At 43.2% G+C, this 63,496-nt stretch overlaps 1 protein-coding gene and 1 long non-coding RNA gene across 3 annotated transcripts; one reads left to right on the forward strand and one right to left on the reverse strand.

Moving 5' to 3' along the window:
* Positions 1–23,611: 23,611 nt before the first annotated feature.
* On the forward strand, positions 23,612–24,643 carry LOC123731470 (uncharacterized). The gene is made up of 2 exons (XR_006762613.2): positions 23,612–23,739; positions 24,199–24,643. It is a non-coding gene; the product is annotated as an uncharacterized LOC123731470 (long non-coding RNA).
* Positions 24,644–25,681: 1,038 nt separating this feature from the next.
* On the reverse strand, positions 25,682–39,476 carry LOC106589344 (uncharacterized). Of its 2 annotated transcripts, none has more exons than XM_014179188.3 (3): positions 39,349–39,476; positions 39,199–39,251; positions 25,682–33,304 (listed from the first exon to the last, which is right to left on the reverse strand). In XM_014179188.3, exon 3 carries the CDS (start codon positions 33,211–33,213, stop codon positions 26,452–26,454), a length of 6,762 nt encoding a protein of 2,253 aa, XP_014034663.3. In that variant the 5' UTR covers positions 33,214–33,304; positions 39,199–39,251; positions 39,349–39,476; the 3' UTR covers positions 25,682–26,451. The 2 variants fall into 2 exon arrangements, with proteins under 2 accessions (XP_014034663.3, XP_014034662.3); XM_014179187.3 differs by having other exon boundaries at positions 25,682–33,308.
* Positions 39,477–63,496: the final 24,020 nt, after the last annotated feature.

The raw sequence follows: 63,496 nt of genomic DNA on the forward strand, positions 1-63,496 counted from the left end.
AGTTTGCACTTGCTAGCAAAATTTTCCTATTTAGCTAGCTTGCTGTTGCTAGCTAATTTGTCCTGGGACATAAACATTGAGTTGTTATTTTACCTGAAATGCACAAGGTCCTCTACTCTGACAATTAATCCACACATAAAACGGTCAACCGAATCATTTCTAGTCATCTTATATGGTGATTGGCATCTAAACTTTCATAGTATTACCACGACGACCGACAACATAGTTTGTCTTTCAATCACCCACATGGGTATAACAAATGATGAGATGGCACGTGGGTATCTGCTTCTATAAACCAATGAGGAGATGGGAGAGGCAGGACTTGTAGCGTGATCTGCGTCACAAATAGAACTGACTTCTATTTTAGCCCTTGGCAACACAGATGCTCGTTGATGCGCGCGAGCAGTGTGGGTGCAATAATTGAATAATATAGATTTCTAAATTTATTTTGCAACGCTTGCGCACGCGACGCGAGCGGTGTGGTCAGGGTGTTAGATTCATGGTTACTGGGAAATACAATTGTTGATTAATTCAAACATTTATCACATGCAAACACACGCTCATGCTCACACACACATACAATGTATGCATTTCATCGCACAATTCATAATAAACACACGCACACAAAGAATCAGGCCATGGATGTACAGCGATTGACTATCTGTCTCCTCACTCCTCATCCCATCTGAAGGTGGGACATTTTGATGAGGATCCAAGTGAACAGAACACATGGCGTATAAACTGCTGTCCAAATGACTGGGGCGCCATTAGGAAATCAGCACTACATCAGTGGGAGGAGAGGCTGGGAAGAGATGAGAAATTGAGGTTTATGGTGTACTGTATGTCTTCCATATGCAGGGGCGATCACCACTTGCCGCAGGCTGTGAGCGATGAGCCCAGCTGGGGAACACAGAGGGGGATGGGTCCAGCATGGCCATTGGTCAACAGCTGCTGATGTCATTATGGGGGGGGGGGGGGGGTCCAATGTCTCTCTCCTATAACTTGGCCCCTGACTGACGAGGTTATACATTCAATTATATCTTAGGTTATATCTTATATCAAGGTTATATATATACAGTGCCTTCAGAAACTATTCACACCCTTGACTTTTTTCCACATTTTGTTGTTTTATTTTGAGAATTGTTGGTCATTGGCCTAAACACAATACCTTATAATGTCAAAGTGGAATAATGTTTTCCAATTTAAAAAAAAAAATCATTACAAATTAAAAGCTGAAATGTTTTGAGTCAATAAGTAATCAACCTCTTTGTTATGGTAAGCCTAAATAAGTTCAGGAGTTAAATTTCGCTCCCCCTCCCTGGCGCTCGAAGGTGCCAGGCTTCTCAGCACTACGCACTCCTGCCACCACCATTACGCACACCTGCCTTCCCCCCGTCCGCGCATCAGTGATTATTGGTCTCACCTGGACTCAATCACCTCATTTACCTGTGTGCTGATGCTGTTCCTGTTTTGTTACCTGTCTGTTCCTGAATAAATGTTGACTCCCCGTACCTGCTTCTCATCTCCATCGTCGGCCCCTACAGAATGCTGAAGCCATCGCACGAAGCATCGGGGAGTGCTGGTGTTCCGGCTGTCACGCCCTAGCTGGCTCGAGAGGTTCTTGCCCCGATTGGCTCGGAAGGCGCCCATCCCACGTCAGACGTGAGCCAGATCGTCAGGTTTTTACGCCCAGCCAGCTCGTCAGGCTGCTACTCCTGTACCTGCTTCGCATCCCCGTACCTGCTTCGCATCTCCAGCGTCGGTCCCTACACAAGTCATATAATAAGTTGTATGTACTCACTGTGTGCAATAACAGTGTTTAACATGATTTTTTAATGACTACCTCGTCTCTGTACCCCACACATACAATTATCTGTAAGATCCCTCAATCGAGCAGTGAATTTCAAACACTGATTCAACCACAATGACCAGGGAGGTTTTCCAATGGCTCAGAAAGAAGGGCATCTTTTGGTGGATGGGTGTAAAATAAAAAAAAACAGACACTGAATAGCCCTTTGAGCATGGTGAAGTTATTAATTACACTTTGGATGGTGTATCATTACACCCAGTCACTACAAAGATACAGGCGCCCTGCCTAACTCAGTTGCCGGAGAGGATGGAAACCGCTCAGGGATTTCACCATGAGGCCAATGGTGACTTTAAAATAGTTACAGAGTTTAATGGCTATGATAGCAGAAAACTGAGAATGGATCAACAACATTGCAGTTACTCCACAATACTAACCTAATAGACAGAGTGAAAAGAAGGACAGAATACAAATATTCCAAATCATGCATCCCATATTTGCAACAATGGACTAAAGTAATTCTGCAAAAAAATGTGGTAAAGCAATACAAATGTTGTCCTTAATACAAAGTGTTATGTTTGGGCAAATCCAATACAACACATTATTGAGTACCACTCTCTATATTTTCAAGCATAATGGTGGCTGCGTCATGTTATGGGTATGCTTGTAATTGTTAAGGACTGGGGAGTTTTTCAGAAGAAAAATTAAACAGAATGTTACTAAACAGTGGCCAAATCCTAGAGGAAAAGCTGGTTCAGTTTGCTTGCCACCAGACACTGTGAGATGATTAACCTTTAAGCAGGACAATAACCTAAAGCATAAGGCCAAATCTATACTACAGTTGCTTATCAAGAAGGCAGTGAAAGTTCCGGAGTGGCTGAGTTACTGTTTTGACTTAAATCTTCTTGCAAATATATGGAAAGACCTGAAAATGCTGGTCTAGCAATGATCAACAGACAATTTGGAGACTTACCCAGAAAGACCCACAGCTGTAATCACTGCCAAAAGTGCTTCTACAAAGTATTGACTCAGGGGTGTGAATACTTATGTAAATTAGAAAGTTCTGTATTTAATTTTCAATAAATTTGCTAAAATGTCCAAACACATATTTAGAGAACTCTCAGTTGACAGAAACCACAATATTAATTATCTTATAGCAATTGCTATTTATAATTCATCACATCACAGGTGAGCTCAACATTGATCGAAATAATTGAGTAAAACCCTTTCTAGAAATTCGAAAGTAATCCAACGATGGGTAGTTTGTGCGTCCCACCATGTTTGTTTTTTCATGTCAACCAAAGATAATAAGAAGAGCCAAGATGAGTTTGGTCTGTTTGCAGTATGCATGTTGAAGGGGGGGGGGGGGGTCATCAACGATCATTCACCTCCCTTCATTCACTTCCGGAAGATTAGTGAGCCATTCCTTCAGCTCATTATAACATCTTTGGTTTGACAGACTTTTACGTGACACCCAGAATGCATTGTATAATGTCAACAAACATGGTGCCACAGATAGCTGGTAAGTAAGCTTAGCATTAACTCATTATAATCAGTACAACCTTCAAAAAAGTATTTTACACACATCATAGGTGTCGATTACAATCATGCAATAATTAGAATGCATCATTTGTTACCAGTACTTGAAAACATGTGAATATAACTGTAAATACATTATGCTCCATAGATACATACATACATACATACATACATACATACATACATACATACATACATACATACATACATACATACATACATACATACATACTGTATGCTACAGTAGAAACAGCAACACGATATACAGAAAATAAGGCACTTACTTTGATAGGAACACACACGTCCAAAGTTATGATTTGTAAGGAAAACAACAATGCGAGCGCCAGACAGAAATGTGCCAGTTCGTGCAAGACTGCACAAATGTCTGCAAACTTGATGTGCGGAAAAAATGGGGAAGGGCTCTCCTCGAAGAGAGTATTTTGTCCGGCTCAGTAAAGCCTCAAACATAAATTGTCCACAACACTGAAATGGGCTACTTCTATGTGAATTAATGAGGAGACGGAACACACCTCAATTCAAACTGTTGTTAGAAAATGCAACTTGTTAGAAAATAATTTGAAATTGACGAGATGAAGCGTAGTCTTTAGATAATTAGAAGGCAGCGTGTGTTAACCTCTATGGGCTAGGCGGGACGTAATCGTCCGACCTACGTAACAGCCAGTGTAATCCAGTGGCGCGATTTTCAAATACCTTAAAAATCCTATTACTTCAATTTCTCAAACATATGACTATTTTACAGCTATTTAAAGACTCTCGTTAATCTAACCACACTGTCCGGTTTCAAAAAGGCTTTACAGCGAAAGCAAAACATTAGATTATGTCAGCAGAGTAACCAGCCAGAAATAATCAGACACCCATTTTTCAAGCTAGCATATAATGTCACAAAAACCCAGAAGACAGCTAAATGCAGCACTAACCTTTGATGATCTTCATCAGATGACAACCCTAGGACATGATGTTATACAATACATGCATGTTTTGTTCAATCAAGTTCATATTTATATCAAAAACCAGCTTTTTACATTAGCATGTGACGTTCAGAACTAGCATATCCCCCGCAAACTTCCGGGGAATTTACAAAAAATTTACTAAATTACTCACGATAAACGTTCACAAAAAGCATAACAATTATTTTAAGAATTATAGATACAGAACTCCTCTATGCACTCGATATGTCCGATTTTAAAATAGCTTTTTGGTGAAAGCACATTTTGCAATATTCTAAGTACATAGCCTAGCTATTTAGACACCCGGCAAGTTTAGCCTTCCCCAAAATCAGATTTACTATTATAAAAGTTTGATTACCTTTTGTTGTCTTCGTCAGAATGCACTCCCAGGACTGCTACTTCAATAACAAATGTTGGTTTGGTCCAAAATAATCCATCGTTATATCCGAATAGCGGCGTTTTGTTCGTGCGTCCCAGACACTATCCGAAATGGTAAATCAGGGTCGCGCGCATGGCGCAATTCGTGACAAAAAAAATCTAAATATTCCAATACCGTACCTCGAAGCATGTCAACCGCTGTTTAAAATCAATTTTTATGCAATTTATCTCGTAAAAAAGCGATAATATTCCGACCGGGAATCTCCTTTTCGGCAAACAGAGGAAAAAACACAAAGACGGGGGCGACCAGTGCACGCGCCTAAGCCCACAGTCCCTTGGGCTAACGTGCATGGGTCTCTCGAGTGGCGCAGCAGTAGAGGCATCACTACAGACCCGGGTTTGATCCCAGGCTGTGTCACAACCGACTGTGACCAGCAGTCCCAGCATCGTCCGGGTTAGGGGAGGGTTGTCCGGCGGGGCTTTACTTGGCTCATCGTGCTCTAGAGACTCCTTGTGGCGGGCCGGACACCTACAGGCTGACTCTGGTTGTCAGTTGAACAGTGTTTCCTCCGACACATTGGTGCGGCTGGATTCTGGGTTAAGTGGGTGGGTGTTAAGGAGTGCAGTTTTCGCCTCTCCTGAGCCAGCTGGGGAGTTGCAGCGATGAGACAAGATCGTAATTGGATCGCAATTGGGGAGATAAAGGGGGTATAAACAAATACGACATATTTGGAACTCACATGTGAAAAGGTTAACCATTTTAATTTGTTATTTTGCAACATTCCCTCCATCTTGTGCCAATATCAGTTATTTTGAAGTCTTGGTTACAATTGTTTATTTTATTTTTCTAATAGATTATCAGTTGGATAGGCTCCTTGCAAGATTTTGTATAGCTTGTCTATCATATGAGTATATTATTCTGACTCAAATAGGATGCCCTCAACATTGCTCTGATGTCCAGAAGTTCTCAGGTCGAGATATAAAACGTTTAATTTGCATATATTTGAAAATGTCTACATTGGTCAGTCTAAAATTGCTTTTTAATTCTGTCATGAAAATAATTGTATTTCCTATTACCACCACATAATTTACGGTTTCTATGCCTTTAGTTTTCCATGTGGGCCAATTTATCTGTGAATTATTGGATTGTTCCATAAGGTTATGAATACTTTCTGAATGCCCTGTCTATATCTTATATCTTTGGCTTGCATAAGGTATAGATCCAAATAATTTTCACTCTGATTCACCTCCTGCTCTCTCGGTCTTTCCCAGGTCTTTCCCACTCCAAGCTCATACAGTTAGCTGTTCTTGTATATTGATGTTCTGAAATATGTAATGTTTTACGATTTGTGTGGACCCCACGAAGAGTAGCTCCTGCTTTAGCAACAGCTAATGGGGATCCTAATAAAATGTAACAAAATTTACAACAAATATAGTTGCATTTGTTAAGACGTGTAAGAAAGAAAAAGAAAAGAAAAATAACTACAAATTAACGGTGAGATAGGCAAGGTTCCAACTTCTCAACAAAAGGCTCTCCTCGCACCATTTGAACAAAACGTCATTCAAACTTCTGACCAGTTCATGTAAACAACCATTTAAAGTCTCACAAAAGGAGTAAGAGATTTTTTTCAGATAGCTTGTATAGTTGAGGGATCTTTGATCAATGCATCGAGTGCCAGCTGAAGTACACACACACAGACAAGTAAGTACTGTGCGTCCATGCCAATAGTACATAAAAACAAGCAAACAAAACTAGTTAACTACTACACGTGTCTTGGAGGTCTAAAGCCAGTGGAGCCACTGGACACACAAAGAATAATGAGGCTCCTTTAGTATATTTGCCCAAGTTCTCTTTAATCCACATCACCGCAGTGCTGCAGACCTAAAGCCACAGTGCTCTGTGGATGTTGGCACACCAGTCGCCTGTACCCTGTCCACCCCACTGCTCCACCCCTACGACTCTCCACGTTCTCTCCCTTCTTCCCCTGCTAAACCCTCTGTTCCAGCACTGGCACCAGTCTGAACCCACTGGCACACAGGCCTATACACACATATACTTTCTCTCAGTCCTCCAGTCAGTGTGCTGGGCATTGGCTGCTGTTGGCTGGCTAGAGTAATTACCAATGTAATTAGAAACAGGAAAATGTAATAACTCTCCTGTTCTGCTGATATTGAAAACATAATAACAGAGCAGAAAATAATAACACTGCACATTTCAGCGATCGGGAATATCATCTAAACTGCAACAATTTCCCATATGAAGTAGCGTCTAGCCTTTCTAAAATGTTAAAAAGGTGAGGCAGCTACGCCGAAGTTTGAGAAATGAGAACAAAAGGTAAAACACAGTCTCTCTCTCTCTCACACACACACAGCAGGAAAGTGTAATTAAAGAAATTAAAGATTTATCAGTAAACTCGGCGACAAGCTCGGGGCATTCGTTCAGGGGTTCCCTTCCCTTGGTTCTCATTTCTCACAGAGCACCGGTCCCTGGCCTACACTCACCAAAATAAAAATATACACTATCCTTGAACAGACTCATCCTGTATTTAGCACCGACGCTAACTATCCCACCTATTGGTTTTCTGCTTAAACAATGAAAAATAAAGTGAGATTTCTTAATGGACAATCTGATTATTTTCATTGTGAGTAGCCACATGAACCTTCCCTGACATGCAAAGGCCTGGATCCAGACCCAGAGGAGGATCCATACTGAGATTATATCAGATTATATCTGATATGACGTTTCTGTGTTTGTGCAGGAGCTGGGATAGACGTGGGTCTGAAAGCTGTAAGGGGGACCAATCACATGCACACACACGTGCACACACTCATGCCCCTTCAACTTCCCTCTCTCCTTCTCGCCCCAGGTTTAAAATGCCTGTGACGGTCCAAGGGAGTGTGCTCACTAGTCAGTGACCTCTCACTAGCTTCTTTGTCCAATAAGCACAAACGAGTAATAATATTTTGGTGAGGTAGAGGATGTAAGTTAATGAGGAACTTCCAGGACAAAATAAAACACACAATTACAAATGTTCTCTATTTTCTCTCTCTCTTACAAACTCTTTAGTATTTCTCTCTCACTCGTATCCCCTCTCTTACTGGCTAGCTTCCTTGTTCTAAAATGCCTAATTCTGTATTTATTTCAGTCATGCCAAGGTCAAAAGTAACATATGTCCAGACTGGCTTTCTTTCTTTTCTCCCAAGAATATAACTCATCATATCTATTGAAGCTGATTAGGATTTCCTGTGATATTCATGCTAAGGCTGCAGTGAGTATTACACTAATGCTCCTGTTGGAAGTCTGTCCATGGAGGATAAGGCACTGGGGCTTACATCTCTCCTTTGTCTGGGATGGCTGTCTCTGTCTAGGCATTAGATTAGTATCTATCCACCTGTAACAGAACCAAGCTTAATACTGAATGAGGTAGTGTGGCAGAATAGGCTACACAGCCAGACACGTGTTATGACTAACAAGAATCCTCCTAACCACCCAGCACGGGACAGTGTCAGTGGCGACCCACCAATAAAGGCAGGTGGGGCAGATCCCCACCTGTTTTGCATGTTATTTTGGCATTAATACATGTCACATATCAGTTTATTGAAAAATAACAATGTAAAAAAAAAATCATTGTCTCTTTTTTGCTGTAACGGCCGTCGTTGGAAGTGGACCAAAATGCAGCGGGTACGTGAATGCTCATATTTATTTTATTACAAACTCCACACAAAAACAACAAAACGAAAACACGAAAGGCAGCTAACAGTTCTGCAGGCTAAACATAGCAGTGCACGAATACAACTTCCCACAAAGGGACAGGTGAAAACAGGCTACCTAAGTATGACTCTCAATCATCAACAACAATGTACAGCTGTTCCTGATTGAGAGCCATACCAGGCCAACACAGAAATACACAACATAGATAGAACCTAGAATACGACACATAGAACATAACCCAAAAACCCCGGAATACTCAAACCAAACACCCCTCTACATAAACACACACCCCGAACCACATAATACAAATATCCCCCTGCCACGTCCTGACCAAACTACAATAACAAATGACCCCTTTACTGGTCAGAACGTGACATTTGCCTTCTTGAGTAAGGCAGCTCCAAGATGCAGGTGTTTCAGTCTAGCTCAGTGCTTTCTGTGGTAGTGGGGCAGCCAGCGGAAAATACAGAGCGTAGGGGTTGGAAATGTTCTCTAGTTGTGCCGTGACTGGCTCAGTGTTCTGTCAATCATGGGGACACTTAGTCACCGCAAACTCTATGGGGAGAATTCGAAAATTCAAGCCCCTTGGGTGCTTTAGAAGTGCCCATCCAAGAAGGCTCAAAGTCATTGGCCACAGATAAAATGACATCAAATCAAGTTATATCTACCATAGCTTTGATTGGACTGATCATGTCAACATCATACTTTTAAAATCTTAGCTTGCAAGCTAGACAAGCATTCATTATCATGAATCATGTCGACAATCTACTAGCAAATCTATTTCAATCCTTGTCATATGAAGAGAAATGATAGATAAAACGTATCGGTGCTGATCGGCCATTGGACATAAACATTACACAACAAGATGAAAATCGCAAATTCAACAATGAGTGGTTTGGAAGGAATCATTGGCTAACTGCAAGTGTTGCAAAGCGATCAGTAACCTGCTATTCAGTGGAGGGGCTGTGTAGTCCAAGTCTGGTTTTACAGTTTTTTCTGAATGCTTAAACACGAACAGGGATTCTTGAAGCACTTTCTCTGAAACCATTAACACTTGTAGCCAACGCATTTACCAAGTCTGCCAAACTGAATGCACGTTCTCTGCTTTACACTCAGTTTGTAATTTTATAACACACTTTTTGTAAGTGAACTCATTATCTAAAAGTGTTTTCACATGTGTCAATGTGGAAAGGCAATTGGTGAAATTGTGTAGCAATGTAGAGACCAATGTTTACAGTTTGCTAGAAGTGTGTTATTAAATTGCAAACTGAGTGTAAAGCAGTGAGTTGTGTTTACAGTTTTGCAAAATCAGAGCTTGAGCACTAAATAGGCCACAGGTTAACATTTGGTTTTGACAACAATGAAGGCCAATATTGGACAGAGAGTAAGAGGGGTGAGAATTAGAGGAGGACGAGGAAGAGGAGTACAAGGATGAGGAGGTGAAGAAGTAAGAGGAGGAGCAGGAGGAGGAGAAGGAAGAGGTGAAGTAAGACGGGGGTGAAGGAGAGGACGGGGATGAGGAAGAGGAAGGGGAGTCAGGAACACAATAACTGATGAAATCAGAGTGACTGTGGTTGACCATGTTGTCAACCATGGGATGAGCATGAGGAAGGCTGGGCAATGGGTTCAACCAAATCTGAGCCGCTATACTGTTGCAGGTATCATCTGGATATTTCGAAATGAGAACCGGTAAGTAACTATAAGTGCTGTAGTCTTACTGGTACAGTAATATGTACTGTACTTTCATAATGAGAAGGATCTATCACTAAAACCATTCAAATGTTTTTACAGAACTTCAAGAAAACCAGTATCTGGTGGAAGAGGTTGACTATTCACCCCAGAGCAGGAGACCCACATTGTAAATATGATAATTGCAATTAACTGCATCAGACTCAGAGAACTGCAGGACCACATAATGGCAGATAACACCATATTCCAAAACGTCAACAGAGTGAGTCTCTGCACTGTCTCGTCGACTGAAACGCAATAGAATTAGGAAAAAGCAGCTGTACAGAGTCCCTTTCGAAAGAAACTCAGACCGTGTAAAACAACTGAGATATGAATACTGGATCTGGAAGTATATGGTGCTACATCATATTGACTGATCCCTGTCTTTTCGTACTGTGCAACATTGTTTTGTCTTGTCTCTTTCAGAGAGTCATGGAGCTAGAAGCAGATGCAGTGCATCATGAGCTAATATATGTGGACGAGGCAGGTTTCAACCTTGCAAAAACAAGGGGCCGTGGCAGAAATATCATCGGACACCGTGCCATCATCAACGTCCCGGGGCAACGTGGTGGCAACATAACAATGTGTGCGGCTATTAGTCAAAACGGCGTCCTTCACCATCATGCAATCCTAGCCCCATACAACACTGCACACATTATCACATTTCTGGACACCCTCCATAACAGACTAATCCCTGATGACCAGGGGCCAGAGCAGCCCAGGTACGTTATCATCTGGAACAATGTTAGTTTCCACCGGCTGTTGTGGTCTGCAATTGGTTCACCGGTCACCCACTTTAATCTCACTCATTCTCCCCCCATACTCTCCGTTCTTGAATCCTATTGAATAATTATTCTCTGCATGGCGTTGGAAGGTGTATGATCGCCAGCCCCACCATCGCATACCCCTTCTACAGGCAATGGAGGAGGCTTGTGGAGACATCAATCAGGGGTCATGCCAGGGTTGGATACGGCACTCCAGGCGATACTTTCCACGCAGCCTAGTTCAAGAAAACATTGCATGTGATGTGGGTGAAGTCTTATGGCCAGACCCACAAAGAAGGCGCGATGTAGCCTAATTTTTTTATGTTCTTTTTTTTCTAGCACAAATGTTTTTGTTTTCTTCTACTGCGCTTTTGTTGTTTGAAGTGTTGGAACATTTTGAGATAAAAAAAAATACTTTTCCCTCTTATTTGTATTGATAGTGTGTTACGTTCGGGAATACACATCCATGCTTTACACATTTGGATACCTGTGTGTATGTGTGTTTACTACGTGTATGACAACACTTTACTGCAAACTGCTATGCCCTGCACACAGAAAAAGCAAAAGCCACAAGTGTTTTTCATTTATACTATCAGTGCGTAGTTGGTGCTTCGAGTGCTTATTAAAATGATGGTTTGTGTGTACTGTATTGATGCAAAAACACAATTTTTTGAAAGAGTTTGAAGAGTTTTCCAAGAATTGTTTGCTTTTGCAAGAGATGTATAATGTTTTGCTAGTTTGGTGTAAGGTTTTGTGGTTAGTGTGTAGAGGTTTGCAAAACATAGCCTATAGTTTCAAGTGCCTAAACAATCAGAAAAAACTGTAATAATCCTCTTAAGAATCTGCCCCTTTTTTTTCACCAAAAATGACATACCCAAATCTAACTTCCTGTAACTCAGGACCTGAAGCATAAATATGCATATTCTTGATACCATTTGAAAGCAAACACTTAGAAGTGTGTGGAAATGTGAAATGAATGTAGAAGAATAACACCTAAGATCTGGTAAAAGATAATACAAAGAAAAAACAATGCATTTTTTGTATTTTTTTTTTGTACCATCATCTTTGAAATGCAAGAGAAAGGCCATAATGTATTATTCCAGCCCAGGCACAATTTAGATTTTGGCCACTAGATGGCAGCAGTGTAAGTGCAAAGGTTTAGACTGATCCAATGAACCATTGCATTTCTGTTCAAGATGTTGCATCAAGACTGCTCAAATGTGCCTTATTGGTTTATTAATAACTTTTCAAGTTCAAGTGCACTCTCCTCAAACAATAGCATGGTATTATTCACTGTAATAGCTACTGTAAATTGGACAGTGCAGTTAGATTAACAAGAATTTAACCTTTCTGCCAATATCAGATCTGTTAAAACAGTCTCTCTCACAGATACACACAATCCCTTTAAAACAGTCTCTCTCATGCATACACACACCCTTTAAAACAGTCTCTCTCACACATACACAAACTCCCTTTAAAACTATGTCCAGGGAAATGTTCTTGTTACTTACAACCTCATGCTAATCACATTAGCCTACGTTAGCTCAACCATCTCGCAGGAGACCCACCTATCCTTTAGAGGTTTGGTCTCTTTTCCAAGCTTAAAAGGATAAACATTCAACACCATTGGCCAGAAAAGGTTGAATACATTGGCCATGCTGTCAATCCAGCATGACTTCTGCCGCGCTCAAAACAACTGGATACTCGGAACTGGGAAATCCCAGACTTCAGTGAATTCAAGACAACTGGGAACTCTGAAAAAAACGAGGTCCGACTGGGGAAATACGTTTTAAACAATCATCCAACTCGGAATTCCAAGTCGGGAACTCAGGCCTCTTTCTAGAGCTCCAACCTGAAGATCACTGACATCATGATTCGGCCTTGTTTTTTCCGAGTTCCCAGTTGTCTAGAAAGCAATATAAATCCAGAGAATGACAGAGTCTGATGACAAAGTTTGATGACAAAATTTGCACACAAGGACCGCAGCACCATCTTCCTGTTCCTGCACAACAAGGTGAGTCCAAAAATATATTGTATGCTGCTGCATACAGTACCTTTGGAAAGTATTCAGATCCCTTGAATTTGTCAACATTTTGTTAGGTTACAGCCTTATTAAAAAAGTTATTAAATCGTTTTTTTCCCTCATCAATCTAAACACATAAAAACAGGTTTTTTTTTAATGTTTGAAAATGTATTAAATAAAATAAACAGAGTATTTAGACCCTTTACTCAGTACTTTGTTGAAGCACCTTTTGCAGCGATTACAGCCTTGAGTCTTCTTGGGTTCTTTGCAGATCCTCTCAAACTCTGTCAGGTTGGATGGGGAGCATTGCTGCACAGCTATTTTCAGGTCTCTCCAGAGATGTTCGATCGGCTTCAAGTCTGGGCTTTGGCTGGGCCACTCAAGGACATTCAGAGACTTGTCTCGAAGCCACTCCTGCGTTGTATTGGCTGTGTGCTTAGAGTCGTTGTCCTGTTGGAAGGTGAACCATCGCCCCAGTCTGAGGTCCTGAGCGCTCTGGAGCAGGTTTTCATCAAGAATCTCTCTGTACTTTGCTTCGTTCATCTTTCCCTTGATCCTGACTAGTCTCCCAGTCCCTGCCGCTCAAAAACAACCCACAGCATGATGCTGCCACCACAATGCTTCACTGTAGGTTACTTTCAGACGTGACGCTTGGCATTCAGGCCAAATAGTTTAATCTTGGTTTCATCAGACCAGAGAATCTTGTTTCTCATGGTCTGAGTCTTTAGGTGCCTTTTGGCAAACTCCAAGCAAGCTGTCATGTGACTTTTACTGAGTGGCTTCCGTCTGGCCACTCTACCATAAAGGCCTGATTGGTGGAGTTCTACAGAGATGGTTGTCCTTCTGGAAGGTTCTCCCATCTCCACAGAGGAACTCTAGAGCTCTGTCAGTGTGACCATCGGGTTCTTGGTCACCTCCCTGACCAATGCCCTTCTCCCCCGAGTGCTCAGTTTGGCTAGGCATCCAGCTCTAGGAAGAGTCCTGGTGGTTCCAAAACGTATTCTGTTTAAGAATGATGAAGGCCACTGTGTCCTTGGGGACCTTCAATGCTGCAGAAATGTTTTGGTACCCTTTCCCAGATCTGTGCCTCGACACAATCCTGTCTCAGAGCTCTACGGACAATTCCTTCAACTTCATGACTTGGTTTTTGCTCTGACATGCACTGTCAACTGTGGGACCTTATATAGACAGGTGTGTGCCTTTCCAAATCATGTCCAATCAATTGAATTTACCTCAGGTGGACTCCAAACAAGTTGGAGAAATATCTCAAGGATGATCAATGGAAACAGGATGCACCTGAACTCCATTTCGAATCTCATGGCAAAGGGTCTGAATACTTATGTAAATAAGGTATTTCTGTTTAAAAACCTGTTTTCACTTTGTCATATTGGGTATCCTGTGTAGATTGACGAGGACATTTTTTTATTTAATCCATTTTAGAATAAGGCTGTAACGTAACAAAATGTGGAAAAAGTGAAGGGCTCTGAATACTTTCCAAATCCACTGTAAATGATGTAACATGCCAGGGAGATATGTATACTATAGCTAAGAAAGTAATACTAAGTGTATGTTGTGTACTAAACTGTTAGTAGCCCATGTGCCTCACCCTAATCATTTGGTCCCTTTCCCTCTAATAACTTAGCCTACTGTTCTGACTTGGTGGTGCACATGTAGCCTATAGCCTGTTTTAGAGAAATGTAATCATTGAATATTGTAAAAGCTTTCATTGCCTGCTTACATGCCCCCTTTATTTATCCTATGGTTCTGACTTGGTGTACAGGAACAACACTGTAAGAACGGCCCATGTTCTGAATTCTGTTGCTGTACATTTCAAAAGTGCTTAACAAATAGTTATATTGACTACATCCATCTTAGCTCGCTCATTAATTAATCAAAATTACGGATTTCCTCTTACACACTTATTGTCCCCTTATGCCATAGTTTGTACATCTCAATTGTCAGTAGAATCCACGTGTTTAAGCAAGTCAGCCATATCAGCTATGTCTTTTAAAAGGCAGTAAATGAGACTGAATGAACTGTTTTGCTGCAAGACAATGCTCCGCTGATAGCCAGGTGTAGCAGTGGTAAGGATTCACTGAAAAGAAAGCTCTGCTGTTGGGAGCTTTTTGTAGGCCTTAATAGTTTGTGGGCACTGTTTGTTACCGTTATAGTGCAATTAATGTATTGTTTAGTGTTGTGTTGTACTGTGTACTGGCTTTGCTGGCATGCATGTAAAAAACAATTGGGGGGAGTTTGCCCCACTAACATTTACATGCAAAAATGTCCACTGGACAGTGTAGAAGCTGAAGAAGTGTCATCCACAACAACAAACAGTAATCAGCATACAGATAAAATAGTCCATCTCCCTCCTTCCTGAATTCACCAACAAACAGCCAATAAATACAGAACATGTATCTCTACGTCATGGCAATGCTGGCTCTAGTGAATGGTGAGATATGAGCGGTGTTCCACAGTGGCAGCAGTGAGTATAGGCCTCAGAGAGAAGTAAGGGAGGGTCTCACAGGACCGGTGTCCCTCACACCTCACACACACCTTGTCACCCGCTCAGCCTGGCGGAGGCCCAGCACTTCTCTGTCAACATCGCTCAGGGTTGTTTGTTTACCATATGCCGTCGTGTCTATCGGTGACCGGGTGGTCAGCAGCAAGTGTGTGTGTGTGGTTTTTTTTGGCCAGGTACGAGGTGTTGAAAGGTGGGTCAGATACAGAGATACCAGTGGGTCCACTCTAACCCACTGGAGCAGATGGTCTGTCGAAAGCAGAGGAACTATTCAAAGCAGGGAGGTGGAGACGAGACAGCCTCAACATTTTTAGAAGACTCTCTGACAGTCCGCATTTGTCCCCTTCGATTAGTATAGGTGGGCAAGGGTTAACAGGGTTATAGGGGTTACTCCAGGGCTCTTCTGAAATGGAGATACTAGGTGCATACTGTCTCACTCTTAACCCATCATTCCACGGTCATTCCACAGTCTCCCCTCTTTTCCATTTCCAGGCTGTTTAGACATAATAAATACTCCTAATCTCTATCTCATTAAAGTGTCAGTGGCTGGTCCCAGCCTTAAATATAGCCGTATTAGGTGGCAAGGCTGATCCCCATGGCTGTCCCAGAGTCTGCTGCTAAAGACAGACAGGAGAGAGTAACTCTGTCTCGGTAGCCCTGTAAAAAAACGACAACCCCTCTCCACTTCTGTCTGCTTTCAGACACACCGTGTTCCTGCCTTTCCCTCTTCAGTATAATCAAGATTAATGGGGACTAGAACATTTTTGGGATTAGGGATGATGTCTGGATCCAATGTCTCTTCTTCATTTATGTGGTGCAGCGTCGGGGTAATACACAGAGATATGCTTTCCCACTTAGTGAAACTAGGTTACCTAATGCCAGAAAGCCCCCATAATACAGCAGCACCCCTGCTAGCGCTGATATTTGGGGAATGCAGAGGGGTTTTTGGAGGCATCTCAAGTAGCCTATCATGTTACCATAACAAGGCAATTACATGTGCTTGACTTTGTTTAGTCAGAGGTGTGGGGATGTGGTGTAGTAATGAATGTAAATAAATCATAAATCATAGACAATAGAGATGTTAACCTGGGGCTTGGCCACTTTCTCAAATTCAAATGAACTGATTTGGGCGATTGGAGGTGAGAATGCAAGTTGAGGTCTAGCCACTCTACCCCTGGTGTGTATTTCTCCCTCTAAATAGTTTAATGCACTTTCTGTTGCCTATTCATTTCCCCCTGCACGTTATGCATTGATCATTGTCGTTTTCCCAAATGCCAGACATTATTTACAGCCCTGTTTCATTTTAAGTTACATGTTTTCAGCTCGCTAACGTTGCCAGTTTATTTTGTTGAGCAAACGTTTGTTTCTTTCACTATTCTATGCCATTTTAATCTGCCTTTTTGATTATCAGAGTGGATGCGGTGTTTAAAGGCTCAATAACATTCCCAAACACTTACCAGGGAGAGGTTTCCTTTATCTCATGTCATCTCCTTATATACTGTATTGTCGATTGTTGCCGGCGTGCCGGACCTGTAGGCCCACTCCACCGTGTCTGGAGCGCACGCGGATGCGTGCCAGTATTTGTGGCCAAAACGGGTGCGCGCCCCACTCTGTTTTGTTTGAAATTAAGCCTATGTGAAACTAATTAGTGTGATAAGAGTACTCTAAATGTATGATGAAAATGTGTTTACCCAGTGTATGGTCTAGACAACTTATTATGATAATTGTGTATTATGGGATTGTGCTAGTTTGTATATTTTTAAATATGTAATTAGATTGTGGGCACATTGGTATAATGGCTGGGTCCAAATATATATACCTGTGTTTTGCTGTTATCTGGCCTTTACCAGTGTAAAATATAAGTTCCCCATGGGGAAGCTGGTCAGGTCCTGGTAGGCCCCACATGTATTGGCAGGAATGCCTATTTTAGGCTTAATCCATTAATTTTTTTTTGTGTATTTTAGGTTTGTTTTGTCTGTTGTTTTGAACATTTTCCAAAATAATTTTGCCAAGCGTAATTTTGTATCACCTCATTTAATAAACCTACACCTGATTTTGCATTCTATAACTTCGCTGCTTCATGCCCAGAGACGTTAACGTACGCTAACCCCATTCCGTACAAATGTGCGCAAGCGCAACATTCAAACAAGGCTGCAAAGAAAACTAATGGGACTGTAGCGACTGTGTAGACATCCAAATCTGGGGTGTGAATTATGTTTCTATTGAAGCGTTGATTGACATGGTAATGGCTCTATAGTATTGGAGAAAAGTTGAACCCCTCCAACGCTGTACGTTACATCGTGACGTAACGTACAGCACGCATAGAAACTAATTCTGTCTTACAGCCTCTCTCCACCAGGTGTAGCACTTCTACATTTTAGTCATTTAGCAGACACTCTTATCCAGAGTGACTTACAGCAGTGAATGCATACATTTCATTTCACGCATGTACTGGCCCCCCGTGGGAATCAAACCCACAACCCTGGCATTGCACACACCATGCTGGCATTGCAAACACCATGCTCTATCAAATGAGCCACAGGGAAGACTTCTCTCACTGTTTAAAAACAAGAAAGGGACAGAGACCGGGTAAGTGGGGGATACCTAGTCATTCTTTGCATCATCACTGCAAGCTATCATGACTCTCAAAAGCCGCTGTTTACTTCTGAAGATCACCACCCAAAAAAAAACAATTCAAATTCGACACAAACCTTCAAATAGGTATGTAATGACACATTATATAAACTCTTTATAGTGTTTTATTTACATTTTAGAGGCAATAAGGTGATAAGTTGGACAGATCGAGTGAAAAAAGCCGTTTCCCCACACGACATCGCTCCTTCTCACTATCACGCAATAGGTTTAGCTTCCCCACCCGCCATTTTTAAAAAAGACCCGACGGAGCTCATTACCTTCTTGAATCATGCAGAGATGGGCATCATGAAGGTCTCCTTACTGATTTTGTTGGAAAGGGGAGAAATTGTGCTTTACAATGGTATTCATATTACAGTTGACCTGGAAGTATTATGTTTTTTGGGCGCTAAAATAAGGTCAATTGTACGGACCAGCACAATGTACAAAAGCGAGTTAGTTTACGTTACCCTTTTCACACAGTCACAAACACAGTATGTCTATACTCATAGGAAACACCTTCATAAACATATAAACACATTTATATGATAAGAGGGAGACTAATCATAGGAAAGTTGCTCAAATTACAAACAAAAGGGGAAAACTGTGACAAAGAGCAATGAGGAAAAGGGTCTGTAGCTTCTGTAACCTAATGGGCTTCCCTCGTCGCATTGAACCACATTTGACCTCTAGACCCCTGTCCTGCACTCACTTTTAGGTCACAGAGAATGGAGTCACTAAGAACACAAAACACCGTGCCATGAAGGTATGTTTCCACTTTAGCAACGATTGTATTTTCTACTCACATATCTAATAGAACAACATCAGCGCTCACATTAGTTTTACAATTATTTCCATGTGTTTTTGGTTGGCCTACAGAAGTGTTCAACATAGAGGGGACAGGGGAGGTCATTAACACATGGGTAGTGCTCTTAGATGTAGCCTCTAGCACCCTGCCCCAGTGCCCCTATTTTGGGGGGTTAGACCTTGCAGCCCTGTGGGAGACTCCTGACTGTTACAGGCCCACACCCTCACCTTGGACCTTGCCATAGGCAGGTCTGCAACTGTTGTTCATTTTCAATCTCATCTCTCCTACAAGCAGGCCATTCAAATGTGCTAAAATATGCTAATTTCCAATAATAAAGAGTTATGTTATTAACATGAATGATCATGAATTGACAGATGGTTAATGAGGGAAATGTGCAATATTTTTACAAAGTTATTGCTCACTCCGTGACAAGGATCCACTAATATGATTACGTCAGAGGCTCATGCAAAGTGGATAACAAGTACCAATTTATGCTTTGGCCAATGGCGCCATCTACTGCATACATGAGACTACTGCATTCAACCGAGAAACAAGGCAGAGATAAGGTCGCTATTATACGATACAATGCAAAATAACGTGCTATGAGATACTATCCACGTCATATGGCTTCTCTTCAAGTTTATCAGTAATAGGCACATGGTCAATCAAAACATTTGAGGTGATCCCACAAACTCAAGTTTATTGGCCACAAAGGAGGGTTCCATTTACCATGCGCTGTCGATGAGACACATGCAGGGTCCCCTGTATGTGCAACCGTCCACTTTCACAGCTGTTTAAACGTTTTTATGCCCGTGGCAAATATGCTTTTCAGTATTATGATCGATATGCATAATGGAAAATATGCACACGGTGAAATGAGGGATACATCCAATTCAATAAATTCGCATAGACGTCATCTGCCCATGGATGGCCTCGTGCGGGTCCAAGTGCGTAATAACAAGGCCCGTGACTAATAATAATTGCCTCCAAATGAGGGGATCATCATTTTTGTAGCAGATGATTTTGAATTGATTAAATACACTATAAGTGGAAGCCCCATTGATCAGTGAGATTATTTTAAGAATTTGTTTTCTTCTCACCCTTGATTGAAGACAATCCACGAATGATTTAAAATGCGAATGCACAGATCATTGGATTTGGTGACACCTCCATTCATTAGTATTTCATCGTGTGAGTCAATCAACAAACGATGCCCAACGGAGAGTCCGCGTAAGAACAAGTAAACCTTCGTTTTCATTTGCGTCATCGGTTTGTGTACTCTCGTTAATTTGAGGGCCAACTGGCCTCATACAGATAACTGAAAACACACTACAGAAATCAGCGAGGACATGCTGAGAAAAAAAAGATGTCTTCTAGTTCATGATGCGAGGACTTCATCGGTCTTTTTGCTACTCCTAACGTGCATTAAACTAAATATTTTAAACCATAGGATATCTTAAAATTAAGATATAATTTGAGAGATCAATAGGCCTAGTAATTGACTTATCACGTCGTGTCTATCAAGTTTAGTTTTCCATTTCCATTCGATTTCATAACATTTTAATAATGTGTCTTTTGTGAAAAGGGAAAGCGGTTGGGTCAGACGAATATGTCAAATTACCCTCTTATTTGGGGCAACCTGCAATTTGTTGGTCAAATGATTCATTGTTTGTTTGAGGGGGTGCTGCTTCAGTATTTAAATCCGTTACACATGAATTCATAGAGCTCCAATGATCCAATCGTCCATCACAGTCAGGACAGTGCCTACCAACAGCGGTGATAGCTTAATCACTGACCCATAACCATTCGGGCTCAGTAGGCTATCGCTTGAATGATATTACAAGCTTTATGCGTCTGTCTCGTTCTCATATTACAGCTTAGAACCGTGGCCATGTTCATTATATCATTAGACTAAGAATTCAGCGAAACTGTTGGGAAAGACAACCGTTTGTATATAATAAAGTCGGCTAAGAAGATGGACGAATTGTTAAATCCGAAGGATTTGCCTCAGAGTTCTACAGTGCCTCATAGAAAGGCACCCCCAGATCATGCTGGACTTGTTCAACGCAGTGGAACAGTGGACTCCAATGGAATCCCGGGAACCAGGAAAAACTAGAGGGCAATGCGGTGCGGAGCTTCGAGGACAGACGTGCGTAATCAACAAACGCATAATTACGCACGGCTGATGTTACTTTTGTGCCCAAGCATGTTTGAAAATAATGAAGAAAAAAAAACTTGAATTATCTTAAAGGGGAAAACTTGCAGACTTGTTATTTTAACACAATTAATTATATTTTTACGCAGGGCATGTTGGTGGAAGGTTTAATTGTTTTAATGTATTCTCATTTGGCAGAGATTAGAGAATGATCTATGTATAATTTCACTGGTTCAGGCAAAAACAACGACTTTTCCTTGGGAAGTCATATGGACCCCATTTCTACAAGGTTAGTTGGAAATATAGACTTTTAACCGTGTTGAAATAACTCGGTATCATTATTGTACTGTTTAGCCTAATGCATGTTTTGCGCACAGGTAGACCTCTATGAGGTGTTGGACAGCAGAGTGAAACCTTGGAGATGGAATCTAATCACGTCAAGACTGTTGCCTTTATACACTCAGGGATGAAAAGTCTTCAACGTCACACAAACAGTAAGAACATCTCGTCACGTTTTATCTCAGCAAATCATATTTAAACTTGACTTTTTCAATATTTTAATCACATAAAAATGTTTTTCCATTGACAGGTGTCCAAGTGGATTTGCAGGATTCGCAACAGCTACGAGAATAATGGTATTCGGGTTGTTATTACGCTGCCATCGGGTAAGTGGATTGAGTCAGTCCTGCCGTCTTCTGAGAGACAGGGAGAATCACCCGAGGAGAATGCCTACCTACAGTAGTTATATTCTCAAACGATGGAAGATGCTCGATCACTAAATCAAGGTAAACTAGCTGGTCAGAATTTCAGTTTTTTTTAAAATATATACAGACACAGAATAACTGTGGGGTACATAATTATTGACACCCTTGATAAAGATGAGCAAAATGTACTGTATAAAATACATAATACAAATACTGAGCTATATTGTATGCCCCCCCCAAAATGGGGGAAATTGTTTTCAATACTCAAGCACCCTCCTTTTGTGAGGATAACAACCCTGATCTTATTTCTAAAATGTTTTATGAGATTGGAGAACACATTGGGAGGGAAATTCCCCCATAGAGATCATTTCCAGATCCTTGATATCCTTAGTCGGACTGCCCTTTTCAATTCAGACCACCGGTTTTCAATGGGGTTTTCAAAGTCCGGAAACTGAGATGGCCATTGCAACATGTTTATTTTGTGGTCAATTAACCATTTATTTGTGTAATTTGATTAGTGCTTGGGGTTATTGTCTTGCTGGAAGATCCACTTGCGGCCAAGTGTCAGCCTCCTGGCAGAGGCAACCAGGTTTTTTGGATAACATGTCCTGGTACTTGGTGAAGAGTGGGTGGCAGGTAGCCTAGCCATTAAAGCGTTGGGTCAGTAACTGAATGGTGGCTAGTTTGAATACCCGAGCCGACAAGGTGAAAAATCTGTCGATGTGCCCTTGAGCAAGGCACTTAACCATACTTTGCTCCAGGGTCACCGTACTACTGTGGCTGACCTTGGAAATCAACACATTTCACTGCATCTATCTAGTTTATGTGACAATAAAACTATTTTTTGTTGCTATAGAGTATTGAAAATAGGAGTGTCAATAATTTTGACCACCGTCTTTTTGCGATTTTTAAAATTATTTGTTAAGGTCTTAAATATCTTTCTCTGAGCAATTGTATTAGCATAAAATACTATTTAATATGTTTTTTAGCATACAATATAGCTCAGTATTTGTATTATTTATTTATTTCATTATGGACCCCACTATGTGCAAGGCCTACAGACCTTCAACCTCACATCAATAGATTTTTTTTTTAAATAATGGATTTAAAACACCGGGCTTGATGAATATAGTTTCAGTAGCTTCCGATTAATAGTTATCATCCCTCCTCGTCCTTAGACGTAGCCTGCTCGGTGTAGCTCATCCAGCTCTAGGTCTGGTAGTACATCTGAGTCTGCGCATAGTAGCAGGGCAGCCGCAGCAATACATAGAATGGTCAGCTGGGCAGGACCTTCTTGGGCGGGGTGCCGGTTCCACGTGCACCAGGGGTCTCAATCACCACCAGGATCTCTGGAGTGAGCTTCATGTCGTGGACATTGGGAGCTGCGCTAGTTGCCAGTGGCCACGCCGGAGTCCAGCAGTTCCTTAATCGTCTGCTGGATTTCTTTAGTAAGGCCCTTTGCGAGGGTCTCTGAAGATGCACTGGGTCCACTGCAGGTGGCAGTGTGACCTCGAAGATCCAATCCTCAGGTCTGGTGGTCTTCTCCAAGACGGTCCCCACGACCCTGAACCACTAGCGGTTCTGGGGGGGGGGGGGGGGGGCAGTGCCCCTGTGACAACAATTTTGGACCCCCTTGTGGCCCACCCTAAATGTGGAGTATGAAATCATTTTTACATAACTCATTTTTGCGATTGTTCTTTTTTTATATCCGTTATTAGACAGTGGCAATGATGATGATTATGAACATGGTCTTTTGCCTGCTAATGCAGTGAAGAAAACGATATGACAACAATAACCTCTAATGTAACTGGCCCCTCTAACAGTACAACTGGCCCCAGCTTGGCCCCCCCAGTTGAAATGGTCTAGAACCGCCACTGCCCTGAACACCATTTTGTCAATGTTATCAGTAGGGCTCTCTCGGGTTTGAGCAGGGACAGCCCAGGCCATCTTCTCAGCAATGGCCGTTTCAGCCTTCTGCAGCACCGAATTAAACAAGTTGATGCAGTAGGTGTCCTTGTCTGATGGATTTATGAAGACAATCCGCGATGTCGGGCTTTTATAGGTTTTGGAGTCATTTGCGCCGTAATGGAACGCCAAATGACCTCATATTTTTTGAGTACGACTTTTCGACCACGTTAACTTTTGTTGCTGTCTTTCATTTTCGTTCATTACATGTTTTATAATCTGGTGTGCGGGATGTTTAAACTTAATAATGTGCCTATGACTATTTCCAGGTCTGAATGAAACAAACAGGGATAATTACATTTTCAAAATAAATGTTTCTCTGATTCTTTGCTATGAATTGGACTTCGTTCATCATAGAACGTTTAGCCCAAACATTTCTACAACCATATTGCTAGGCTGTCAATTATCAAATTATATTCTGAGAAATGTGGAGGTTTGCTGTTGTAACCGTCAAAGATGATTAAAATACTGATATATTTGTCATTTAAATTTTTGTAGGACATTTCAGCCACGCCACAACACCTGACAGTCCTGCGAAGGTATCGCCTCAAGACAGCAGGAGCAGGTGGAAACGCTCAGCACCTTGTTATCCCCGCAGCCGCCCCATGTCATGCCAGCTGATCCCCCTCTTTGTGGACTTCGAGGAGATTGGCTGGATCATTTCTCCACGGGGTTACAATGCTTACCACTGCAAGGGCTCCTGTCCGTTCCCACTCTGAAAGAGTTTCCATGCCACGAATCATGCGACTGTGCAGTCCGTCATGCACGCTCTAAAGCTCTACAACGACGAGGATAACGTGGTTCTGAAACAGTATGACGATATGGTTTCATTTTGAATAGCTTTCAGAAATCTTGCTTGAATTGAAAATATTAACAGTATGTCCAGTGATTCATGTATAAATTGATGTTTTTGTAAGAAATAAAAGTTGGTTGTTGCAATTGATCATGTTTATATTGATATTTGATAAGGATTTGAGGCCGGGCAATGGCAGTAGACCTAATGGAAGTCACCGTGTCACCGGCCTTAGGTGCTGAAATTAAGCTTCCGGGTGGTTTATAATTGCCCTGAAAGATAAACCTTTAACAATTAGAGGGTATTGCTAAATTACGAATGCTGGCCTTCCTTACAAGCACATGCATTATCAACCTATTTCTGTGTCATGGTTGTCATAATGAGGGGGGGGGGACCCAATGGGCTCACATTTTTGGTTTCGCCTTAGCACTACCGATGTAGGATCTTCATTTGATCACCCTGTTGCAGAATAACTTTCCTGCAATGCAGGACATTTAAAATTTACAGATTTTAAGGGTTGACAAATGTATGAACCCCTGCAAAAAGGTCCATTATAATCCACATAATAATTCACATTTCCTGTTGCTGCAGGATTATTTTCCTGTTGTTGCAAACTGGCTCAAATTAAGATCCAATATTTTTGTACACCCCTGATTCAAATCACAACAACTTGATGATGAGTTAATCATTTGAATCAGCTGTGTAGTGCTAGCCAAAAACAAAAATGTGAACCAGGATTAAGAAACACTGTTATGGGATGGATATGTAACTATATGAAAGTTCATATGAAAGTCTGATGTCCTAGTAACTATATCGTGTAGGCCTACAAATGTGGTTTCATCTTGTTGTTTGTTTGCTATATCTTACACTAGGTTTGTGATTTCCTTCTTCAATATAATTAACAATACACACTAGATGACGCCAGAGGGCTGAGTTTCACATTATAAAAAGCCAATCTTGCATTCACAGTAAAAAAAAATCTCTCACCATAAATTGAGATGAACAAAACAAAATGGAAAAGCATTACAATGTGGTGTAATAAGTGCAGTGCAGGCCTGATCATCAAGTATTGGTACCTATGAAAAGGTAAGCCATTTTAAAATTGATAAAAATCCCTTTTTGAAATGTAAAAAATATATATTTTTACAACATCAAGATTATGAAATTACAACAAAGGATAACCCTAGATCTTCAGAAGTTTTTTTATTGGAATGATTTACAAAAACAAAATGCAGCCCTGCTTTATCTAGTCATTAAATCCAAAATACTGCCAAACATATTTCCAAGTATCTCCAAGTATTTCCAATCACTTTACAATTATCAATTATTGCCACTTACAATAAATGTAAATACCATACATTTTATGATATTAGTATGAAACAGAATATGCGACTTTCAATATTCATTTGCATTAAATATTTAAACTCGTGCATGCAAAACACAGTGCATACTGTATATTAGAATGAAAATAACTAAATTGATATTGGTATTGACTACTGAAACGTAGATCAAAACATAATGTGTCCTTTTTGTTTAAATAAAAATAAAAATCTGTCACAATTGTGTTATTTGTGAGGGCAAACAGCTTTGTGGGAAAAAAAAGTCTCAAAAAGCAAAACTTGACATATCAATAAAACATTACAACAATTCATGAAAAGAGGTGGAACACCACTTCAAATATATTCATAAAAATCCTCTCAAGATTTACAACCAAACTTCCTGTCTACATGTGAAAATACATATGTACATAGAACTTCCATGTCTTTTTCTTTATGCTGTCATTTTCCATCAAAAACATTTATGAATCATATCTTAATCATACATAAATCCCTGAAGTCAGACACTCCCAAATGCCATTTATATATTAACTCTACAGTAGCTCGTATTGACCACAAATGCAAATTAACACTCCACTTCAACACTGTTAAACTTTTCTCACAAAGTTGATAAAAGCCCTATCAGTTCATACAGTCATAAAGGTCCTCAGTGCCTAAGAACTCCCCTAGCATGTGGTCTTGTGAGCCATACACTGGCTCTAGGTAGGGATGGCCTTCGCTGTTGTGTTTATATCGCTGCCTTTCCCGAATCTGTTCAAAGTCTTCCTGGTCCAGCTGTGAGGGGTGGACAGTGGATTTCTGTGATGGGATGGATGAGACAGGCACTGGGACAAAGGAACCGTGGTAGACCACCATTGGTGCGTTCATCACCTCCATGGTGGAGGCCTGAGGCACAGGGCCTTCTGGAGGTTGAACAGGAAGCTGCACGTAATTCCCAGTTTCTGGATCAAAGAAGGTCTTCGTCTTGACCTGGACGGGCATGTCGACTATGAAGTACTGCCCAGAGTCTGGATCCTGCAACAACTTCCGTTGGGTCATTGGGAAGGAGGCATAACAGTGCTCTATGCTGGACTGACGGGAGAACTGGCTGGTGTAACTTGACTGGCGGGATAGATTAGGGTGAGGTGATGTCAAGTCTATAACGTCACTGGCATAGGAATCAACACTGTGGTTTCTGTGTTCTAGTTTCTCTCTGTTGGATCTCTCTCGGGCTCGGCCCCTCTGAGACAGCTCCTCCCTAATGGACTTCTCAATACGCTGACTCCTTGGCTCCGGTCTTTCCCTAGGAGATGTCTCACTGCTACGAATTCTCTCTTCTGCTTTATTACCAATGTGTCTGTCCATGCTCTGAGCTCTATGGCGCTGTTGTCTCCCAGTCATGGATCTTTCACCGTTCGGACTTTTATGCTTACTGACGGCTCTGTCACTGCTACGGATTCTCTGTTCTGGCTTCTCGCAGCTGTGTTTCTCACTCCTATGGCGCTCTGATTCGCCACAACATTGTTTCTCACTGTTACGGCTTTGACGCTCGGATTCTCCATGCCTCTGATTGTCACTGCTGTATTCTTGACGCGTCGATTCCCCATGCCTGTGTTTCTCACTGCTACGACTGCTGGGCTCTGTTCTTTCTTGCCTGGACTTCTCATTGCTTTGGCTCTGATGTTCGGATACACCATTGTGGTGCTTCTCACTGTTACGGGCCTGGCTCTCAGATTCATTGTGCCTGTGCTTTTCACTACAACGGCCTTGATGCTCTGATTCACCATGGCTGTGCTTCTCACTGCTACGGCTGCTGTGTTCTGTCCTTTCCTGATGTTGCTTCTCTCTAGTACGATGTTTCTCACTACTATCACTACTACTACTTTTCTGCTCCGATGATTTATCCCTCTTTTTTTTGTCACTTCTACTACTATAGCGGCTCTTTTGCGGTTGACTTTCCTTCTCTTCCTTTTGGATCCTCCTGGTGGTCAGCTTCAAGGCTTTGAAGAGGGCCTTCTCGGACTTGGGAGGAACCACGGGAGGTCTGCTGGGGCCTTGGGTGTTGTTGCCGCTGCAGACAGAACCAGGCCTCTCGCTGGGTACCTTGTAAACTTCTGGGGTGTCATCAGCTGTATCCATTGTGCTTGTCCCTTCTTCTGATGATGGGCTTAGCCCTGAATGTTTGATATATTCCTGTGTGACTGTGAGGAAAGACCCGTATTGTTGGCCTCTTTGGCTGTTTACGAGGGTCAGTTTTGAGGGAGACAGTGGGGTGAGTGGTGAGTGGTGAGATGCAGTCTCTCTTGTTTTGAGGTGTTTGTCTGTTGTGATGGTAGCAGCATGGAGTTCAGGGATTTCCAGATGGTCTTCCTCGCCCCTCTCAGAGCCACTTAAGCTCTCCCTGGGTGACCACGGCGCACGTTGGACTTTCCGATTGTGCTCGGGGGTTAGTTTTGAGGGAGACAGCAGTGAGTGTGAAGAGTGGGGAGATGCCGTCTCTTTGGGTTTGAAGTGTTTGTCTGGTCTGGTGACGGCATTATCGGGTGACTGCATTTCAATGGATGTTTTTGGATGATCGAGATGCTCTTCCTCGCTTTTCTCAGAGCCACTCAAGCTCTCCCTGGGTGACCACGGCGCACGCTGCAATGGGTCATGGTTTGTCTTGTCCAGAACCGGTTTCACTGTCTTGGTTACAGTCGAGACATGATCATTTAATATGTTGTCTTTCACTTTGAATAGAGCCGGTTTTCCCAGAACGGGCGAAGAGACATTGGACTGAGATGTTGGCGATTGATTGTTTGTGTTGTCCATCGGGCTCTGGAACCATCCTCTTTTGTCCATCTCTCTGGCTCTCGGCTCGTGTTCCTCCTTCAGGGATGTTTCTCTGTCTCGCCTGGGACGGACTACTGGCTTGTCTTCAACGTCCTCATTTTCATGATCACTTACAGAGTAATACTCCACTTCTGTCCTCCTCTCCAAATCCCCTCTCACACGTTCTGGACCATCCTCTACTCCTTCCTCAACCTCCTCTAATTTTGCAATCAAATTCTCCAAAGAATGATAGATGTTTGAGTCAGTTTTAAGGTTTCTTTGCAATGTATTTTCAACAAAGAAATATGATGACTTCGAGGACATACTGGTTTGATTCTGTTGACTTGGATTTATACTACTGCCATTTGACAACGGAGACACTAATGTTTCTCTAATATCTTGGTCAAGTACTTCATCAACATGTACAATATCTTCACAAATCCTAACTGATTTGTCAGACTCTTCAGTTGCTTGACTCTTTTTCATGCTATCTTTTTTCATAATTGATTCATCCTCAGTACTGGTGTTTACTTGGTTTGAAGGTTTTGAATGATACTTGTCTGGTTTTAAAGGGGCCTTCCTTCTCACACACAGTTGTTCCTGTTGTTCAATATTGTGTTGTATTTTTTCTGCTTTGAGTTTCTTCAGAGGAAGTGTGTTAGTTTTCCTTTCATTTAATAGAGCCTTAATTTCTTTTTCCTTCTCTTCACTGGGGGAAAAACAGGTATTTGCCTCATGTGGATATTTTGAGTACTCTCCTGGCAGACCAACGTGGTGTTTATTTTGTATAAAGCGCTTCTCTTGCTCAGCTGTCTTCTCTGTTTCAAGTGCATCTGTTTGTTTATCAGCTTTTATCTTTGCATCAAGGGCCTCCGTATTTGAGACCTTGCCCCTTGCGTGTGTGTTCTCTTTTAGTAGAATGTTATAATTTTTACTATCCCTAATTGAAAAGTCCTTGTTCTTTATATCCCCCTCAATTATATCCATTACATTTGCACATTCTTTCACCTTCTCTGAGCTGTCCTCTTTTTTAGTGTTCCCCTTCTTGCTCCTCGGTGGTACCTTTGGTTTGATAACTGGTGCATCTGGTTGACTCTCCTCTGTGACTACCTCATAATTTTTAGAGGTGTCATCTCTTGTTTCAACAGATAACTGTTTAGCTACGGTTCTATCACTCTCCTCTGCTGAGTCACTGACATTATTGATGATGTTTTCTTGCACTTGCTCCTCCCTGATATATCTTGTTGCCAGTTTATTTTGTTCAGTATAGATTGTGGCACCTAATCGGTGATTTTCACCAAGTTTTGTCTCAGTCTGGGAAAGAATTTCTTGTATCTGATGATGATCCTTCAGATCCCCTAGCCTCTCTCTCACCTCATTTTGTTTCCTCTCTGTTGCTTTCCTAATATAATCTTGTCTAGCTGGTCTACTCTTTTGGACTCTAACATTATAACTATCATCAGGGTTCTCATCAGGGACTCTATTGTTTTCATGTTCTTTATTATTAAATACTTTATTTTTACGTTTCTCTGCTCTATCCGATATGATTTCCTCAAGTGCCATTTTAGCCTTGTTGTAATTGTCATTGATCAAGGATTTGTTTACAACAACGTTGTTGTCTATCTTTGAGAATACATCATGCTTAGCTTGCTCCTTCTCTTTATTCGCAAATACCTCTTTTTTAGCGAATGTGTTTCCTCGCATAGAAAGAATACCCCTTTTAATGTTCCTAAGCTCCCTTGAAATTAAATAGTTTTTCGCCTTTGCCTCCCCATCTATCATTGGTTTGGGCTTCAAATTCTCACCGTCCTTGATATGGCGTCCACCAAGTCTGGCCTTCTCCAGCTCTTTAAGTGCATGTAAGTCACTTACAATATTTTCACTATCTTTCTTTTCTTTGTGCACTGACTTCTCTGTATCCTGTACTTCCTTATCCATGTCTTCCTTATTATTCACCTCCGTTTTAGGTTCTAAATCTTCCTCCTCCTGCTCTTCATCACCATTTTCCATCATTGCATATCTTTGGCTTTTAATATAGTTGTTCTGTCTCGCTGAAAATATGTGTTTAAACCTGCCTTGCTTTTTAACAGGCTCCTTCTCTTTTTCTGCCACAATACTTTCTTTCTCTTTTTCTGCACTTTCTATTAATCCGTTGGTGATTATGTTTTCCATTGGATAAATGTCACCTGTTGTCTGTGGCTCTATCTGTCTGCAGCTTGGCCTTGGCACTGAAAATGAATAAAACGAATGTCTATCCTCTGCTACAATTCCGTTTTCATCTTTCACTTGAGGGGCCTCTGTTTTGACAATGTTGTTCTTATTGGTTAATGCTTCAACAGCTTCTGTTCTATTGGGAGAGAATAGTTTGTTTCGGGTGGTAAATATTGCTTCCATACCAGCTCTCATAACCTCTTCAACACTGTCTTTGACATTTAACTCTATCATGTCCTTTGTTGACCTATTGGTGTTGTATGTTCTATTTGAGGACAGCATTTCATTTTGAGCTGTTATTAATGTGTCCCTAGTTGCTGTGATGGCTTCTCTTGTATTTGCAGTCTGTTCATCAATATGTTTTTCCTTAAATTCCACTGTGTCTTTTGATGGCTGTTTCGCATTGTCTGTTATATTTGGAGGTAACACTTTGTTTTGTGCTGTAGGTAATGCTTCCCTATTCATTCTTGTATGTACAGGCTGGTCACCAACGCCTTTCTCCTTTAGCTCCGACATCTCTTTTACTGGCTTTTCTGATATATTCTGAGAAATCCCTTCCTTTTGTGTAGTAGGATGGTATTTTGTGTTGTCTGACATATTCGGAGAAAGCCCTTTGTTTGGTGTGGTATTGGACAAAGTATCCTTATTCATTGACGGTGAGAAGTGTTTCATCTCTGGCTCTACAAGACTATTGTACAAGTTCAGAGTTGGGTACATTTGTTTCTTAGTCAGAGGGCTCTTGTTCACCTTTGGGTGTGAAAAGGGAGACCCGGGGCTCCTGCTACCCGCAGCCTCTCTTTTGGTTTGCAATAAGTTGGATATCAAGTAATCGTCTGATATATCAGAATCTAGATATTTCCTAAGACGAGCATGGCTAGATTCCGAAACATCAGGGCTACAGATTGGCAGTCCATCTAATAGAATGGCAGGTGTACTGAAGCCAGAGGCTAGAATGGCAGGTGTCCTGAAGCCAGAAGTTGTAACGTCAGAAGGAGCTTGTGCATATTTGAGTAGTCTCTGTTCCAGCAGCTTTGGAGACAGAGTACGCCGATCCGCCTGTTCGGTTTTGAACTTTGGCGGGCTGTACCTGCTCTTGACCCTCTTCCTGTTATCCTTGAGGTTGAACAACAAACTGGACGCAATGGATTTGTAGCTATCTCGTTTGATGACCTCGGGGGTCGACCTTGATTTGACTGGCGACACATGCTCTAAGTCTAGGCGAGTGAGATCAAGGAGAGAGGGAGAGAGCACTGCTGACAGAATCTCTGAGGTGTCTGTGGCCTGTCTGGATGGTATTATGGGTGTCATCAGCTGAGAAATGCTGAATGGAGTAGAGGTCAAAGAGCACCGCTCCTCCACTTCTTTCACCTTTATCGACTTTCCATCCTTTTTATATGGCAGAGGACTCTCCTCCACCGGTTTGGGGGTTTCAGTGGGAGTGCAAAGTAGTCCTGGTTGGTTGACAGGCACAGCACTCTTGACTCTCACTCTGTTTCTTCTCCAGGGGGTGTTGGTTTCACCCTGAGAAGAGGTGTCTGATGCACACCTCTTCTCAGGGGCAGAGGGTTTTGGCAGAACCTTGGGTGGAGGACGAGGAGGAGGTGGTTCAACTGGTTTCTGGCACTGCTGCTCCATCTCATCTGCACGCAAAGTCTCTATTCTATGTGCCTCAGTCAGCTCTTTGTATAAAGGGGAGTCATACCACTTAGGGAGGTTGTTCACCACATGGGGAATGGAGGTGATGTCTACCTGGCCGAATGGAAAGCGGTTAAAATCCCTCCACGATTGGAATGGGCTGAACTCGCTGTGGAGGAAACAGTTTTTGATTATCAGTTTCCGCAGCTTGAAGTTGGATATGCAGTTTTTTGTCTTAGAGAACTTTGCATCCTTGCCTGATTTCTGGGCTAGGAGGTTGTTATAATCTGAGGAGAATTCCGATAGTTCCCTTTCTATGCTGAGGAGGGCCGACTTATCCCAAGAGTCTCCATTAGTGTCCTTAAAATCACCGTTTTTAATTTTTCCACATTTCTCCTCTGTAGCACTAAATGCCTTGAGGAGAGTCAAACTGGACATGCTCTTCTGCTGCTTCCAGGGTTGAGTGCCAATGGCACCATTGATTTGGTGCTTTTTACCAGTGTCTTTACTCCTTTTCAGGGGCTCCTCCACTAGGGGCTTGTGACAGCTGAAAGGGTATCCGTATGAGAACTCATCGTTGTAGGCGGCCTCGTCTCCGATGCACAGGCTCCGGAAGGCGCGGTCGGTGAGCGTGCTGACCTCTCGATCCGTCTCGTCCATGAAGATCTCAGTGAAGCCGTTGGGGAAGCGGTGGTGGAGCATGGTGCTCCGGTGGGTCACGTGTTGACGCTTCTCCACGCAGGTCATGGTGAAGGCTGACGGTTGACACCAATCACACCTCTGCAGTAGGTTGTAGATGGTTGAGTCTATATGGTCCCCAGTTTCGTCAGCTCACCATCTTCCTGGGAAAGAGATACAGTGTCACAATCAAAGAGGAAACACTGGAACTTCATAACGTCATTGCTTTATGCAGATTGTATAGAGAAGCATGTACAGTATTTGCCGAAGGAAAGTTCTGGGCTTTTTTTGAGAAGCAAGAGTTTACATTTCATCAGCCTAATCATTTTAATACATTACCAGCTAGACATTGTGGTATTTATTTTATGCGATTCCTCCTAACGGTATAAAAAAAGACTGTGTCCATTTTGATAGCACTTTAAATTGTTTGGCATACCATATATTTCGCTCAGACCTTTGTGTATATGACGTGTGAACTCAACTATCTCGTAGCTATGTACACCCCAAACACATACCATAGCGCAGGCTATTTTAAGGAAAGGAATATGCTTTTAGGCCCTTTACTAAACACCAAGCATGACAATGGCTATGAACAGCATGAGAAAAAGTACTTTTGACCCTATGTCTCATAAATACTGAGATTTTGTAGGAGCTAATGCCCATTCTGCCCTGTATCTACATGCTAGTCTTGTGTGTGTGTACACATACATATACGTGTTATTATCGGAGAAGGCCATCACATTGTAATCACTGTTATTGTTTGCACCATTCCTATAAATCAGCATTGGTTTGTGTACAACCATGTGGGTAGCATGTTGCTTGCACATTAATACGTTACATGTGGTGACATTTACAATGGACATACAGTACTTTACTTATTATATATTTTCTTATTGTGATTGATGGTCAAGCATATACAGTATCTCACAAAAGTGAGTACACCCCACACATTTTTGTAAATATTTGAGTATATCTTTTCATGTGACAACACTGAAGAAATGACACTTTGCTACAATGTAAAGTAGTGTGTACAGCTTGTATAACAGTGTAAATTTGCTGTCCCCTCAAAATAACTCAACACACGGCCATTAATGTCTAAACCGCTGGCAACAAAAGTGAGTACACCCCTAAGTGAAAATGTCCAAATTAGCCATTTTCCCTCCCCGGTGTCATGTGACTCGTTAGTGTTACAGGGTCTCAGGTGTGAATGGGGAGCAGGTGTGTTAAATCTGGTGTCATCACTCTCACACTCCCTCATACTGACTGGTCACTGGAAGTTCAACATGGCACCTCATGGCAAAGAACTCTCTGAGGATCTGAAAAAAAGAATTATTGCTCTACATAAAGATGACCTGGGCTATAAGAAGATTGCCAAGACCCTGAAACTGAGCTGCAGCACGGTGGCCAAGACCATACAGCGGTTTAACAGGACAGGTTCCACTCAGAACAGGCCTCGCCATGGTCGACCAAAGAAGTTGAGTGCACGTGCTCAGGCGTCATATCCAGAGGTTGTCTTTGGGAAATAGACGTATGAGTGCTGCCAGCATTGCTGCAGAGGTTGAAGGGGTGGGGGGTCAGCCTGTTAGTGCTCAGACCATACCCCGCACACTGCATCAAATTGGTCTGCATGGCTGTCATCCCAGAAGGAAGCCTCTTCTAAAGATGATGCACAAGAAAGCCCGCAAACAGTTTGCTGAAGACAAGCAGACTAAGGACATGGATTACTGGAACCATGTCCTGTGGTCTGATGAGACCAAGATAAACTTATTTGGTTCAGATGGTGTCAAGCGTGTGTGGCGGCAACCAGGTGAGGAGTACAAAGACAAGTGTGTCTTGCCTACAGTCAAGCATGGTGGTGGGAGTGTCATGGTCTGGGGCTGCATGAGTGCTGCCGGTACTGGGGAGCTACAGTTCATTGAGGGAACCATGAATGCCAACATGTACTGTGACATACTGAAGCAGAGCATGATCCCCTCCCTTCGGAGACTGGGCCGCAGGGCAGTATTCCAACATGATAACGACCCCAAACACACCTCCAAGACGACCACTGCCTTGCTAAAGAAGCTGAGGGTAAAGGTGATGGACTGTCCAAGCATGTCTCCAGACCTAAACCCTATTGAGCATCTGTGGGGCATCCTCAAACGGAAGGTGGAGGAGTGCAAGGTCTCTAGCATCCACCAGCTCCATGATGTCGTCATGGAGGAGTGGAAGAGGACTCCAGTGGCAACCTGTGAAGCTCTGGTGAACTCCATCCCCAAGAGGGTTAAGGCAGTGCTGGAAAATGATGGTGGCCACACAAAATATTGACACTTTAGGCCTAATTTGGATATTTTTACTTAGGGGTGTACTCACTTTTGTTGCCAGCGGTTTAGACATTAATGGCTGTGTGTTGTGTTATTTTGAGGGGACAGCAAATTTACACTGTTATACAAGCTGTACACTCACTACTTTACATTGTAGCAAAGTGTCATTTCTTCAGTGTTGTCACATGAAAAGATATACTCAAATATTTGCAAAAATGTGAGGGGTGTACTCACTTTTGTGAGATACTGTATAAGGAAATCACACACCACAATGGTCTTTAAACATTTTAAATGGAGACTAAGTTTACATCAGGAACTGAGAATGCCCTTAAATCACGGCGTCATTCACAGTACACTTTGCAGCAGCTGCTTAGCTAAGTTTAGCTATCTGGGTGAGTGCCTAGAATAGCTCATTAACCCATTTTGATATTCTGACCTGGGAGCTTAACAATTGGCATATTGGTCAACTTCACTGTTAATAAAAAACTGGGGGGGCCTCCTGAGTGGCGCACTGGTCTAAAGAGATCCTGGTGCCACTAGAGATCCTGGTTCGAGTCCAGGCTCTATCGCAGTCGGCCGCGACCTGGAGACCCATGGGGTGGCGCACAATTGGCCCAGCGTCATCCGGGTTAGGGGAGGGTTTGGCCGGCCGGGATGTCCTTGTCCCATAGCGCTATAACGACTCTGCTGGCGGGCCGGGCGCATGCACGCTGACACGGTCGCCAGGTGTACGGTGTTTCCTCCGACACATTGGTGCGGCTGGCTTCCGGGTTAAGCGGGCATTGTGTCAAGAATCAGTGAGGCTTGGCTGAGTCTTGTTTCGGAGGACTCACGGCTCTCGACCTTCGCCTCTCCCGAGTCCGTACGGGAGTTGCAGCGATGGGACAGGACTGTAACTACCAATTGGATACCACGAAATTGGGGAGAAAAGGGAGAAAAAAATATATAATCAAATTTAAAAAACAAAAATACAACAAAAAAACTGGGACACTCCTTAAAACTAGCTACAGCTGATTGAGATAAATATACACACAGAGTGAGGGTACTGTATGTATAGAATAAGCCTTAGAGTTGTATTCAATAAAACACCCTGAGTAAAACTTCATTCAAAACAACACAAGAGACATGATTCAGATTCATGTCCAAGTTCAAAGATCATGCCAAGATCAATAACAGTTATCCAGCCAATGATAGGCCTCTCTCTGCGGACGGTCATTACAACTTAACGAAGGTCACACATGCATTTTCAGTCCTTTACCCTCAATATAAAACAATATACTGTATTAAGTAATTGTAACCACTATTCATGACTTAAGATGAAAGAATGCATCCACTTTCAGAAGAATTTGGCCGGCAGTGAGCTATTTTCCAGTGCTTATAATTTGAAACCAGTTAGAGAGACGGTGATTTCCCAGCATCTGGTTGGTTTATTAATAGCAGAGAAGGAACTACAGCACAGAGGCAATCTATCACACCTATCACACCCCAAGGTAAATATTCAGTAATATACAGTCAATGTACAGGAATATGCATTATGCGTATAGTAATAAACAGTAAATGTAACATTACTGCCAGCAACATAACAAACACTGTCTTAAAAGTTCTGCCTCATAGCTCTCATAAAATGTCCGGACTTTCATAAAATTGCACAATTTGATAAAAACCTTTAGTTGGTTTATTAAAATGTGTGTGTGTATATATATATATATATATATATATATATACATACATACATATACACATATATATATACACACACACACACATACATACATACATACATACATACATACATACATACATACATACATACATACATACATACATACATACATACATACATACAATCAAATTATATATATATATACACACACTTTTTTGTCAATTTTTAAAATAACATCACATTGATCAGAAATACAGTGTAGACATTGTTAATGTTGTAAATGACTATTGTTGCTGGAAACGACGAGTTTCAGAAGAAAGTCCTTTTTTCCTGGCCCTTTTGAGCCTGTAATCGAACCCACAAATGCTGATGCTCCAGATACTCAACTAGTCTAAAGAAGGCCAGTTTTATTGCTTCTTTAAACAGAACAACAGTTTTCAGCTGTGCTAACATAATTGCAAAGGGTTTTCTTATGATCAATTAGCCTTTTAAAATAATAAACTTGGATAAGCTAACACAATGTGCCATTGGAAAGCAGGATTGATGGTTGCTGATAATGGGCCTCTGTACGCCTATGTTGTCATGCCCTGACCTTAGAGAGCCTTTTTAATTCTCTATTTAGTTAGGTCAGGGTGTGACTTGGGTGGGCATATCTATGTTTCTATTTCTTTGTTGGCCTAGTATGGTTCCCAATCAGAGGCAGCTGTTTATCGTTGTCTCTGATTGGGGATTATACTGAGGCAGCCGTTTTCCCACCTGTGTTTGTTGGTAATTATTTATTTCTGTGAGTGTTTGTGTGCGCCACGGTTGCGGCACGTTCTGATTCCGTTTGTGTGTGTAAGGTTTCACTTCGATTAAAGGATGTGGAATTACATGCACGCTGCGCCTTGGCTTATTTATGATAGGGAGTTTGAAGACAGTGAACGTGACATGTTGATATTCCATAAAAAAAATCTGCCGTTTCCAGCTACAATAGTCATTTACAACATTAACAATGTCTACACTGTATTTCTGATCAATTTGATGTTATTTTAATGGACAAAAATTGTGATTTTTCTTTAAAAAACAAGGGCATTTCTAAGTGACCCCAAACTTTTGAAAGGTAGTGTATATACTGTATATATATACACAATAACAGTTAAAAGTTTGGACACACCTACTCATTAAAGTTTTTATTTTTATTTTTACTATTTTATACATTGTAAAATAATAGTGAAGACATCACAACTATGAAATAACACATATGGACTTATGGACACTTAACCAGCATGGCTACCACAGCATTCTGCAGCGATACGCCATCCCATCTGATTTGGGCTTAGTGGGACTATTATTTGCTTTTCAACAGGACAATGACCCAACAAACCTCCAGGCTGTGTAAGGGCTATTTGACCAAGATGGAGAGTGATGGAGTGCTGCATCAGATGACCTGGCCTCCACAATCACCCAACCTCAACCCAATTGAGATGGTTTGGGATGGGTTGGACCGCAGAGTGAAGGAAAATCAGCCAATGTGCTCAGCATATGTGGGAACTCCTTCAAGACTGCTGGAAATGCATTCCAGGTGAAACTGGTTGAGTGAATGCCAAGAGTGTACAAAGCTGTTATCAAGGCAAAGGGTGCCTTCTTTGAAGAATCTAAAATCTCAAATATATTTGGATTTATTTACATTTTCTTGGTTACTACATGATTCCATATGTGTTATTTCATAGTTGTGATGTATACACTATTATTCTACAATATAGAAAATATTAAAAAATAAAGAAAAACCCTTGAATGAGTAGGTGTGTCCAAACTTTTGACTGGTACTACATATGTAACAAAATACCTGTAAAAAACTTTGACTGGTACTGTCTATGCATATGATAAAAAAAAAAAAATATTGAATATTGACAGCAAAGGATAACATTATGTTTGTCATGTACCTGTGACATATGTGATGTTTAGGTATTACTATAGAAGGTCCACATTGTGAGCTCTTCACCCCAAACATAAAAAAAGGATCCTTACTGTGTGTTCCAAATATCCCCTCACATGTCCATGCATTGGACAGTTATTAACACATATGAAGATAAAATGCTGCTTTACCTTTTGATTGTGTATTCCATGTTTGGGGTAGAGAGATGAATCCACGGCCCCTGCTAAAAAAAACATAGGCGTGAGTAACAACAACTTTACAAGCAGGAAAAAAGTTTTGTTGTAATAAAGAAATAGCCAAAGAGAAGTCCTTGAACTTACTCAAGCCCTGAGATCCATATGGTAAATGCAGTGGGGCGAAGGACACTAAACGTTGAGCACAGAAAAGTGTCTGTACCGAAATAGATGCCGAAGCCGGTGTGGCCAAACTGACCAGCAACACAGGAAGCAGCTAGCTACCCCACATATTGGAGTAACCATGTTGGTGTCGAGTGGCAGCAGGCCCATGAAATGGAAACGCTCATTGGCTAATTTTAGTATCTAGGAGCATGGGGCCCATAGCAGCCCGCTAGCTTTGCCTTTAAACGCCTTCAAAGACTAACAGTGGCTATTCATGTGAGGGGTTGAGTGGTGGAGACAGTCTCTAGCTCCTGGTGAACTCATGGGTTTGTGGCTTAGTGCCTGGCTAACTTTTGGCCTGTGACTCACTTGTCTCTCCCATGGTCTCTCCATGCAAACAAGGTATCAAAAATACCTAATTGCATCACCAACACAAGTGTCACACTCATTAAAACGTAGAATGAGAGTCAAGTGGCATCTGATTACAATGATGGGTTAGTGCTGGTTTTCCAACACACACTATTCATGCTTTGTTTACTGTCTGGGATCAGCTGTGTGGTCTGTCTTTGTCACTGAAGCTGCTGTATATGCTGAAATCCTGCAGACAGATTTAGATTATAATACTCCAATGAAGATTATTGCCTTTCGTTTCTGTCATTGAGACATTTTCCATATACACTTTCATTGAATTTGCTCCTTACTGTACCAATGTGCTCTATTTAAGCAGGTCTATTTTTGGCACATTGTATTTCATACAGTAATGGCCTGTCTCTCGTTCTGTCACACCTTTCATATCTCAGCTAATCAGTCAAATGTCAGGCCAACACCTGTTACTGGCAGCAAGCAAGGTCCAGTGTGATTCTAGGGTCTGGAAAAAGAGGCTTCAATCCCTTTGCTGACTTGACAGATACAGAGTAAAGGGTTGTTGCAAAAGTATAGAGACAGGGAAGTATTGTATCTTTGAAAAAGCAGTATGTCAAGGATAATTGGAGACATGTTTGACTTTGACAACATTTCTGTTTGCAAGCTAGAGTGACACAGACTTTTATCTAAATGTTAGACAATATAATGTGCATTTTAGTTTTTTTTAACCTAGATGGAAGACAGAATATACTGGATGCAGTATCCCTCTTAGAGAGATAAAGTCCTTACATTGTTTTGGAGAGATTATTTTACTTTGCCATCAGCACTCATGGAAGGATTTAAAAGTAGAGTGCAATCCGAGTGCATTTCCCAATTACTATCTGTAGCCAGCCACTCACCTCACCCAGAATAAGGTCACATGGTGTCAGCAGGAGGGTCTCTCCCCCTAGCAACCCAGCTTCCAACCCAGATCCAAACGGTCTCTTGTGTCAGTTCCTCCCGTCGCCCTTCTCCCTGCAGCCAGCCAACTCTATAATAGGAAATTGGAGTGGCGGGCCGCTTTCCCCTGGAGTGTGGCAGTTAGTCAGGCAGGGAATCATGCAGGGAGGCAGGGCCCATAGCCTATCTCATGGACATCCACACATGGGCCTGTGCTGGACAGCAGTGGGGGGCTGGCTGGCTGGGTGGGTGGCTATTAGTCACAGCCATTGGGGACCATGTAGGCAGGCACATGACTAACTGACAGATTGTCATGGCAGCCCAGTAAATGCAGGCATTTCTGTTTGGCTGGTCGCAGTATGTGGGCGAGGTGCACGGCTGGTGGAATGACGCTCATTCCTGTCCGCTGATGCTGCTAGCACACCTGGGGTTAGCTAGCCTGTTAGCCTGTTCCTCTCGGATACATCAAGTCGGCACTCATACAGATGGCCCATGGCTCCCTGGTTCATATACAGTGTTCTGAATCAGGACACAGCCCACACATTCAGACCCAACACCTCTGAGGTGAAATACATAGCACCTTTTGTTGTCAGAGTGTAAGTGTATCTAGAACCTAAAAGAGTTCTTTGGCTGTCCCCATGGTAGAACCCTTTGAAGAACCCTTTTTGGTTCCAGGTAGAACCATTTTTGTTCCATGTAGAACCCTACGTGGAACCCAAAAGAGTTCTGCCTGCAACCAAAAAAAGGGTTATTCTATGGGAACAGTCGAAGAACCCTTTTGGAACCCTTGCTTCTAAGAGTGTATGACAAGCTGGGAATCAGGCCACCATTACTGTCTAAAGCAAGTTGGATCTGGTCAGTGAAAGTATGAGGTTATAAACACATTTTGTACCTTTACAGAGACACTTTATATCAAAATAGATATGTTTGAATAGGGCAAACAAAACAAACCTCTGACTTTCAAGCTAACTGCACTATCCATATCACGTTTCAAGGTAACACCCAGATGCAGATAACGTTGAAATAACAGTTTATTAATCCAACAGGGGCAGGCAAAAGACAGGTCAAGGGCAGGGGTCAGTAATCCAGATAAGTGGGGCAAAGGTACAGGACAGCAGGCAGGGTCAGGGTAGGCAGAGGTCAGTAATCCAGATAGGTGGGGCAAAGGTACAGGACGGCAGGCAGGCTCAGGGTCAGGCCAGGCAGAAAAGGTAAAAACTAGAAAACAGGAACAATCGAGAGACAGGAGCAGAAGGAAAAGCGCTGGTAGGATTGACAAAACAAAATGAACTGGCAACAGACAAACAGAGAACACAGGTATAAATACACAGGGGATAATGGGGAAGATGGGCGACACCCGGAGGGGGGATGGAGACAAAAACAGGAGACAAAGGGCTGTGTGTTAAACTCTGGACACATGAAAGGTGGGGTGTATATGAAGGGTACGGGGCAACAGAAGACGAACAGCAGAGGGGCTAATAATTTTAGAGATGGGAAACGGGCTGATAAACCATGGGGAGAGTTTGCGGGATTCTACAAGGAGGGGCAGATCCCGGGTGTATAGCCGTACCTTCTGCCGAGACGATACCGAGGAGCGATCGGCGATCCGCTTGTCGATCCGATGGCGATCCGCTTGTCGTCGATACCTGGAGGGGGGTCTTGAGGAGGGCTGACCGGGCTCTCCTCCAGCCATGACGACAGTAGCGGACAAACATCTGGGCAGAAGGAATGCAGACCTCTTCTTCCTGCTTGGGGAAGAGCGGGGGTTGATACCCCAGGGAACACTCAAATGGCAATAGGCCAGTGGCAGAGCAGGGAAGTATGTTGCGAGCGTATTCCACCCGCACACGCTGCTGGCTCCAGGTGTGGCATTGGTGAAGACCAGGCAGTGCAGAGTAGTCTCAAGGTCCTGGTTGGCTCGCCATTGGACTGGGGGTGGAACCCAGAGGACAGGCTGGCCTACGACCCAATGAGGGTGCAGAACGCCTTCCAGAACCGGGACGAGAACTGAGGACCCGGTCAGAGACCATGTCCACGGGAAGTCCATGGATCCGGAAGACGTGCTGCACCATGAGCTGGGCCGTCTTCTTGGCCGAGGGTAGTTTGAGGAGAGGAATGAAGTGGGCAGCTTTGGAAAACCAGTCGACCAAAGTCAGCATGGCAGTGTTGCCCTCAGACAGGGGGAGATCCGTGACGAAATCCAGGGATATGGGGGACCAGGGACGGTGAGGGACAGGCAGTGGTTGCAGAAGACCAGTCGGAGTTTGCCGAGGAGTCTTGTTCTGAGCACAGACCATGCAGGCGGCGACAAACGCGGCAGCATCCGGAACCATGGTAGGCCACCAAAAGTGTTGTCACAGGAAGAGCAGTGTCTGACCGGAGTCCGGGTGGCAGGCAAGCCTGGAGGAATGGTCCCACTCCAGGACCGTGGAGCGGACAGAGTCAGGCACAAACATCCGGTTATCTGGGCCCCTCCCCCAGGGTTCGACTGGGACCGCTGCACCTCCCAGACCTGTTTCCCTTTACCCCAGCTGAGTGCCGTCACCATACACGGGGCGGAAGGATAGTCTTGGGCTTCAGGGTAGTCACCGTGAGGCTATAGCGGCGAGACAGGGCATCCGGCTTGATGTTCTTGGACCTCGGCCAGTAAAAGAGGGAAAAGTTAAACCGGGAGAACAGCAGGGCCCATCTCTCTTGCCTGGAGTTGAGGTGCATGGGGGTGTGGAGAAACTCCAGGTTTTTGTTCCACCCCTTCCAGCCAGTGCCTCCATTCCTCCAACCCCATCTTCACCGAGAGAAGCTCTCCATTCCCCACATCGTAGTTCCTCTCCGTGGCGTTGAGGCGGTGGGAGAAGAAGGCGCAGGGATGCAGCTTAAAACCTCTTTGGGATAGGGGGCAGTATTTTCACGTCCGGATGAAAAGCGTTCCCAAAGTAAACTGCCTGTTACTCAGGCCCAAAAGCAAGGATATGCATATAATTGGTAGATTTGGATAAAAAACTATCTAAAGTTTCTAAAACTGTTAAAATAATGTCTGTGAGTATAACATAACTTATTTGACAGGCGAAACCCTGAGGAGAAACCATCCAGGAAAAAAAATTGAGGTCACTGTGTTTTCTATTGGCTTTCTATGGGAAAGTAGATTTATGAGGCACCTGGTTGCAGTTCCTATGGCTTCCACTAGATGTCAACAGGTCTTTAGAAATTGGTTGATGTTTTTCCTTTGAGAAATGAAGAAGTACGGCTGTTCGTTGTGAGTGTCAAGCCAAGTGGACTCTTGTTTTGCGCACACGACCTGGGGCTCGCTCCACTTTGATTTTATCAGCTATTGAACACAGTATATTCCGTCTTAAATTTTATCGATTATTTATGTTTTAGGATAACTAAAGTTGGATTAGGAAAGTTGTTTGAAATGTTTGGACCAAGTTTACAAGTAACTTATTAGATAATTTGTAGTCATGTTGGGCGAGTTGGAACCAGTGTATTTCTGAATCAAACGTGCCAAATAAATGGGGATATAAAGGAGTTTATCGAACAAAAGGACCATTTGTGATGTTTCTGGGACATATTGGAGTGCCAACAGAAGAAGATCTTCAAAGGTAAGGCATGAATTATATCGTTATTTCTGACTTTCGTCTCGCACCTGCTTGGTTGAAATACACTGCTCAAAAAAATAAAGGGAACACTAAAATAACACATCCTAGATCTGAATGAATGAAATCATCTTATTAAATACTTTTTTCTTTACATAGTTGAATGTGCTGACAACAAAATCACACAAAAATAATCAATGGAAATCCAATTTATCAACCCATGGAGGTCTGGATTTGGAGTCACACTCAAAATTAAATTGGAAAACCACACTACTGGCTGATCCAACTTTGATGTAATGTCCTTAAAACAAGTCAAAATGAGGCTCAGTAGTGTGTGTGGCCTCCACGTGCCTGTATGACCTCCCTACAACGCCTGGGCATGCTCCTGATGAGGTGGCGGATGGTCTCCTGAGGGATCTCCTCCCAGACCTGGACTAAAGCATCCGCCAACTCCTGGACAGTCTGTGGTGCAACGTGGCGTTGGTGGATGGAGCGAGACATGATGTCCCAGATGTGCTCAATTGGATTCAGGTCTGGGGAACGGGCGTGCCAGTCCATAGCATCAATGCCTTCCTCTTGCAGGAACTGCTGACACACTCCAGCCACATGAGGTCTAGCATTGTCTTGCATTAGGAGGAACCCAGGGCCAACCGCACCAGCATATGGTCTCACAAGGGGTCTGAGGATCTCATCTCGGTACCTAATGGCAGTCAGGCTACCTCTGGCGAGCACATGGAGGGCTGTGCGGCCCCCCAAAGAAATGCCACCCCACACCATGACTGACCCACCGCCAAACCGGTCATGCTGGAGGATGTTGCAGGCAGCAGAACGTTCTCCACGGCGTCTCCAGACTCTGTCACATGTGCTCAGTGTGAACCTGCTTTCATCTGTGAAGAGCACAGGGCGCCAGTGGCGAATTTGCCAATCTTGGTGTTCTCTGGCAAATGCCAAACGTCCTGCACGGTGTTGGGCTGTAAGCACAACCCCCACCTGTGGACGTCGGGCCCTCATACCACCCTCATGGAGTCTGTTTCTGACCGTTTGAGCAGACACATGCACATTTGTGGCCTGCTGGAGGTCATTTTGCAGGGCTCTGGCAGTGCTCCTCCTGCTCCTCCTTGCACAAAGGCGGCGGTAGCGGTCCTGCTGCTGGGTTGTTGCCCTCCTACGGCCTCCTCCACGTCTCCTGATGTACTGGCCTGTCTCCTGGTAGCGCCTCCATGCTCTGGACACTACGTTGACAGACACAGCAAACCTTCTTGCCACAGCTCGCATTGATGTGCCATCCTGGATGAGCTGCACTACCTGAGCCACTTGTGTGGGTTGTAGGCTCCGTCTCATGCTACCACTAGAGTGAAAGCACCGCCAGCATTAAAAAGTGACCAAAACATCAGCCAGGAAGCATAGGAACTGAGAAGTGGTCTGTGGTACCACCTGCAGAACCACTCCTTTATTGGGGGTGTCTTGCTAATTGCCTATAATTTCCACCTGTTGTCTATTCCATTTGCACAACAGCATGTGAAATTTATTGTCAATCAGTGTTGCAGTATTTGCACGGCCGGATAAAAAACGTACCCGATTTAAACTGGTTACTACTCTTGCCCAGAAACGAGAATATGCATATAATTAGTAGACGCTCTAAAGTTTCTAAAACTGTTTGAATGGTGTCTGAGTATAACAGAACTCATATGGCAGGCCAAAACCTGAGAAGATTCCATACAGGAAGTGCCCTGTCTGACAATTTATTGTCCTTCTTTAGCCTCTCTATCGAAAATACAGCATCTGTGCTGTAACGTGACATTTTCTAAGGCTTCCATTGGCTCTCAGAAAGCGCCAGAAAGTGTAATGAGATGTCTGCAGTCTCTGGGCTAAGTACAGCAGCTCTGTTTGTTGCTGGTCAGGCTGAGGACAGTGACACTGGAGATGCGCGTTCATGTGAATTCTCCATTTTGTTCTTTCAGTCTTTGAATTAATACAACGTCGCCCGGTTGGAATATTATCGCTATTTTACGGGAAAAATCGCATAAAAATTGATTTTAAACAGCGTTTGACATGCTTCGAAATACGGTAATGGAATATTTAGAATTTTTTTGTCACGAAATACGCTCGCGCGTCACCCTTCGGATTGTGACCTGAACGCACAAACAAAACGGAGCTATTTCAATATAACTATGGATTATTTCGAACCAAAACAACATTTGTTGTTGAAGTAGAAGTCCTGGGAGTGCATTCTGACGAAGAACAGCAAAGGTAATCCAATTTTTCTTATAGTAAATCTGAGTTTGGTTAGGGCCAAACTTGGTGGGTGTCAAATTAGCTAGCCGTGATGGCCGGGCTATCTACTCAGAATATTGCAAAATGCGCTTTCGCCGAAAAGCTATTTTAAAATCTGACACCCTTTCAAGCTTAACATCCTTATCATTTATCGCCCTCCAGGTTCCCTTGGAGAGTTCATCAATGAGCTTGACGCCTTGATAAGTTCCTTTCCTGAGGATGGCTCACCTCTCACAGTTCTGGGTGACTTTAACCTGTTAGGGCTAGGGGGCAGCATTTGCACGTCTGGATAAAAAAAATGTACCCGATTTAATCTGGTTACTAATCCTACCCAGTAACTAGAATATGCATATACTTATTATATATGGATAGAAAACACTCTAAAGTTTCTAAAACTGTTTGAATGGTGTCTGTGAGTATAACAGAACTCATTTGGCAGGCAAAACCCTGAGACATTTTCTGACAGGAAGTGGATACCTGATGTGTTGTATTACCTTTAAACCTATCCCATTGAAAAACACAGGGGCTGAGGAATATTTTGGCACTTCCTATTGCTTCCACTAGATGTCACCAGCCTTTACAAAGTGTTTTGAGTCTTCTGGAGGGAGATCTGACCGAACAAGAGCCATGGAACGATGATGTCCCATTAGACACCTGGCGCGCGAGTTCATGTTGGGTACCCTCGTTCCAATACGTTATAAAAGAGTATGCATTCGTCCACCTTGAATATTATTCATGTTCTGGTTAAAAAAGGCCCTAATGATTTATGCTATACAACGTTTGACATGTTTGAACGAACGTAAATATATTTTTTCCCCTCGTTCATGACGAGAAGTCCGGCTGGCTTAGATCATGTGCTAACGAGACGGAGATTTTTGGACATAAATGATGAGCTTTTTTGAACAAAACTACATTCGTTATGGACCTGTGATACCTGGAAGTGACATCTGATGAAGAGAATCAAAGGTAATGGATTATTTACATAGTATTTTCGATTTTAGATCTCCCCAACATGACGTCTAGTCTGTATCGCAACGCGTATTTTTCTGGGCGCAGTGCTCAGATTATTGCAAAGTGTGATTTCCCAGTAAGGTTATTTTTAAATCTGGCAAGTTGATTGCGTTCAAGAGATGTAAATCTATAATTCTTTAAATGACAATATAATATTTTACCAATGTTTTCTAATTTTAATTATTTAATTTGTGACGCTGACTTGACTGCCGGTTATTGGAGGGAAACGATTTCCTCAACATCAATGCCATAGTAAAACGCTGTTTTTGGATATAAATATGAACTTGATAGAACTAAAAATGCATGCATTGTCTAACATAATGTCCTAGGAGTGTCATCTGATGGAGATTGTAAAAGGTTAGTGCATCATTTTAGCTGGTTTTATGGTTTTGGTGACCCTGTCTTTGACTTGACAAAACATTACACACAACTCTTGTAAATGTACTGTCCTAACATACTCTAAATTTATGCTTTCGCCGTAAAACCTTTTTGAAATCGTAAAACGTGGTTAGATTAAGGAGATGTTTATCTTTCAAAGGGTGTAAAATAGTTGTATGTTTGAAAAATTTGAATTTTTACATTTATTTGGATTCAAATTTGCCGCTCTTGAAATGCACCTGCTGTTGATGGAGTGCACCACGGGTGGCACGCTAGCGTCCCACCTAGCCCATAGAGGTTAACCTCCCCACGTCTACCTTTGACTCATTCCTCTCTGCCTCCTTCTTTCCACTCCTCTCCTCTTTTGACCTCACCCTCTCACCTTCCCCCCCTACTCACAAGGCAGGCAATACGCTTGACCTCATCTTTACTAGATGCTGTTCTTCCACTAATCTCATTGCAACTCCCCTCCAAATCTCCGACCACTACCTTGTATCCTTTTCCCTCTTGCTCTCATCCAACACTTCTCACTCTGCCCCTACTCGGATGGTATTGCGCCGTCCCAACCTTCGCTCTCTCTCTCCCGCTACTCTCTCCTCTTCCATCCTATCATCTCTTCCCTCTGCTCAAACCTTCTCCAACCTATCTCCTGATTCTGCCTCCTCAACCCTCCTCTCCTCCCTTTCTGCATCCTTTGATTTTCTCTGTCCCCTATCCTCCAGGCCGGCTCGGTCCTCCCCTCCAGCTCCATGGCTCGACGACTCACTACGAGCTCACAGAACAGGGCTCCGGGCAGCCGAGCGGAAATGGAGGAAAACTCGCCTCCCTGCGGACCTGGCATCCTTTCACTCCCTCCTCTCTACATTCTCCTCTTCTGTCTCTGCTGCTAAAGCCACTTTCTACCACTCTAAATTCCAAGCATCTGCCTCTAACCCTAGGAAGCTCTTTGCTACCTTCTCCTCCCTCCTGAATCCTCCTCCCCCTCCCCCCCCCCCCCTCCCTCTCTGCGGATGACTTCGTCAACCATTTTGAAAAGAAGGTTGACGATATCCGATCCTCGTTTGCTAAGTCAAACGACACCGCTGGTCCTGCTCACATTGCCCTTCCCCTGTGCTTTGACCTCTTTCTCCCCTCTCTCTCCAGATGAAATCTCGCGTCTTGTGACGGCCGGCCGCCCAACAACCTGCCCACTTGACCCTATCCCCTCCTCTCTTCTCCAGACCATTTCCGGAGACCTTCTCCCCTTCCTCACCTCGCTCATCAACTCATCCTTGACCGCTGGCTACGTCCCTTCCGTCTTCAAGAGAGCGAGAGTTGCACCCCTTCTGAAAAAACCTACACTCGATCCCTCCGATGTCAACAACTACAGACCAGTATCCCTTCTTTCTTTTCTCTCCAAAACTCTTGAACGTGCCGTCCTTGGCCAGCTCTCCTGCTATCTCTCTCAGAATGACCTTCTTGATCCTAATCAGTCAGGTTTCAAGACTGGGCATTCAACTGAGACTGCTCTTCTCTGTGTCACGGAGGCTCTCCGCACTGCTAAAGCTAACTCTCTCTCCTCTGCTCTCATCCTTCTAGACCTATCTGCTGCCTTTGATACTGTGAACCATCAGATCCTCCTCTCCACCCTCTCCGAGTTGGGCATCTCCGGCGCGGCCCACGCTTGGATTGCGTCCTACCTGACAGGTCGCTCCTACCAGGTGGCGTGGCGAGAATCTGTCTCCGCACCATGCGCTCTCACCACTGGTGTCCCCCAGGGCTCTGTTCTAGGCCCTCTCCTATTCTTGCTATACACCAAGTCACTTGGCTCTGTCATATCCTCACATGGTCTCTCCTATCATTGCTATGCAGACGACACACAATTAATCTTCTCCTTTCCCCCTTCTGATAACCAGGCGGCGAATCGCATCTCTGCATGTCTGTCAGACATATCAGTGTGGATGACGGATCACCAGCTCAAGCTGAACCTCGTCAAGACGGAGCGGTTCTTCCTCCCGGGGAAGGACTGCCCGTTCCATGATCTCGCCATCACGGTTGACAACTCCCTTGTGTCCTCCTCCCAGAGTGCTAAGAACCTTGGCGTGATCCTGGACAACACCCTGTCGTTCTCCACTAACATCAAGGCGGTGACCCGATCCTGTAGGTTCATGCTCTACAACATTCGCAGAGTACGACCCTGCCTCACACAGGAAGCGGCGCAGGTCCTAATCCAGGCACTTGTCATCTCCCGTCTGGATTACTGCAACTCGCTGTTGGCTGGGCTCCCTGCCTGTGCCATTAAACCCTTACAACTCATCCAGAACGCCGCAGCCCGTCTGGTGTTCAACCTTCCCAAGTTCTCTCACGTCACCCCGCTCCTCCGCTCTCTCCACTGGCTTCCAGTTGAAGCTCGCATCCGCTACAAGACCATGGTGATTGCCTACGGAGCTGTGAAGGGAACGGCACCTCCATACCTTCAGGCTCTGATCAGGCCCTACACCCAAACAAGGGCACTGCGTTCATCCACCTCTGGCCTGCTGGCCCCCCTACCTCTGAGGAAGCACAGTTCCCGCTCAGCCCAGTCAAAACTGTTCGCTGCTCTGGCACCCCAATGGTGGAACAAGCTCCCTCACGACGCCAGGACAGCGGAGTCAATCACCACCTTCCGGAGACACCTGAAACCCCACCTCTTTAAGGAATACCTAGGATAGGATAAAGTAATCCTTCAAACCCCCCCCCCTTAAAAGATTTAGATGCACTATTGTAAAGTGGTTGTTCCACTGGATATCATAAGGTGAATGCACCAATTTGTAAGTCGCTCTGGATAAGAGCGTCTGCTAAATGACTTAAATGTAATGTAAATGTGTAAAATAGTCCTATGTTTGAGAACTTTGAATTATGACATTTTGTGGTTTTAAATTTGGCGCTCTGATGTGTCACTGGCTGTTGAATAGTGCGGGACGATTTCATCCCACCTACCCTAGAGAGGTTAAGTGTTCCCTTTATTTTTTTGAGCAGTGTATGATTTTCATGTGTTTGTTCCGCTAGTGAAACGTCTAGCCGTAACATAAGGTCCAGGACAGAACGTTGGGACAGGACAGCCCCCACTCCAACATCCGAAGCATCGGCCTCCACATTGAACTGACGGGAAGGGTCAGGATGAACCAAGATGGGAGCAGTGGTGAAGCGGTGATTGAGGTCCCGGAACAACCCAGTCAGCGGCAGAGGACCACGTGAACGGAACCTTGGTAGAGGTGAGTGCAGACAGGGGGGAAGCTAGGGTGCAGTAACCCCGGATAAAGCGGCAATAAAAGTTGGTAAACCCCAGGAAACGTTCCAGCTGTACCCTGGACGTAGGCTGAGGCCAATCCACCACCACTCTCACCTTCCCGGGATCCATCTGGACACTCCCAGCAGAGATGATGTAACCCAGAAAGGTGATGGTGGAGTGATGGAACTCGCACTTCTCCGCCTTCACAAACAGCTGATTCTCCAGAAGGTGTTGAAGAACCTGCCGGATGTGGAGCACGTGTTCTCGGGGGGAGCGGGAGAAGACGAGGATGTCATCAATGTAGACGAAGACGAACCGGTTCAACATGTCTTGGAGAACATAATTTACCAGAGCCAGGAACACAGCAGGGGCGTTGGTGAGGCCTAAAGGCATGACCAGATACTCGTAGTGGCCGCTGGCCGTGTTGAAGGCCGTCTTCCACTCATCCCCCTATAATGGGGAAGATGGGCGACACCTGGAGGAGGGTGGAGAAATCACAAAGACAGGTGAAACAGATCAGGGTGTGACAATCCATAGAAACCATGATACCTTATTCATTCCTTTAGTTTCAATGATCAAGATACTAAAATGCATGCTCAACTCAAACTAATTTAATATACGGTCTCACAAGTGTGTGTAGAGCAGAGGAGATAGTGCTCCAGTGAGACAGGGCTCCAGTGTAATACTGTGGCTTGTGTCTCGGTCTCAATTCACACTGGAGACCATCATAATTCCTGGAAGATGCAACAGATACTGTATATACTGTACACTATGCCAATGACACAATGTCACAGTTTGAGGAAGCCCCATTGACCTCCATGGTTTAGGAGGACCATGGCCTATAAAGTGGCATGTGAACATGGGAGCCAGGATCCACATGGGTAAAATAACATTTAATAGGTATTGACGTAGCCTGTTGCAGTGTCTGCCATCTCAGTGTAATTCATGGATTTATATGAGCAAAATAAAGCCCACATTTTGTATGCTGAAAATTGTGCTCTGTAAGACTCCATGATAGGCTGGGAAACATGATTGTAAACATTACATAATTACTTATTTATGGAATTCCTCCCTAGAGCAGTGGTTCCAAATCCTCATCCTGGGGACCCAAAGGGGTGCACATTTTGTTTTTGCCCTAGCACTACACACCTGATAATTTGAATTAGCTGTGTAGTGCTAGGGCAAAAACAAAAGTGTGCACCCTTTGGTCCCCAGGACCAGGATTGAGAACCAGTGCCCTAGAGCCTATGTTTATTCAATGTACGGCACGCCTCTCTGTTTGTTCATTAATCATGGCTTCCAAAATCCCCCCTTGTACCCGCTAACAACCTACAAAGACCTAGATCATGTGTTAACGTTGTCTGCTCTCCTTTTTTCCCACACCTCTCCAGTGTTGAGGTTGGTGTGCGTTGCTGGCTGGCTGGCAGGGGGAGTGGGGGTACTCTGGGCCCGTGCCAAGGCATGCTAGGCAGCTGGGTGCACAAAGCGACCACTGCCATTGTACATGTCTGCGCCTCTACAAAATGTACACAGCAGTTCCAAAATAATCATCAGGAGCCTGGTGATACGGGCAAGGCCGCTGCTTTTAATGAAGCTGTAGATTGTGTTTTTACATGTCAAAACTGGGGGAGTTTGAACATGGCTGCCAGCTATTAAACCCAACCATAATCTGAGCACTGAGAAGGGCCAAGCTCTCTTTGGAGCACCCTGAAGGGCCCTTGTTATGAACCTGACACCCCGGGCCTCTCCAGTGACAGACTTCCAAGTCTCAGGGAGAAGTGAAGGGAAGGGGACTGTTAAGAGGGGGCCTGGGTAAGGCTGTTACATTATTGGGTTACTATTGTTGGGTTTTGAGAATATGAAATATACTTATTCAGGTAACTGATAGAGTGTTAAGGTTTAGAGGGTCTACACCAGAAGTTAATGGTTATAGGAGGAAGATATATAGTGTGTTCAACTAAGCTCGGAATATGTTGAGTGCAGGGAAGCGATTACATGTGGTAGTGATGGAGGGGGGTTGAGGTCAGGTCAGGTCACCTTAAGGGAGAAATAGAAGTTTATGGCCCGTATCACTAGTGTCCTGCCTAGCAGTAAAGAACGATGTTTGTACAGATGGGGACAGTGCCTTGCAAAAGTATTAATCCCGCTTGGCGGTTTTCATATTTTGTTGCATTACAACCTGTAATTTAAATTGATTTTTATTTGGATTTCATGTAATGGACATACACAAAATAGTCCAAATTGGTGAAGTGAAATGAAAAAAAATGACTTGTTTCAAACAATTCAAAAGAAACATAATTGGAAAAGTGGTGCGTGCATATGTATTCACCCCCTTTGCTATGAAGCCCCTAAATAAGATCTGGTGCAACCAATTACCTTCAGAAGTCACATAATTAGTTAAACACCTGTTATGGCTGGGGGTTCGACAACATCCGGTGAAATTGCAGAGCGCGAAATAAAAAAAATATTATTAGAAATGTTTAACTTTCATACATTCACAAGTGCAATACACCAAATTAAAGCTTAACTTCTTGTTAATCTAGCCTCCGTGTCAGATTTCAAAAAGGCTTTACGGCAAAAGCAAACCATGCGATTATCTGAGGACAGCACCCCATCAAACAAACACATGACAATCACATATCAACCAGCCAGGCGCGACACAAAACTCAGAAATAACGATATAATTCATGCCTTACCTTTGAAGAACTTCTTCTGTTGGCACTCCAATATGTCCCATAAACATCACAAATGGTCCTTTTGTTCGATTAATTCTGTCGTTATATCTACAAAATGTCCATTTATTTGGTGTGTTTGATTCAGAAAAACAACAGTTCCAACTCACCCAGCATGACTACAAAATATCTAATAAGTTACCTGTAAACGCTGTCCAAACATTTCAAACAACGTAAATAATCAATAAAATTCAAGACGGGATAAACTGTGTTCAATACCGGATAAAAACAATGTGAAGCACGTGACCTGGAGCGCGCATCAAAACAGTATAGTCCACTCGGCTGGACCCTCGTTCTGAATAGCCGTACTTCTTAACTTCTCATAAAGAAAAACATCAACCAATTTCTAAAGACTGTTGACATCTAGTGGAAGCAATAGGAACTGCAACCAAGTGCCACAGTAATCTAGGTTCGCATAGAAAACCAATTGAAAACAGTCACCTCAACAACAAAATAATTCCTGGATGGTTTGTCCTCTGGGTTTCACCTGCCAAATAAGTTATGTTATACTCACAGACATTATGTTAACAATTTTAGAAACTTTTGAGTGTTTTCTATCCAAATCTAACAATTATATGCATATCCTAGCTTCTGGGCTGGAGTAGCAGGCAGTTTACTTTGGGCATGCTTTTACATTTACATTTTAGTCATTTAGCAGATGCTCTTATCCAGAGCGACTTACAGTAGTGAATGCATACATTTCATTAAAAAAAAATTATTCCGTACTGGTCCCCCGTGGGAATCAAACCCACAACCCTGGCGTTGCAAACAAAATGCTCTACCAACTGAGCCACACGGGACCTTTTCATCCGGACGTGAAAGTACTGCCCCCTATTAAATTAAATAAAGTCTACCTGTGTGCAATCTAAGTGTCACATGATCTGTCACATGATCTCAGTACATATACACTTGTTCTGATTGTTCTGAACCACATAGCAAGCGGAACCATGAAGACCAAGGAGCTCTCCAAACAGGTCAAGGACAAGGTTGTGGAGAAGTACAGATCAGGGTTAGGTTATAATAAAAGATCAGAAACTTTGAACATCCCACCGAGCACCATTAAATCCATTATTAAAAATTGGAAAGAATATGGCACCACAACAAAACTGCCAAGAGAGGGCCGCCCACCGAAACTCACGGAACAGGCAAGGAGAGCATTAATCAGAGGCAACAAAGAGACCAAAGATAATCCTGAGGAGCTACAAAGCTCCACAGCGGAGATTGGAGTATCTGTCCATATGACCACTTTAAACCATACACTCCACAGAGCTGGGCTTTACAGAGGAGTGGCCAGAAAGAAATCCATTGCTTAAAGAAAGAAATAAGCAAACATGTTTGGTCTTCGCCAAAAGGCATGTGGGAGACTCCCCAAACATATGGAAGAAGGTACTCTGGTCAGATGAGACTAAAAATGAGCTTTTTGTCCATCCATGCAAACGATATGTCTGGTGCAAACCCAACACCTCTCATCACCCCGACAACACCCTGCCGATGTTTTTCATCGGCAGGGACTGGCAAACTGGTCAGAATTGAAGGAATGATGGCACTAAATACAGGAAAATTCTTGAAAGAAACCTGTTTCAGTCTTCCAGAGATTTGAGACTGGGACAGAGGTTCACCTTCCAGCAGGACAATTACCCTAAGCATACTGCTAAAGCAACACTCGGGTGGTTTAAGGGGAAACATTCACATGTCTTGGAATGGCCTAGTCAAAGCCCAGATCTAAATCCAATTGAAAATCTGTGGTATGACTTAAAGATTGTTGTACACCAGCGGAACCCATCCAACTTGAAGGAAATAGAGCAGTATTGCCTTGAAGAATAGGCAAAAATCCCAGTGGCTAGATGTGCCAAGCTTATAGAGACATACCCCGAGAGGCTTGCAGCTGTAATTGCTACAAAAGGTGGCTCTACAAAGTATTGACTTTGGGGGGGTGAATAGTTATGCATGCTCAAGTTTTCCGTTTTTTTGTCTTATTTCTTGTATGTTTCACAATAAAAAATATTTTGCGTCTTCAAAGAGGTAGGCATGTTGTGTAAATCAAATGATACAAACCCCCCAAAAATCTATTTTTATTCCAGATTGTAAGGCAACATAATAGGAAAAATGCCAAAGGGGTGAATACTTTCGTAAGAAACTATAGAAGGAGACTCAGCATATGAGGAACAGTTTAATATCAGTGCTTGTGTGAAAAGTTGTTTGTCTGAATGCAGCTGTATCGACCCTTTGGGAAGAAATAAACTTGGTTAAGCTTCTCTAGTGTCTGTGATTTATTTACTCTGAAAATTAGAACCTAACACTATAACCCCCCCCCCAGGTGGATTGTCTGCCGGTCTGGTTGTTGTTTAGCATAACACAAGCAAACAGCTCAGAAAATTGTTTAGTGCCAAGGAGGTTTGTTCTGGTGGGTGGCATGTTCCACAGTTGTGTTAGCCTTTGGGTTTTATGTACGTATGTTATGGTTGAACCAGAAGCGGAGCTAGTGCGAGGGCCATGGCAAAATGTATATATAATACGATATATCATATAATTTCATTAAATCCTGGAATTGGTCTGAGCTGGTGTTGCTTATTTTGTCTGTTGCTGCTGTTAGGGACCAGGGTCTTCAAAATCATGATTTATTTATTTAGTAAGTTTGTTATTTTACTTAAAACTTAAACTACTTTTGGTGTCTTACTAATAGCCTACTTCATACAGTATCAAAGCAAGATTAAATCATTTTCCAGAAAATTATAAAAGAAATTAAGCAGATTGTTTAGCCAAGCCTTTTCAATGTTCATCCGTTTCACAGCCAAGAAGCTATTATAGGCCATTGTTGAACATGTAAGTACTGTAATGAAGCAGGCAAACATAAGCTACGTCATTTTCAAACATTTTCCAAAATGCAATTAGCGGGAAAACACCGTTTTAAAGTGCAACTGATGCAAGCGGTTACATGTGATAGAGGTGAAAATCCCTGTTAGAAACTTAGAAAGAGGAGGAATCTAAAGATGCAACAAGTAGGATGGGTTGCTAATATGACTAGGATTGTGCCTTTGGCTTCTGGACAATGAAAGAAAGTTGATATGAAAATTAAAAGAACAAGAGAGAAATGCTGGTTTGATTGGCTGGACGTCGAGACGTGTAAGTCGGGGAGGGGCGTCCCTCCTACCCTATAAAAGGTGCAGAGTCTTTCAAACACCTCTTCTAACTTTTCATCAGAAAGCTTACCTCGACACAACTGCATTTTCTGGAATTAGCTAGCTGTCCACAGACGTGAGCTTACAACTCACTCGCTGGGCATTATTCTCTGAACTGTACATTGTGGTAATTGTCCTTTTCCTTCACCATAAGGGCTCAAAAGGCTTTTGGCATAGAGCATTCAAAACAACTGGCAAGTCCCATGATGGGGCAAGCTGTTATTCGATACATTCAAATATTATTCAAGGGAGGAACAGGTACAGCTTTGACATGACTAACTCATTTCACAACCAAGTTAGCTGTATCCAAACAGTGACTAGTCATTAGCAAGTTAGCCACCACTCTAGCTAGCTTCTGTGGTTTAACTTTGACAAGAAAAGTGTTTTACTAACTACACAAGCTATCTTTTATAATCAGTCTTTTCCGAAATGGTATCCGGCCATAACACAGACTGACACCGTCGAGGATAACCCACTAATCGCTAGCTACCTGACTAGCCTACCACACTAGATTTTCGGACAGCTAAAAACATAGCATCCCAGCTATGGTGACAAAAGCATCTCCCACAGTGTCTGACAGTGAGAAGCTGAACACCCTGGATGCTGCGGTAGACCCAAAAGGCCTATTAGGTCCCACAGTCGAGATGATGCAGAAACAGTGCGGGGAGAAGAAGAGGGAGGGTGAAACCCTCCAGCTCTTCACCCAGGCTGCAGCAGGTCAACCTCCCTCAACATTTAAAATGCCCAGGCCCCCAGGCTGCGAGCCCAAGGCAGCAGAGAACCTCAGACCCTAAAGGCTCCTGGTCTAAGAAGCCTCCCTTCCCACCCATGGTCCCAAGGAGCCATTTGGCCCCTAACCCCACCCAGGGGGTAAGGAGGAAGAAACTGATCGCCTAGCAGTGTCCCCATTGCCAGAGAGGCGAGAACGGCCTCCCCCAAGTGCCGTTCTATCTCTTGCGCCAATCCTGTGCCTGTTCCAGGGTGCAAGTTCCCAGGCACCTCAGTGTTCTTTTCTGCGTACCGGACCCAAGTCAGTGGTCACAGAGTACAGCCAAAGAGGAGAAGAGACAATGACAGTTCACATTAAAAATGTTACCACTAGCAAAACCAGGTGTAGTCAGACATGTTGTTTCTCACAAAATCAAAACAAACAGGGTACCTCCCTATATCGCCACCAGAGGAAGCCACCACTACTTCTGGTGGTGATAGGCCACATAAGCACTCTTTCGGTGCGGGCCAGTGCGCATGCGCAGTACATCGTGGATTGTAGTACACACTCCCCCCAACAGAGGGGGGGAAGCCAGGTATATGCAGTGTCAAACTGAATGCAGGGCACAATAGACATGGGATGCAGACTACAATTCGCTGTCACCCCGCCTCGATTCAAGTGAATCATACATACTCAGGCTCAGGGGAAATCAGTGTGTGGCTTCCGGGAGGAAATCACATCGCTAATAGGGAAAAGGGGCAATAAGAATTGTTCCTCCTGAGCAAAGCCATTGTGGTTTTTACCCGATATTTCCTGGTTCCAAAAAAGGGGGGCTGCATACGCCCGATCCTAGATCTACGTGCTTTGAACAGGCACATGAAAAAGTTCAAGTTCAGAATTTGGACACACACTGTTCTGTTACGTTTTGTGCACCAAGGCGATCGGTTCGTGTCCGTCGACCTGAAGAACGCTTCCTTTCACATCTCAATATACCCTCCTCACAGGAAATTTCTCAGATTCGCTTTTCAAGGCGTTATTTCCCTTTCGGCCTCTCACTGTCAATCAGGTTTTTACGAAGTGTACCGAGGTAGCCATAGCCCCACTAATAGACGATTGGCTGCTATGCACTCAATCGAGACAGGATGTCTTAGAACACAGTCAGCTGCTCTTGGAACACCTGACATTTCTAGGTTTCAGAATAAACACAATAAAGAGCGTTCTGATTCCCAAGGAGACAATCTCTTTCCTAAGTCTAACCTTAGATTCAGTATCATTCAAAGCTCGCCTCTCAGTAGAACGTATTTAAGAACATTCCAGAATTGCCAAGCACTGTTTTCACAGAGGGAACCTGGTCTCTTTTAAAACATGCCTAAGGCTGCTAGGTTTGATGGCACCGGCTTTAGTAGTCATTTCATTAGGACGCTTGAACATGAGAGGGTTCCAACGCTGGGTCTCTTCTCTAGGCCTGAGCCCAATACGTCACAAACATCATTGGGTACAAATCTCCATAGATTGCATGGTAGCACTTCACTCACAGCGTGTCCAGATGGGCACTGTTTTAGCTAGAAAAGTAGTCACAACAGACACATCTCTGTGGGAACCCCCATCTCCGTTCTACTCATATAAACAGCCTTGAAAGGCTTGCAGTGTCCCTAGCATTAAAGTTGTTTCTCGTCATGTTCTAGTCAGATTAGACAATGCCAGCGTTGTGGCTTACATAAACAGACAAGGGGGACTGCGATCCCCTCACTTACACAAACTGGCACACAGACTGATTGTGTAGAGCAGTGTGTATACCCAGTCACTGAGAGCTAGTCATGTACGGGGAGTTGAATCTAGGGGTAGATTTACTCTTCAGGGGAAACCCTCTATATGGGTAGTGGAAGCTCCACCCAGAGGTACCAAATCAGGTTTGAATGCACTTCGGCATTCTAGCAGTGGATTTTTATGCATCGATGGAGAATAAACTGTGTCCACTGTTTATTTCCCTGAGGGATTGGAATGCAACGATGGGTGTGGACATGTTGGCGTACTATTGGCCACGAGTTGGCCTTTATGCATTCCCCCCCACTGGCCCTGATATCCCCTACCCTAGCCAGGGTGCAGGAGAAGGGTCTCTCTCATACTAATAGCGCCGCATTGGCCAGAGAAACACTGGCTAGCTGAGATCATTCTACTACTATGCAGTCAACGGTGGACCCTCCCTCTGTGTCTGAACCTACTGTGCCACCCTCACCCGGAACGATTGGCACACTGGGCTCGGTCCGTGAAGGGTTCAATTTATACACTGCGGGGATTCCCCAAAATGTAATTTCGAATATTCAGAGTGCCAGAGCCACATCCACTTGGTCAATTTATGATTGTAAATCGCATGTGTTTGAGGAACGGTGCATTAAGTCACAGGCAGTGTAATTCCAGTGCTCTGTCCCGATAACCCTTTTGTTTCTACAGGAAATATTAGACAAAGGAAAGGCCTTTTCTACTATTAAGGTATATCTGGCAGCTATTTCGGCTTGTCATGTGGGTTTTGGGAGCACGACAGCGCGGCAACACCCCCTTGTCACCCGTTTTATGAAGGGAGTACATCTTTTGCATCCGGCGTCCAAACAGCTTGCCCCGTCATGGGACTTACCAGTTGTTTTGGATGTTCTATGCCAAAAACCTTTTGAGCCCTTGGATCAGGTGGATCTTAAGATGCTTTCATTTAAGACAGCGCCATTACTTGCAATGGCCTCCGCCAAGTGTGTAAGTGACATTCACTCACTCTAACTGCACTCGTCATGTGCACAGTTTGCACCCGGTAACGATAGGGTATCATTGCGGCCTAACCCTGCCTTTATCCCTAAAGTGATTAAGCCATCTTTGATGTGAGTTCCCCTTGAGCTGATAGCTTTTCATCCCCCACCATTTTTCTCTCCGGGAACATCAACAGTTGCATATGTTGTGTCCAATATGCACTCTTCATATCTAAATGGACAAGACTAAGGGGTTTAGATAATGTGTTAAGTTGTTTGTTGCCTGGGCAAAAACTTACACGGGTAAAGCGCTCACTAAACAACGCCTCTTCCGCTGGAAAGTGGGGGCTATCACTTTGCCCTACACAAGTAAGGGTCTTCAGTCTCCTGCTGGCGTACAGGTTCATTCAACTAGAGGAATGGCTACGTCCTGGGATTTATTTAAGGGCATCTATCCAAGATATTTGCTCAGCAACGAGTTGGGCTTCTCACTGCAACGACCCCAGATCTTCTGAGGGGCAGGGCCCATTTGTGTGATAAATCGCACAGGGCAGTCAGTCGTCAGGATAAGCTTGTCTGACAACAAGGGAGTCAATATATCCCATAAGTGAAATACCGAAACGAATACTTGAAAGAGAACTTTAGGTTACCATCGTAACCCCGGTTCTCTGATAGTATGAGTTAGTTATTTCACCACACCACCCTCCTTGCATTGAGCGAGGAAGAGGATGTACTTTTTTTGAATGACTCCCAGATGCTGCGTCTGACCTTTTATAGGGTAAAAGGGATGTTTGATGAGCTGTGAGCTCTTGCTGCGCCACAGGTGGCATTCGGGCTCAAAATAGGCTCTTTCGGTCTATGCATGTGATAAATAAATTAGTGATGAATTAACCTACTAACAGCCTAATTTGTGTTTATGACAGACCATATCAGCTACAGTGGGTATCATAAATATTCACCTACCTTGGATGTATCACATTTTGTTGCGTTACAAAGTGGGATTGAAATAGATTTAATTGTGATTTTTTTTTTTGTCATTGATTTACACAAAATACTCCATTATGTCAAAGTGAAAAGAAAATTATACAAATGTTTACAAATTAAATTAAATAACAAAAATATAGAGGTTGGCTAAGTAGCCTAAATTTGTTCAGGAGTAAAATGTGGTTTAACAAATGTTTTAATGACTACCCCTTCCTCTGTCCCCCAGACCTACAACACCTAACATCTGCAGTCTAAGGCACTGAATCTCAGTGCTAGAGGCATCACTACAGACCCTGGTTCTATTCCAGGCTGTATCACAACCGGCCGGGATTGGGAGTCCCATAGGGCGTCACACAATTAGCCCAGCGTTGCCGGGGTAGGCCGTCATTGTAAATAAGAATTTGTTCTTAACTTACTTGCCTAGTTAAATAAAGTTTAAATAAATAAAATAAATACAAAGACCAGAGATTTGGAAAGCCTCATAACGAAGGGCAGTGATTGGTAGATGGGTATCAATAACAAATCAGACATTAAATATCTCTAAGCATGGTCAAGTTAATAATCATGCTGTGGATAATGTATTAAACCACCCAGACACATCAAAGATACAGTCCATCCTTCTGAACTGAGCTATAGGACAGGAAGGAAACATTGACTCCACAATAATGACCTAAATGACAGAGTACAAAAAGAATACAAATATACAGAAACATGAATCCTGTATGCAACAAGGCACTAAAGTAATACTGCAACAAAAAAAACACATGTAAGGAATATTTTGTTTTGGCCTAAATGCAAAGCCTTACAGTATGTTTGGGGCAAATCCAACACAACACATCACTGAGTAATTGCCTCCTTATTTTCAAGCATGGTGGTGGCGCCATCACGGTATGGGTGTGCTTGAAGTCGGCAAAGACGGGGGAGTTTTTCAGGATAAAAAAGAAACGGGAAGGAGCTCAGCACAGGCAAAATCCTAGAGGAACGTCTATTCCACTTTGGTTCAACATAATTACATTGAAACGACGTGGCCAATGTTACAGTTTTGACTAACATCTGCATAAAAATCTATGGCAAGACTTGACAATTGTTGGCTAGGCATGTAGATTTTGATCCAGTTAAACACTAACCCATATTATTGCAATATACACCACACCGCAGGAGACTGCTGAGGGGAGGACGGCTCATAATATTGGCTGTAACGGAGCGAATAAAATTTGATCAAACACATGGGAAACCATGTGTTTGATGTATTTGATACCATTCCACTCATTGGCTGCAGACATTTCCAAGAGCCTGCCTTCTCTAATTAAGGTGTCACCAACCTCCTTTGCACCACACCAGTATGAACCAATGTTATTTCACAACAGATGTCAAGATGTAACTTGATGATCCGTTGGCTAACATGAATCTATATCCCTGCATTGACTGCTTTGTTACATAACATGCAGCTGGGAGCTCTGTCAAGGTCTTGCATCACACATTACAGGCTAGCCAAGAATTACAAACAAGATCATCGCCTGTATTTTCATAATCATACGCAGCATTATATTTCTAAACAAACTTGCCATTATCAAGCATAAATGAAGTGAAATTCTGGGTCAAGCCTAATGCATTAGCTACTGAAACTCATTGGGTTTCAGAGATGCTTCTTCGGTTAGTAGATCACTGATAACAGTTCATTGAATCAAATGAATGCATTAGGCTTGACCCAGAAATCCACTTCCCAGTTTTAATCATGTAACTGGTTGATGTGGAAAACTAGAGGGTGAAGATTGATTTGAGCTTGTTTTGGAGACCCAGAAGGGAGCTGTTCTCCATGCTCCCGCCCTGCAGGTGCCGGTGCATCAAGACTCAGACAAACAGACTCCGAAACAGCTTCTATCCCCTGGCCATAAGACTGCTAACAACTACTGCTCTCCCCTCCCACAGACTATCCGCACTGACTCTATGCTAAAATGATTATTGATTTGATGTATTACTCCA

Source organism: Salmo salar, chromosome 28, assembly GCF_965601325.2.
Source record: "Salmo salar chromosome 28, fSalSal1, whole genome shotgun sequence".
NCBI classification, from domain to species: Eukaryota; Metazoa; Chordata; class Actinopteri; order Salmoniformes; family Salmonidae; genus Salmo; species Salmo salar.

Bases quoted from the DNA above. Each gene is read 5' to 3' on its own strand.
- LOC106589344 (XM_014179188.3), bottom strand. From the start codon at position 33,213: ATGACCTGCGTGGAGAAGCGTCAACACGTGACCCACCGGAGCACCATG.